Source organism: Spermophilus citellus (genome assembly GCF_964194105.1).
Source record: "Spermophilus citellus genome assembly, chromosome: 2".
NCBI lineage: Eukaryota > Metazoa > Chordata > Mammalia > Rodentia > Sciuridae > Spermophilus > Spermophilus citellus.
Window position 1 is genome coordinate 38,564,261 of NC_138183.1, and position 66,700 is coordinate 38,630,960.

The 66,700-nt window shown below is 50.7% G+C and overlaps 1 protein-coding gene across 4 annotated transcripts; it reads left to right on the forward strand.

Moving 5' to 3' along the window:
- Window positions 1-12,688: 12,688 nt before the first annotated feature.
- Window positions 12,689-50,973, forward strand: CNTFR (ciliary neurotrophic factor receptor). 4 transcript variants are annotated; one of them, XM_081263631.1, is made up of 11 exons: window positions 13,021-13,160; window positions 21,322-21,433; window positions 25,191-25,283; window positions 33,425-33,509; window positions 37,521-37,754; window positions 44,470-44,587; window positions 44,752-44,918; window positions 46,088-46,251; window positions 49,585-49,765; window positions 50,116-50,284; window positions 50,380-50,969. In XM_081263631.1, coding segments are annotated over exons 3-11 (1,188 nt in total). In that variant the 5' UTR covers window positions 13,021-13,160; window positions 21,322-21,433; window positions 25,191-25,214; the 3' UTR covers window positions 50,381-50,969. The 4 variants fall into 4 exon arrangements, with proteins under 4 accessions (XP_081119756.1, XP_081119757.1, XP_081119758.1 ...); XM_081263632.1 differs by lacking the exon at window positions 25,191-25,283; XM_081263633.1 differs by lacking the exons at window positions 21,322-21,433; window positions 25,191-25,283.
- The last annotated feature ends 15,727 nt before the right edge of the window (window positions 50,974-66,700 follow it).

Here is a 66,700-nt window from a genome sequence, read left to right on the forward strand (position 1 = left end):
CTATATCTCAGAAATTGGACCTTTTTGCTGGGCATTTGGCTTCCCCATTTCTCCTTGCTTTGGATAGGAGATGTTCTGGCGGCACTGTTAAATATGGCCACAAGATGGTAGCATTTGCAAAGGGATAGTCCCTTCCCTTTGCAGGGTCTGTGCGTAGGTTCCTAGAGGCCTCAAGACACAGAGAAGATACAATCTAGGCTTGAAATTGAGCCCTCAATGGGCTCGATGACCTCTTAGTTATCCAACAAATAGCTAAAAATTATCCATGGTGTGACAAAGATAGTCCTTGGACTCAGAACATACAACCCCATGTGGAGTATAGCCACATATATAGATCATTTCACTTATTTCACCTTTTAATAGGAGTGTAACTGAGGTGTAAGAGGTACAGAGATTAGGAAAGTTCATTACGGCAGAAGTCAGAGTCCCTAGTCCAGTCTTTGAGGCCAAAGCAGAAGAGGAGGTGATGTCTGTGTAGAATCTTGAAGAACAGTTAGTTAGGAGAGATGTGAATAGGACATTTTTTCAGGTGAAGGGAAGGCACAAACTAAGGCATAGAGAGAGGGGGAAAAGTATAGAGATGATCTCTGAAGCATGAAGTTCAAGACAGGGCATATGAGAATGAGGCTGAGAGGTGAGTGGGGACTGGACTAGAAACCTACAGTCTGACCAGGGTGCTTGGACTTTGTCATGGGGGTGATGGAGAGTCACTGAAGGCTCTGAAGAGAGAGTGAAATAAATATCAGATTGTGTTTTAGAGTGAGAGCTCTGGTTGCTACAGTGTGCGGAGTGAACTGGATAGGGCAGAAGCATAGGGCAGAAACAGCAATGAGGAGGCTGCCGGAGGGACCTGCAGGAAGATGGTGAAGCCAAAATTATGACCAGACAGCCCCTGGAGAAGCTTCTCCTGGGCCACAAGAGCATTCAATACCTGGCAGTCTGAAAGGCTCTTGGCCTTAAACACTCTCTTCCCTACCATATAAACTGCCATAGCCTCTCTGTTCCTGGGGCTTCTTTAGACTCTATTCTAGCTCTTCTGATTATACTGGCTATAACAAGAGGCTCTGTCAGCTCCCATATGGAGGCCACTGCATTCTAGGTTCTTCTCTCTAGGTAGATCTGTCAGCTTGTCCTACAAGTCAGTCCCTCTCAATGTGACCCTTTCATGTGTCCTCAGATAGGAGTGTTGCCTAGTGGTTTCCTCTGCTATAGAGCCAGGGTGAGCATTACTCACGCCCTGCCATCTCTCACCACTCCCTACTTACTGAGTTCGTGTGTGTGTGTGTGTGTGTGTGTGTGTGTGTGTGTGTGTGTACTGTTGATTAGCAGGAAGGATGCTGAGGGAGGGGCAACCCCAGAAGGCAGAGGAGCATAACCTGAGGAAAAGGCCTGGAAGCAGAATACAAGGGAGTGTTTGGGAGCAAGAGGAATAGGAATGTTGTTAGCAGGGTCTTGAAATTTCAGGTCAGGACCTGTAAGGCCAGTCCTGGAGCCATGACCATGTGCGGCTAACAGGGGGCACTATAGCCAGGTTTTGAGCAGGGATTGAAGAGTCACCTTCATTCCCAGTCTCATGAATATGCACAGTAACCTGTTGAATTATGCAGATAGAAAGGATGTAAATGTGTATGCAGATTTGCTGCCCTCTTTGTTGCTATGGAAACCAGAGAATAGCAAGGGGGAGGGCCACACCCTGGGGAGATCAGGCTGGAGAGACTGAGACCAGGAAACTCTCCTCTATTGCCGCTTTCCCCACTCCCAATATTTTAATCTCATTCTTCATCTCATTCTTTGTCTCTCTCTTCCTTTTTCTCTCTCCATCTCTCTATTTCTCTTGATCTCTCTCTCTCTCTCTCTCTCTCTCTCTCTCTCTCTCTCTCTCTCTCTCTTCTTCCACCTGTTTTTTTCTGTGTCTCCTAGTCTCTGAGTTTCTCTGTCTGCATCTGTCTCCATACCACTGTTGATTTGTGACTAAAATACTGTTTGTCTCTGACTTCCTGTCTCTCCTTATCCCTGTCTCTGCATCTTTAATCCCGTGGGTCTTCCTCCTTCTGCATTTTCCTGTCTCTGTGTCTCTGGCTCACATATGCCTTTCTCTATGTATCTGTTCTTTTCTGTCTGACTGTGTCTCTGAGTTTCTATTTCTTGGTCTCTCTCCCAGGTTCTCCCTTCTCTCTTTTGCTCTGATTCTATCTCTCTGAATCTTTTGTCCCAGTACTTGCCTCTGTCTGATGGGAAGGACAGGAAGCTGCACATCTGTCCTTTCTTGATGGGATGCTCCACCCCTGGCCTAGCTGCCCACATGTTCAATTCCTAGGCACTCTCCCCGCGTAAAATCCCGTTTCAGATCTGGCTCCTGTCACATTGTTGGCACAGGATTCCCATGACAGACCCAGGCTTGCTGCCAGGACACCAGGACTTCTGTCCCGGCTTCTGCCTGCTGTGTGACCCCATCCAATATTTCTCCTTCTCTGGGTTTGTAGTCCCAGCTCTCTCTCTTCTTGAAGCTGGTGGGCACCTTAAGGCAATGATGATTTGGGAATAAGAAAGTGAGGGGAGAGTCTTAGTTGCTCACCCATTTGGCCCTCTGCCCAAGAGCTGACGTGTAGGGACTGGCAGAGGCCCAGGTGTGGGGGCGTCTGGGGCTAGTTGAGACCAATCCTGGCCCCCAGAGAAGACTCTTTGCTGAGCCACAAAGTACAGCAGCAGCCTTTCTATGGTCTATCCATGTTCCCACTTGCTAGTCTCAGCTGTCTAATTCCTTGTTTGAGGTCTTCTGTTTGCCCTCTTACCATTGGTTTGCATTTGATGAACACCTATTATACACCATGCCCTCTGCTTTCACAGGTCCACAGTGACACAGAAAGGAAATCTGGACTTCTTGTGTCCCCTCCAACCCCTCACTCTGAAGAAGGATCTCTTTGGCCAGATACAGAACCCAGAGTCTTCAACCTCTCACAGTTTCCTATCTCTGTTTGGGAGTCCAAAAAGTATAAGTCATGGGTCAAGGTTGAGAGACAAAGAAAACTAGAGCTATGAAGGCAACATGCTTCCATATAGAGTTTAGGATGGGGTACGGGAGGTTCCAGAGTATTTTGAGGGTAGTAAGTCACTCTGTGTGGAGGTAGAGGGCTTCCTCTTTCAGTCCTGGGTTCTGAGCAGATTGCTTCACTTCCTGGCAGGCACCAGTCATGGGGGATTTGGCTTGGGCCCAAGTGTGCAGGCAGCCAAAGCAGTCAGGGCAAGTCCCCCTCCTCCAAGAGGCTGTTGGGCCAAGCCCCCGACTCTCCTGCCTAGCCAGGAAGGGCCACAGACATGAGTACTCTCCCCACTGACTGTGATTCACCGTGGTCAGGCCCAGGCGTGATCCTGCTGCTGGGAATTCCATGTTTGAATTAAAAGTCTTCCTGGGAACCCCTACCCTAGCCCACCCTAGCTGTGTGCCAGGGTATTGGAGTAGTCAAACAGGGTTTTCTGGGGATGCTGCAGAGTTGCAGAGCCAGACACAGGGAGAGCAAAAGATCAGGAGAGAGATGGAAAGAGAGAGACAGTCAAACACCGAGAGGGGATGATGTAGATAGAGAGATGGGAGAAAGGCCACAGCAGAGAAGGAGACAGAGACGTGGATTGGGAACATAACAAAGCCATATAATAAAGTGGCTTTAACATCTACCAGGCTTGTGCTAAGCACTTGACTGGATTATCTCATTTAACTTAATCTTTATAGCAGTCCTAGGAAATAGGCACTATTATGATCCCATTTTACTCCTGAGGTAATTGAGGCCCATTTTACTTCTGAAGTAATCGAGACATTAAGTCACATTCCTGAAGTAACAAAACCAGAGTAGGTATTCAAACCCCTCAATCTGGCTGAAGAGCCAGGGACAGACATAGCATAGAGACACAGGCGGGGACAGATTCCCACACCAGCGCTCTTGGGGAATCTAGAAATCCTGGAATTTTCAGGCAGCTGTGCAAGGGGAGGGCCTTCCCATCAGACTGACAAAAGTGCAACTTCCAGTCCTTTCTGTCAGAGACAAGAACTGGGGAGGAAGAGAGAGGGAGAAAGGGAAAGAGATACCAAAGCAAGGAGAGAGTTGGGAAGGGAACCCAAGCTTGGAGTCCTCCCTCTCCTACCACTCTAGTGTCAGCCTGTCTTGCCACTGCTGCGAATCTGCCAGCCAATAACTTCCTCTGGTGGAACCAGGTTTTAAGACCTTCCTTCCCCATGTATTTATTAAGCACCTGTTAGTTGAGAGACACTTCTTCTCCATGTCTACCTCCCTCTTCTACCTCAGTGATCTTGCTGAAACTCAAATGTGCTTGTGTTCCTTACCTACACAATGTTCCCTTTTTACTATTGAGAAATCATTCCCATTGTCTAACTTCAACCCCCTAAATAGGTTCTGCAAAAAGGGTTTCAAGACTAGAATTTGGGACTCTTCAAAACAAGGAGGTTAGCCCAGCATACACTGAGGTTGTCTGAGCAAAGAAGAACTCCCCAGGGCTGCCTTTGGGTGCCTTCTGGTTGGAGGCCCCTTCTAGTTGGTTTGGGGAGGAGGGTCAGCAGCCCAGCTGGTGGGGGCCTGGGAGAGCCAAGCTGTCAACAACAGGGAGGATCAGGGCAGGAAGAAAACCAGGAGCTATCCTGGGGGAGCCAGGGAGTTGGCGTTATGGTTTCTAATGTCTTAGCCCTGGTTTCAATTACTCCCAGTGTCCCTAGGGTTCCCTGACCACTACATACTCCTGAGCTTGAGGAAGGCTCAGAAGCCTCCTGGGAAGAAGCTCAGGGATATAAGTCTAAGGGCCTTAGGGAGCTTTTTCATTCTCTTCTGTCCTTGTGCCTGCCTGAGAGAGGCTCCCAAACCACACAGGCTCCTGGGAACAACAGGGAGACTGGGGAAGGAATTCTTTATGCTGTGCTCATAGATCCCTATGGAGGGGTCTGTGGTATCCAGCTTCATTGCCCCAGCTTGATTTCACTGGCCCCACCCCACCACTGGCTGATAAAACCCCGGGCTCTTTCTTAACCTCACCAGGTGATTTTCAGTCTCATGAAACCCTGACTCCTGTCTCTCCTTCTACCTCTAGAGACTAGACGTCATATCTTCCCTGTCTTCTGGGAGTCCCTTGTCTCCGCCTCTTTTAATCGTGTTTCCCAGGGTTTCAACCTTAATCCCCTTCTCTCCCTCTCTTATCACATTCCTTCCCTGCTCTCTGATGTCTATCTCATCATCCTGCAGTTCCAACATAACGGTCAGTCTGAGACTTTGAGGAATATCCAAGCCTCTGCTGGGCACAGAGGAACCGAGAACTGTTGAACAGAGACTACACACCTCCAGCCAGCTAGCTCTCACTAATTTGAGAACCTCTCTGCCCTCCCCATTCTTTCCTCTGCTTCGCTATCATTCCTGGACCCTTCAGCTGGACATGTCAAGGCTCTCCTCGCTCCCAGCTCTGTGAATGGCACCATCATCTCCCAGTCACTCATGCCAAAAACCTGGGAGTTGTCTGTGCTTTTGTACACAATGTTCCCTCTGGGCCTGGCACACAGTAGGCGCTAATAAATGTCTGTTGAACTGAATTAAATTCAATTTTCTCTCTTGGACTCTCCTCTGCCTCTGTCTCTTTCCCTGGGACTTGGTGTCTCTGGCATTCAGTCTCCACATTTCTGAATTTTCTGTCTTCCCAGTTACCACATTTGAGTTTCTGGTGGGGGGAAGTTGGGCCTCTTTTCTTCCCTCACTCCTACACCAGGGAATCACTGGCTGGTCAGGACTGGAGCCATGGGAAGTGAAGAAAAAGAATCTATCTTGGGGGCAGATGGCCTTGGTCTTTCTTGGAAATCCCAGCCCTGTGACCAGGGAGGCAGTTCTATAGCAGCAGGGATCAGGTCTATAGCAGCAGGGATCAGGTACTAGAAGGGGACAATCCTTTGAGGACAGATACCTCCACTATGAAGAATGGGGGTGGGGTGGGGGCGCGGATCTGAGTGTGTTGGGGTAGAAAGGCAAAAAGGAACTATGTGCTTCTGAGCAGGGAATTAGTTTCATGCAGTGTGTGTGTGTGTGTGTGTGTGTGTGTGTGTGTGTATGTGTTTTATTGGGATTGAACCCAGGAGTGCTCTATCATTGAGCTACGTTCCCAGCCCTATTTATTCATTCATTCATTTATTTTAAATTTTGAGATGGAGCCTCATTAAATTGCCCAGGCTGGCTTCAAACTTGCAATCCTCCTGCTTCAGCCTTCTGAGTAGCTGGGATTGCAGTCAAGTGCCACCACATCCAGCTTCATGTGAATTTTTTGCAAAATGAAAAATTGCACAGATTTTTCAAATCTTTAGTGTCACTGTTCTTGCTTTCAAATACACAAAGTCCTCTGCTGCTGAGTTTCCCTGTCCTTCTTGTCCCTCTCCCCCATATTCCATCTGGATCCTCTGTTCCCTCTTTGCTCACCTGCTTTTTTTTTTTTTCCAAACTTAACCCAGACTCCAGGGAGGGTCCTTAGGGGAGTAAACACAGGTCTAAGTATAGAGGGGAGTCTGTTTTCTGTGTATACATGGTGTGGGGGTTCCTCCAGAGTTCAAGGGAACAGATGGAGAAGATGAATTAGAGTGTCCTCTTCTCCCTCAAGGCCCTGTCTTGAAGGAGACAGCGCCATGGCTTTGTCCTAGGTCAGGCAGGAAGTCTGACCCTCCTACCCAATGCCTCAGTGATCTTGCTGAAACTCAAATGTGCTTGTGTTCCTTACCTACATTATGCCCTTCCAAGTCTCCATGGCCTTGAGATCAAAAGTATTTTAGGATGTGATCTCTGAGCTACTTAGGCTACCTCATCCTACTTTCCAGGTCTCTGTTTAATTCCTCACTCCTTACTAAATCCTTTCCTATCCTCAAAGGCTGCAACCCATTCACATAGGCTCTCTTCCCTGTGCCTTAGAGCTCGGGTTTACTTCTCACAAGCCAAGGTAATCCTACTTCCTTGCTTGCATCATTCACTCATTCAACATTTTTTCAAATCTATTTCAGTTGTTAGGAGAACTTGTTTTATGCCAGACTCAGCACTGGGTGGCTGAAGATGGAGGCCACAGAGCTGCCCTCATGGGGTTCCCAGGCATCACACAACTAACTAGATCATTAGACATTACACTAACCACTATAACACAAAATGTATGGCACTGAGAGAAGACAAAGAGTCTTAGTTTAAGCTTCTCTTAGGTGACAGGCTGTCACCTCTTGGCTGAGGGGGTTTGGGAATCAGAAATTGGGCTTTTGCATGAACAAACTGTATAATTTTCTTTTTCTTTCTTTTTTTTTTTTTTTTTTTTTTTTAGTATCCATTCTCCCTGACTAGAATATAAACTCTGTGAGGTCAGGGAATTTAAAAAAAAAATGTTTTAAGGCAAAAAATAAACATCAAAGTGCATAAACCTTGTAGATTCAGGTTGAATTGCATCTGGAATTTTAGTTTAGTTTGTAGGGCTTTAAATAAATAAAATCATTCAGCATGTTTTTGTGTGTTTTTTTTTTCCCTTGCTCAACACTCTGTCTATGAGACTCATCCATATTGTCAAATGTAGCTATACTTGGGTTTTTTTTTTTCCATTGCTGTGACTATATCACTATTTGGATTGTTTTCAGTTTGGAGCTATTACATACAGATAAAGCTACTATGAACATTTTTGGTGAATATATTTGGTCATATCTTTTGGGTACATATTTGGGAATGGAATTGCTGAGTCCTTGGATATACACATGTTCAGTTTATTAGATCCTGCTAAACAGTGTTCCAAAGTGGTGGTACCAACTTACACATACATGAGCAATGTATGGAATCTACTTGTTCTACATGCTGGAGAGAGCAGGGATTTTTGTGTGGCTCACTGCTGTACTTAGATTGATGCTTATACTTAAATCAATAGTAGGTACTCAATACATATTTATTGGCTGACTTATGCATAAGAGGAGCCATTAGCATTCCTGAGATACTACTCTGGCTCTAGCACTAACTTGCTGAGTGATTCTGGGCAGGTGACTCCCCTTCTTTGGGATGCTTCCCTGTCTGAGCATAAGAGGACCAACACCAAGGGCTTTGCTTTCCAGTGCCAGCTGGGTGCTATGAAAACTAGACACCTGTTCATTCATTTACTCTGCTTATATTGCTTGAGAATGGCCCCTACTACATGCCACAGTGGTGAGAATGTGATCTGTGACATACCACTACCAGCCTCTTTTAGGTCAGCCAAGGCCAGGGGTCATTGCCCATCTTGTCCCCAACTCATCTTCCTGGAACTCTTCCTTCCTCTGTCCAGCCCTGACCCTAGGGGGTGGGGGTCTGGACTAAGCCTGTGGATGGAAAATATGATTAATAATCAAAAAAACATCCAAGAGGAAGAGACCAGGAAAACAACTTGGGGAAGGCTCCTCGCCCAGGGGAGGGGGGCCATGTCCTGGGCCTCGAGACAGCTCCAGCACCCTCCCGCCGCCCTTTCTGGGAAGCTGCCACAAGAGTGGGTAATTTTAGCCAAAAATGGAAGAAAAAAGCCATCCTAATTATTTATTTAAAAGATGACCCCCAATATAAATTATGCTTCCCCTAAAGGCTTCTCCCCTTCTCTGATACCCTCCTCCTAGTATTCCCCCTGCTTGATCAGTTGTGGGGAGGGGTGTTGCTGGAGACATTGGACTGGGGGCAGAGGAAGAATTTCAACATGAAATGTTTTGTTCATTAACAGAGAACATAGGGGGAAATTCCCTTTCTGCTTAGGTCTGGGCAGCCCAAGTGGATACTCAAAAGTTATTATGAAAAATGGAGTTTAGGCTCCAGAGTGAGGTGGGCTATATTGGAGGAGAGTAAAAAGAGACCTTCTCTCTCCTCCTCTCAGACTTCTGACTTCCAGAAGTTTCCTGAGCCTTAAACCTTCCTTCTTCTAGGGATTTGGTTCCCCAATGCCTTAGGTTACCTTCAAAACTTCTTTCTAGCAAAATAGGAAGAACTGGGATTAGACTCGAGTTAGAACTTCCCACTGATACCAAAGAGAGGAAAGGGAGGACTTGGACCTATCTGAATACTTTAGAATTCTGATAGAATATCCTGGAATCCGCAAGCAGGTAGGCAGGGAGACTGGAGCAGTAGTGAAAACCCCTTTGTAAGAGTGGATTTAGAGAGCTCGGGAGAGGAGGGAAGAGGAGATAGTTCCAGAGAATTGGGGGCAATTTCAGGTTGAATACTTAGCTTCCCCCATTGTGATTTCAGCCCTCCCCCATCTCCTACCTTTAGGGAATCTTTGCCCTTTTCTGATGCCAGAGGTTGGAAGGGTCAAGGCACACAGAGGCAGTCATCCAGGCAATAGGATTCCAGGAAGAAGACTGAAGAATGTGGGGGTTGCCAGCGGGCCCCAGGTGTTATCCTAGGATGGTGCTGGGAGCTGTTTCAGGGTAGGAGTGGGTGCATCGTCCCTGGGGGGCTGGGCTGGACCCTAAGTGGAGGGGCTCTGGGCCCCCCTCCCTGAGTCGGCCCCGGGCTGTGTCGGATCGGGTTTCTCGGCGCCTGGAGCCTCCGCGAGGCCGAGCTGTTCCCGGGCCCCGGCCAAGCCGCCCCGGGCGCTGGCACTGCGTGAGGAAGGGGGGGGGGGGTAAGGGGGAGCGAGGGGGGGCTGTAAGGGCGTTTACGTAACTGCCTCCTGGAGCCCGCCCCGACCCGCCAAACCCCAGTATGATTGAGATCGTGTGTGACTGCGTGTGTGTTTGTGTGACACACACACTCTATGTGTGTCTGTGCCTGTGTGTGTATAGTGTGTAAGTGTGAATCCAGGACTCAGTCTCACTCTTTTGGGACCTCTCGTTCCTAACCCAACAAGGGACTCTGTGCCATAGTGAGGTTTGAATATATATATTTTATTCTTTGAGACTGGGTACTTGAATAGTGTGTTTAGCACTTGTAGACCTGTGTGTGAGATTGTAACTTTGGGTAACCAGGGATGTGTCCCACAGTGGAACTTTCTGATGGCATAGTAGGTGAGAAATGTGTTCCATTTCCTGGGGGAATACTGCAAAGGCAATCGTAGATGTAGGTTATAGGCATTCCTTCCTTGGAGATAGATAAGTAGAAATGGGGAAGAGTCTTTGCTGTCCAAAGGCTTGGGATGGCCCAATGACTGCTAGGAGTGGGAGGTGATCCAAGTTTAAGTCACCTGCCAAGGTGGAGAAGTCATGGCCATACAGCCCCCTTTCGTGGTTGGTATAAAATTCTAGCAACCCAAACTCATGTACTTCCCCCAATTTCCTAGGGCCTCACAATCTTCACAAATCTGGTATCTCCATTGCTTGTAGAGCACAGGGGTTCCAGCCTAGGGGAGAGAACTTCCTGACACTCCCTAACGCGAGAGGTGGATGTTGAAGACTGGGGAAGCAGTGAATGTGCTGAAGGGGATTGGAGAGACGTGTCAGGGAAGTGATGTTTGGCTTAAGGGTAAGGATAAGAGGATAGAGAAAGGGGCTGGCTCAAAGCTTGCGCCCGCCAGGGATACCAGCTTGAAGAAAGCTGGAGAGGAAACGCCGTGGGATCCTGTAGGGCTTTGAAGCCCGGCCTACGAAGCCTAGCTTTGCTCCCAAGGTGGTAGGGAGACATGGGAGGATTCAGCACCGAATCTCAGAGGTCAGTGTGCAGATAAGACATCTGAGGGTGGTAGGAACACAAACCTGCGAGTAGTCTGTTCCCCCAGCTCAGGTTTCAAGTAAAATCAGGTTCTGAGCCGTGACAGCGGCGAGGAGAGGGCGCAGCACCCTGGAAGTTCTGTAGGGTGAGTACGCGGAGGCCTCAGCGTCTAGCGAAAGCCACAGCCTGAGGGAAACATACCTCCAGCACTTCCCGCCAGGTGTCGCTGCGGCCCAGGGGAAGTAAGCTTGGCTGCTGGGTCCCGCGCCAGATGCTGATGACCAACAGACCCCAGGACACTTGTCGGACGTGCGCCTGTCCTCATTCTGCATCCTCCCACACAACGATACGTCGGGTTTCTGTACTCTGGTAGTCCGGTGGGAACCGTGCCCTGCACTGGGGACTGCGGCACGGACGATGGCAGCCTCCGCGTCCCTAGATGGCAAGGGAACGTTGGCCCAGGGCGGAATTCCTGACTGCTCCCAACCAGCAGAAAGAAGCAGCATCTGGAAGTCAAGTCAGTCCACCATGACCCGCAGATCTCGACGCCGGTCCGTCCTTCCCGTACCCGGTGTAGATACCCAGGCCCATCGGCCCCTAACCTCGCCAAGGCTAAGCTTCTGCGCAAGGCGAGGGGCAATTCCTTACTGTCCGCGCTCCTTACCTGCGCCCACCATCTTAAAAAGGTTCACTGCTTGGGGTTTTGAAGGGTAGTGGGCCCAGAAAAGCCAATTAGAGAACATCTACTGTGGGTGAGTTTGGGTTGGACCTCAGCTAGACGCAGTTATTTCGCTGTGTGCCCTTAATCCCTAGATAGCCCTTTCTGAGCGTCAGCCCTGATTGACCCCTGACGGTTGTACCAAGGGGATTCTGCGGTCATGGAAGTGAAAGTGAAAAGCCCTGGCAGTGGCGGGAAGGTTTTCCTCTGCAATGGGAGTCCCTGAGGCATTTGTTGGGAAAGGGCCCGGGCGTTGTAGGCAGCCTGCTGGGGAAGGGTGTGAGGAAACAGCGAGAAATTTCCCTCCCTTCACCCTCAGCCTCGGAGCAGTTCCCTGAAGGGGCTGGGGATTATGGGTCAAAGGCCGGGTGAAATATCCGAGGGGTGGAAGCGGGTGGACCTCTTGTTCTCTTTTTGGCATCCCACTCTCTACTGCTCTCTCGCGTGGCCTCAGAAGTTGATCAGGTTGTCTATCCTTAATCTCCCATGTTGCAGCCAGACAGGAGGCCCCGGGGCGAGTGAAGTGAGCTCACTGGCCCCTCAGAGGCCCATGCTGCAAAAGGAAGGATCAAAGGGCGAGCCTCCAGCGCCAAGCTAGTGGAGAGTTGCCCCCACGTGCTGGAATTGCCCCACCAGGCATTAAGGGCGCAGCCTCCCTATTCCCTTCATCCTATGGAGGCTTCTTCCCAGGCCAGGTGTCCCTGCGGATAGAGAAAGAAGAAGGTAGTAGTAGTGGTGTCATTAGAGACATGGAGTGAAAGGAGGACCTGGGCTCCCAGTTTGGTTCATCCGGTGTTACGGAAACGCAAAGCCAGCTTTCCCTGGAGCCAGGGTTTTGTCTGTATGTGACTAGGAGTGGAGTCGTTGCTGGTGGCAGTAGGAATAAGGGAGGAGGGGAGCCGGATGGTTTCTTTTACTCAAAGTGGGGGCTGGGGGCTCGGATTTGCGTTCCTCTCACGATGATTCTGGAGGGAGGACCCCAGAGTTGGCCCCGGGTTTGTCAAGGTGTCAGTTCGAGACACTCAGGGCCTGAACACAGGAGAGTGTGCGCAGAAGAGACCTGGCCAAGACTGAGTGAGAGAGTGAGTGTGAATGAGCTATCCCTGGGGGTGGGTGCGCGCCCAGTCGCCCTGGGGGAGCGGGCGGAGTGGGTGTGCGTGTATGTGTGCGCGCGCGTTTGTGAGACCCCGAGGCCCGGGCTGCGCGTGAAGCACAGGGGCCACAGCCGTCTGGAGGGCGCGCCCGAGAAAGGGCGAGAGTGAGGGTGCCACGCGTGCCAGGGCGGGCGAGCGTGCCAGCGGGGGAGAAGGCGCGTGCCTGCACGGGGCTAATGGGAGTGGGGGCTCACAGGCCTGAGCAGAGTAAGCGTGCCCCGCGAACGGGCCGCGCGTGCCAAGCACGGGAGCGTGCTAAAGCGGGGACGCGCGGGGGCCGTGGCGGGGAGGGGGTCGTGGCGCGCGGCCGCGGAGGCGCGGGGAGACAAGGCGAGGGGGGAGGGGAGCGAGGGCGCGCGCGGCCGAGCGGGCGCCCGCGGTCACATGGGCGAAGGAAGGAGGGAGGGAACGCGCGAGGGAGGGAGGAGGATGGGGGGGTTAAAGCCGCGGAGCGCCGAGGAGCCGGTGCAGAGCGGGCGGCGGCGGCGGCAGCGGAGGCGGCGGCTCCAGCCGGCGCGGCGCGGGGTTCGGCGGTGGGATCCGGCAGCGGTGCTAGCTTCGCGCTCCTAGCCTTGCTCCCTGCCGGGAGCGGTCGAAGGGCGCGGCGCGGAGCCCCGGTGGCCCCAGGGCGCGGTGAGTACCCCGCGGCGGTCAGCGCGAAGCTGAACCCTCGAACCCTCAGGCGGGAAGACCAGCGGACCAGTGGCCCGGGTGCGCGCGGAAAGAGTGAGGGGACACGCGTGGGCCCGCTGCAGGGGGAGGCAGGAAAGTTCACGAGAAACTTTGCCCGCAAACTCGAGGGCGGGGGCGCAGGAGAAGCAGCCCCCAAGTCCGGGCGCGCCAGGGGTTGGGCGTGGTGGTCTTGAGGCTGGACAATCGACTGGAGCGAGATGGTCAGGGCGGTTTTTCCTAGTGTCCCTGTTCTTCCTACCCCTCAGTCTCACGCTCTGGGTCTGGGAAAATTCCAGGGTTTGGGGGTGGGGGCAGCAGTGGCCCCCGCACACCCAAAGGCGGCTACTTTCTCGGGCAAAACCCTGGACTTCAAAGCGCCTGAGTGTGTGAACGGACGGCTGCGCGTCTGCCAGTGCTTGTGTGTCCCTGTGAATACGCGTGTGCGTGTGTGTATGTGTATGTGTGTGAAAGAGAGGGGGGGCATAGAGAGAGGGACTGCCTGTGGTTTTCTCCTGAGTCCGCCTGGATGTATCTACATGCTGTGAGACTACCCCAGTGTGTCTCTTTGTAAGTCCTCTGGTTTGTGTGAGTCCGCCAGTGATGTGTCCCCAAGTGCCTCTTTGTGAGTCTGCCGGTGTGCCTCCTCCTGTGCGGCTCTATGTGAGCCTACCCGGGTGTCCCTATGTTGCTCAGAGTAGCATATCTCCCCGTGCGTGGGGGGCTGGGCCGCGGGGAGGTCACCAGACGGACAGCTCTCCTTCTCAGCTCCTCTCCTCTGCTCTCCTCTCGGCTTCGCTCCTCTCCCGAGCCTCTGCTCCAGCGTCTAGCTCCTTCAGCTTGTTCGCTCGCTCTCTGGACCCCTCCCCCCTCCAGTAGCTTCAGGCGGGCAGGACTATTTCACGCCTTGTTGAAAATTCAGGATTTTCTTTCTCTTTCCGTCTAGTCTCTCTCTTTGAGAATTGTCTGTATGGCTGGCAGCTTGTCTGCAACACTGGGTGTGTGTCTGCATGCGGCTGTAGGAGTGTGTCTGTAACACTAGTTGTTTTGCCTTTGATACAGGATATATTTGTATCTGTGTTACTGGGGGTGTTTGTGTGGCTAATCGCTAAGGTGGTGGGAGTCTGAAATGCTGGGTATGTTTGTGCATCCGTAATTGCTGTACATTCAGGGGTTCTGAAACCCTGGGTGTGATGGCATGCTGTTGCATGCGTCGGGATGGGGCTTGAACAATTAAATATTCCTAGGGATGTAGGGCTGGCCAGGACTTGGGTGGAGGGCACTGTACATCTCAAACTATGCCTCTGCCTCCAGTCTCACGACCCTTCACAAATCCTGTCTGTTCCTGGGGCTCTGGGCAGGATTGGTGAGATGGAGCTAAAGGTTCATTCTCTGATACTGATACTCCAAGTGGGACCCTGAGCCTACACAAACACTAGAAGTTTCAAGTTCACACTTGAAACCCTTTGGCTCTGGAACTCACACTCAGATTCACACTGGGAAATAAACTCATTCTGGGTCTTGGGTTTTACGTTCACACCATGTGGCCTTACATTCAGAATTACACCAGGACATTGAGACTCACACTCAGATTCACACTTATATTCTGGGGCTCATATCCAGATACATACTTTAGTCCTAGGGTTTACACTCCTTGGTCCTCTGTTCTCATACTTGGACTCACAGTAGGACTGTATGCTCACTCTTACCCAGACATTTCTATTCTTTAGCTCATAGATTTACATTGAAACCTAGAGCTAATGCTTAGAAGCTTACTGGGGTTCTAGGACTCACACTCAGACTCACACTAAAACTTGGAAGCTTCTTTAAATCCACACTTAAATGCTGTAACTCAGAGTCACACTGAGACTAGAACTCACACTCACACAGGGATCGTAGGACTCACATTTGAATTCAAGGACTAATATAGGACACTGCATTTCCTAGTCAGAGTCACAGTTTCATCTTGGCATTCACCCTCATATCTCCATGCTAGGGTTCAGATTGAGACTCTGTAGGGACCCTATACCTCACTCAGGTTCATATTAGGACCTTTGGGTTCACACTTAGATTCACATGGGAAGGCTGGGGGTCAGACTCACATGGGTAACCTGTAGCTCACACTTAGACTCATACCAGGATCTGGGTGACTCCCTCAGACTCATATGAGATCCTGTGACTCACATTCAAATTCCCATTAGGATCCTGGAGCTCACGCTAGAACTCTTAATGTGTACACTCAAGATTCTCACTTCCATCCTGGAATCACTTAAGCTTATACTGGGCTCCTGATGTTCACAGTCAGTCAGTCTCACATTTGCATGGAGGAGCTCACGCTCAGTCTCAAAAAGGAAGTGTAGTACTCATTTGGACTCATATGGGACACTTAGCTCATACTTGAAAGGCTCTTAAGACTAAGGGCTCAGACTTACACTGACTTGTTTGGGAATCCTGGGACTCAAAGTTAGTACATTTCAATCTTGAAATTCACATTCTGACTCACTGGAGCTTATAGTCGGACATACCTAGAACCTGGGTTCACACTCAAACTCATACTTCCATTTGGGAGTTCACATTCAGACTGACATTAAACTCTGGCACTTACACTAAACTCCACTTCTGCCCAGGAGCTCACATTCAGACCCACACTAAGATTGTGGTGTTCACAATCCCAGTGGAGCTTAGGACTCAATAAAGCGTGCCCATGCTTTCTTTCCGTTTGTGGTGGTATTGGGACAATTGAGGTGAACAAAAGAGTCTGCTCCAAGACCAACCTCCTCCAAAGATGGGGAGGAGATGGGATGTACATTTGATTACCTCCCTCACTTGGGTTGTGGGCCGATGGAGGGGGTAATAATGGGAAACAGATCCAGTTGAACCTCTCTGCCTTGCCTTCTACAAGGAGACTAGGTTCTTGGCAGAAACTCCAAGTGGTTTGGTGGTTCAGAGGTAACATGAACCCTTAGAGCCCTCCACGTGCCATGCACATACCCCTTCTGTGGTAGAAAGAGCTAGGTGTGGGGAAATCAGATTCATATCTTCCCCACCCCATCCCGGTCATCCATGGGATGGGAGGGGTGTGAAGATTGACCGGGTGAGTTTGCCTCTGGCTCCAGGGACTGTTCCAGGGTGCTGAATTTGTGATTCGAAAAGAACTGGTAGCCCCAAAACCTGTGATGAGAGGAAAGCTGGAGGAGGAGACTGGAATGGAATGCACCTTTTCTTCCTTCTCTTCTCTGCCCAGGCTGGAGAGGAGTAGGGGCCATATTATGCTATGTCTCACAGTGTTTCTTGGAATGTCTGTTGAGTTGTTATGCTGGCTCCAGGACTTGCCCGTAGATCCCTACTCTACTCCTCAGAAAAGCAGTAGCCCTGGGGAGTGGGGGCTAGGCTGCAACAAGTCCTGGAACTTCACCTATCTTAGAGACATAACCCTGGACTCCACTTGCCCTCCAGCTATGGAGACCAGTAGGTGGGGCCGACTGAGGCAGACTATCCTCTCATGGGGGCTCACACTATAGAGTGCTGGCCTGCAGCCCCCACCCCCACCCCAGGCTGAAATGGCTGAGCTTTAACTGCTCCATGTCCCTGAAGGGGACACATGCTCTCCAGTCCCCCTATGGGGGTGGAGGGCTTGGAGGCAAGGCGTCCTGCTCTCTGCCCCCCCATGGCGAGTTGAAGTGTAAATGAATCGGAAACATATGGAGTGGATTTTCTTTGAAATGCAGATGGATTGGGGGGGACCATGTGTGCCTGGTTGGGGGGGGGGGTCCCAGAGAGTAAGAAGGCTGAGAAGGGAGAGCTGACCCCTCCTCCAAGCCCACCATGGGGGTGGGGAGTGGGGAGAACTCAGCTGTGTAAACTCCTGTGGCCCTCGGTGACCACACCCACAAGGGCTCCAGCTTCCTGTGGGGAGGGGCTGGGGAGGCAAGTGGTCCCTGTGGGTAGAGAGCCTGCGGTCATCATTCCCCTTTACCTCTGCAGAGGGCAAAGGAAGCCCCCAAAGCAGAGCTGTGCTGGATTGGGGGGTCACCAAACCCAGGAGCTCAGGGGCTAAGGAGTGGAAAGAGGAGCTAGAATAGATGTGGGGAAGGACAGACCTTGCTCCCAGAAGCCAGGGCTAGTGCTACAGTAGGACAACCTGAAGGTAGACCATGGTGGTGACTTCTGGTCCGTGTAAGGGCCTGTCTGGAGTTTAGGAATAAATTGAAGAGTCCTCAGTACTGCAAGAGCACAGATTTCTGCAGACCCACAGCAGTCAGTGTGCCCCACCGTACTCTACCTATTCTTTCCCAGCCCAACACTCCACAGTGTAGCATAGTAATTACCTGTGAGTTTGGTGGGACCCAGGTACTGGGTCTGCCTTGTTCACCACTGTACCCTGCACCTGAAACAGACCTGGTATGCAGTAGCAGGGCAGATTTAAGTGAGCAATGTCCATATTTTCCTCCTCCATCAGACCCTGTTCTCCTTGTGGCCAGGACTGTCACTGGCTGCCTGCACAGTGCTTGGCAGGGAGTAGGTTCTCCATAAAGGTGGAGAAATGAACACAAATTGAGACCCAGGGGGTCTGGGGTTTGTGACTTGAGACCCAAGACACCCTGTTGTACACCCCTTTGGGGCTCAAAGGAACCCTGACTGGTTTGCAGGCTAGACTATAGGAAGAACTTCCCTTCACTCAGGGAAGGAATGCAAAGGCTTGGTAAGGGAAAGTGGGCAGGGCAATAACCCTGATTCTGTGGCAGAAGTTGGAGGTCACTCTGCCCTCTCCCCAGCTTCACAGGATGGTGGGAAAATCTTTATTCTCCTGTGGTTGTGAGTGTGACTCTCACTCTCTTTAGGTCTGGGTTTCTTGGAGTGTAGCCGAGGGAATGGATCATATCTCTGGACCTCCAAGGCCGAGTCCTGAGGCTTTGTAGCTGCAGCGGGCAGTATGGATTTTCCACATTGGTTATTAATGTTTGAGAACACAGGGTTCATATCCTGAAAATACTTCGTCCTGCCCGAGCAGAAGAGTTGCTGGTGTGGGCCAGTGTAGTAGTGGCTGCATCTTGGTGGGACAGAGGCAGAGACTCACAGCACTCACTCAGAGCCAGAGGCTGAGAATGTGAGGATGGGGAAGCCGGGACAAGCACAGGTGGGAGATGCACAGGAGACAGAGCCTTTGTTTTATACAGAGCAAAGATTTATAAGATCAGCAGTGCCAGTGAGTGAAATTATGGCAACATTCAGGGTTATCCATTGTTTTATATGGCAGAGAATTTCCTTCTTAGAGAGTCTAGAGATATAGCCAATACCAGACATAAAAATCAAGTAGTCAGTAAGAACCCTTTCAAGTCTAGCCTCAGGATGTTCTAAATAAGTGTGTGGCAAAGAAAACAAACTCTATCCCAAGTGCCCTTTCCTAAGCCACTACCCCATGCCTACCTCCTCAGAGCCCTTCCTGCGAGCCTAAGTTCCAAAGAAGGTCTTCAGACCCCTTTTGTATATCTCTACCTCACTTTTGACTCCCAGGCCTTTGTATAGTCCATTGTCCCAGGAGAAGGGACTACACAGTGGTCCCTAAAAGGCAAGAGGAGCCCAGAGTCTGAGAGCTGATGCCATGTGACCTTGGCTCATGAGCTGACCTTTCTGGGCCCCTCCGTGAAATCTCAACGTGGGGTGGGGGTTGGGGGCTGGGCCCTGGCCCAGGCCTGGAAAGAGGGCGGTTTTGGAACACATCCAGGCCCCTGACGTCAATGACTCTCCAAATAATGGAATCAATATTGGGGGGGGGGGCAAGCGTGAACCAGGCCCCAGCGATTAGAAACAGATCAGCACAAACCCGCAGCTGATTCTGATAGAGCTGCCTTGGAGCTCTAGGGTGGGAGGCCTGGAAGGAGGTGGACCTGGGAGGGGGGCTCAGGAATGGGGAGGTGGAGCCACTGGATGTCCAGAGCTGGAGGGTACATAAGTGGGCGGAGATAGTAGCTGTTTGGGGTTGGAGGGATGGGGTGAGGGTCCCTTCCTGTTCCCAGCTCAGAGGATTCCAAGGCTAGTTGGTTTGTGGATGGAGACTTCCTTCAGCCAGCGAATGATAAGAAGTTCATCTCCCTGCATCTCAGACCCGGCCCCCTAGGCCATATTAGAGGTCACAGGTTATGTACAGGTAGTGGGAGAGGGTTCTTAATGAGACCTACGTGAGATAACTTTTTTGCTTGGAGCCAAAGGGCATTAATCTAAGATGGAGAGATGGGTATTCCCCCAGATTGGGAGTCTGGTCTCTTCTGTAGGCTCAGGTTCTCTCAGCCTACTAGAAAGCAGCAGGTGAGGATGGAGTGGGCCATGGGGTCTTCGGGGGGCTGGCCTGGCAGCAGCTGACAAAAAACAGGAAGAAGGGCTAGGGGAGCGGCTGTAATTACGGGGCATTTATTATTAATCAGATGAAATTGCTGGAAGCAGCTGGTGTAATGTGGGTAGTGATAAGACTCTGCATGCTTCTCCCAACATGCACACACATACCTGCCACACACAGCTGGAGCTTTGCTTGCTTTTACAGTTTTTTTTCTCGTGAAGGTCAGATGGGTCTATAGGTGTTTCTCTGCGGATCAGTGGACTGTGTTCTCATTGCAGCCTGTACCTTCTTCTATTCTGTTGTTTCCAACTGTCTGTCGTTGTTTGGCTTTGTCTCTGTCTTCCTTTCTGCATCCCTCATGTTAAACCTGTGTCTTGTGTGTTTTGTGTCCATCATCAGCCAGCCTGTCTCTAACACCTTGTTTGAGTTTCTGGTTCTCTCTCCCTGGTCAGTGGAGTCTGCATCTGTGTGCTGGATTAGATGACATGGAGTCCCTTTCTCGTGGTTATGTGTTTAGGCACCTAATCATACCTTTGACAGATTCATCTGGGACCTTTTGGACTCTGAGGATTGTCTGGAATCTTGTAGAAGGTAAGGGGTCTGTTGAGTGGCTGGAATCCATAGAAAAACATCAGTGACTTTCAAGATACCCCAGTTCATCATCAGCTCCCTTACAAGCTACCGTAGTGTGACTTCAGGCTAGCTGCTTTTGTTCTCTGAACCTGTTTCCTCATCTGAAAAACAGAAACGGGCTTACCTCCAAAGTTTGTTTTAATGATTCAGTACAAAACTGTAAGTTAGGGCTTATCATAATGACTGGCTAATCAAGGACCTGCTCAGTTGGATGTAGCTCAGTTGGTAGAGCACTTGCCCAAATGTGAGGCCCTGGGTTCAGTCCCTAGTACTGCCAAAAATAAATAACAAAATTTCCACCCCTTTTTGTTGTTATTGTGTGTGGGGTATGAGGGACTGAACCCAGGGGCGTTCTAACAATGAGCTGTATCCCCATCCCTTTTTATTTTGAGACAGAGTCTTACTGAGTGGTCCAGGCCGACCTGGAACTTGTGATCCTCCTGCCTCAGCCACCTGAGTAACTGGCATTACAAGTGTGTGCCACCATGCCTAGCTTTTACCTGTTGTTATTATTATTGGGGAAGGCACTGTGCAAGTGGGTGAGAGAGCTCCAGAGGCAAATTGGTATAACAGAAAGGCTTTGGAGTTAGATCTGGACTCAAATCTAGGCTATAGAACTGATCAACTCTGTGGTCTTGGGCAATTACTTAACCTCTCTGTTTTCTTAGCCATCAAATGGGAAGAATAATAGAACTTACCTTGTGGAGAAGTCATGAGGACTTAAATGAGATGATGTATATAAAGTGCCTAATATAGTTCCTGGCACATAACAGATGTTCAATAAACGAGTGGTGATAAAGAAGAGGTTGTTATGACAGTGGGTATTGTGTGAGTGTGCATGTGAGAATGTGTGTGATGTGGAGACTGTGTCTGCAAACTGTGTGGGGATTCTGGATTTTCTGGGGATGTGTATCTGCGAGTAGTGTCAGGCCACTGTCTTCTGACCTCCCTTGGTTCCTGTGGTTCAGAACTGAATTCAGCAAGTGGTGCTGATGTGAGTCCATACTACCCTAACTTTTCCTCCTTCAGACATTTGTCTGCTGCTCGCCTTGGTCTCCCCTTCTCACAGTGTGGTTGTGAGTATGGAATGAGCTCTTGAGTTGAACTAAGACCTGTGACTCCTCTGTGACCTCTGATTTGTGCCCTTTGCCCTTCTAGAATCCAGACTTGTCACATCATCCCACCCCCTTGGTTTTGGAAGTCCTGGGAAGAGTGGTCTGGAGGAAGAAAAGGACATTGATGTGCTTGGAGTGTGGCTGGTGGTGAAGAGGTAGGTGCCGGGGGCCCAGGTAGGGCAGATCCATCTCAGGGCACCACCAGGTGCATTGAGGGTGTAGGTCTAGAGGACAGGGGTGAAGGACCTGAGACCCTTTCCTTCTGTTCCCCTATCCTTCTGCCTCCTGAAGTTTGGGGATCATCCTGTCTTGGGGCTTTTCTTGCCCCCATGATAGGCCCAGAGAAGGGAAGAGATTTATCCATGGTCACACAGGCAAGAGCAAAACCAGGTCAGGAAATTGAGTTGTACACTGAGAGGGGTTGAATCCCAGATGTGGGAATATGTTTCTGTTTCAGTGTCTTCAGTTTCCCTCTCTGCCCCAAAACATCTCTCTGGCTTGATTAGGGAGCAGCTGGGCTTGGAGGAGATAGAATGGCAGGTCGGAAGGTCCAGAATCTTTTGGGGCCAGCTGTGGGGCTGAGTCTGACTCTCCCTGCCTCTCATTCAGTTTAGGCAAGGCCCCTGGATTGGCAGCCCGGGGGTGGGGGCATCCAAGGAATTGAGGCAGTGGAGCGGAACGGAAGGGCCTATTGTCCAAAACCCGCCAGAGGCCCACAAAGGCCGGCTGGGCTTTTCATCTCAGCTCCCAAACAGACTGGCCATTTTCCCGGCCTGGGGGTGGGGGGCTGTAACCCTTCAGAACTAAGAGTGGGGTGTTATGGAGAGTGGAGTGGGGTACCCCAGGCTGACACATGGCCTTAAAAGGAACTTAGATGGAACCAGGGCCCATGAGAAGAGGGAAGAGGAGATTCCTCTACAGGGGCATAGAGTTAATCTTTCCACCCAGTGACTCAAGGACATGGGGTGAATTATGGACTAGGAAATGGATTTACAGAATGATAGGTAATATTTTCGGGGAGCACACCTGGTAGGAGTTTGATGGCTTGTTAGGAAAGTGGGCTACTAAGCCTCGAGTGCATGTGATCCTCCCCTAAATTGGGACTACCTTAAGGAGACAGGAAAAGGGGCTCGAGAAGAGAGGGCTAGTGCTCAGGGGAGAGAATATGCTCTCTGCAGCAAGAGGGACTGAGGCCAGACAGCAGGAAGGACTTCCTGCCAGTGAACAGTAGCTCAGATGCCCTGACCCTGTCCCTGGGGATCTTACAGGATTGTGGAGAGCAGGGGAGCTGGAGACACCCCAGGGGCTCAGGCTGAGGCAGCTTCTGTGGGGGCCGAGGAAGAGGCCCTGGAGGGAGGACTTGGCAGTTCTAGCCACCCTCCTCCAGCAGCACCTCCAGCATCACTTTAAAAACAGCTTTTTAATTTAACAAAGTGGATGAAAAACTGTTTTTGGAAATAAAAGATATCTGCTGTCTCCCAGGCTAGCACTTAGCCCTTGCAGAGAGAGCTTCTCTCTGGATTTCTTCCTGCTGCTGGTGCCTCCTTTCTTCTCTCCTTCTCTCTTTCTGTGTTTGTTTCTGCTGTACAGCCCTCCACCTTCCCTTTGGCCTCCCATCATCTCTTTCTCCATCTCAGCCTCCATAAGAATTTCACCCTTAGTCTCTCTTCTCAGTTCTGTGCATCTCCTCTGTCTCTCCTCTCCCAGTCTCTCTCTTGTATGGCATCTCTCTCCCCTGGTCGTCTCTGTCTCCCAGCCTGTCTCAATCTCTGTCTCTCTCCACCCCCTCCTTCTCCCCCCCAACCCCAGCTCTAAATGGGTCTATTTAAAACGCCTGATGCTGCCAAGTCAGAAAAGCGTCTCCTGATAAAGCGCATTAGGCGGAGGGAGGGAGGAGGGAGGAGGGAGTGGCGGGCGGATGGATTGATCCAAGCCCGTAACCCCATTAATCAGGCAGTGTGGACCCCCCTCCCTCCCCCAGCTTCAGCCCCTTCTGAGCTAAAAGCCCCTTAAATATTTATCACCCCTCCCCCATGGGGGCAAGGGGAGGGGTATGCGGCCCATAGTGTGAGCATCCCCAGCTGCCTGTGCCCCCCACCCTTTATATGTGCACGTGTGTGTGCATGCACATGTGTGAGTGTATGTATACATGTACGGGTGTGTATGCTGACAGGCCCAGGGCCCAGCTGCTGACTGGCCCCCCACCATTCCTTGGGCAGCTCCTGCAGACCTTAGGAATCTGGCCCTGCTCCTATCTCTCCTGAATGGGGGCTTGAGCTTAAGCAAGCAAGAATAGGGAAATCCTGGGTTAATTGGGGGGGGGGGGGCGGTGGTCTTCATCTCTTCCCAGGTACAGAAAATAACTGGAGGACTTGGTGGAATGTGCACTATCATTCTCAGAGGGCAAGAGGGTGAGCTGGGGTTCCATATCCAGATTCCACTAAACTCCCAGTGCAGGAAGTAACTTGTATGGGGCCCCATCTTCTTAAAGTGCACAAAGGTATCTTGAAAGGCTGACTGAAGTTCCCCCTTTCTCCTCAGAGGGCAGAAATATGACCTGCGGGTGCGTTGGGAGCTTTCCATACCCTAAAAAAATGTGGGAAGGTGACCTGGGCCCAGGGCAGGGTGTCTCCATCATTCCCAAGAAGATAGGAAGGAGGCCGAGGGCCAGGACTGGCTTCTGCATCTCGCTGCTTGCTGATACCCCAGGCAGCAGAGGTCAGCCCTGAGACGGGCAGGCTGGGTTGGCCGGAGACACATCGTCCTGGCGGGGGCAAGGAAGGCCCTGCCAAACCTGGGTGTGAGGAGGAGCCCGGGCGGGAGCCGAGGGTCCCTTCCCCTCCCCTCCCCCAGCATCAAGTGCCACATCTCCTCCTGACTCAGACAATTAGATTCAAAGGATGACCTCACTGCATGCCGTCCCTCACTCGCTCCCTCCGCTAGCTCGCTCCCTCCGCTAGCTCGCTCGCTCGCTCGCGGCGCGCTCCTTCTTCCCCTCCTCCCGGCCCACTCGCTCGCGGCTCGCCCGCGTAGCTCCCGGCCTGGCCGGTCGGCCCCTCGCCTGCCTGCCGGCCCGCTGGGGCGCTCCCGGGGCGGGGGGCCTGCTGTTGCCTCCCGGGCTGGCCGGGGCTGCCGGGGCCCCAGCCCTGAGCCCCGGGGACCCGATGCCCGCGGGCGGCCGAGCGGACCCACGGAGCGCCGGAGGCATCGACGGGCGCCTGCGCGGGGACCCAGGTCAGTGGCCGCACGGCCGCAGGGCCGGAGGACTTGTCACCCCCGCCGCCGCTGCCGAGACGCCCCCGCCCGCGCCAGCCCGCCAGCCCGCCTCGGCGCTTCCCGCTCCTTTCTCGGCCCCCGCCCCCCGCGGCTGCTCGGCGCGCTCCCCCTGCCAAGCTGTCTCTCTTCTCTTCTCTTTCTCTCCCCCCAGCCCCCCTGCCTCTGCAGCCGGTGGGAGGGACTGGGACTTCCTGAGGTCCCAGGGATGGGGCCGGGGCCCATTGGCTGCAGTTGGACCAGGCCTCTGAGAGGGGAGGGGGCTCTGGCTGTGTCCAGCAGCCTGGGGGAGGGGACCATTGCCTGGGTGGGAGGGGGACTACTGAGAGAGAGGCCCAGGGTGTGGGGGTGACATCTAGACAAGGGATGAGCTCCTGATATCTTTCTTTTCTTACATCCTGTGGGCCTCTTGCCTAGTTTCATTTGATCCCCAAAGCCTGGCTTCATTTGTCTACACCTCCTAGCTAACTTTAGTCCCTACTGCCTGGTTTCATTTGGACCCCACAGCCTGTCTTCTTTTGGGCCCTGTTACCTGGTTTCCTTACCCCCTGCTGCCTGGTTTCTTTTGTCCCTGCTGCTTGCTTTCCACAAATCCCTATCACCTGGCTTTATGGGATTTCCCCTGCCTGATTTCCTTAGGTCCTGTTGCTGTGCCTGGCTTCCATGGAGCCCTATCAGGCTCCTTTTAGGATGGGGGCGTCAGGGCCCCAGCTACACCTGGAGTGGCAAGTGGTAAGGATGTCAACAACACTGCCAATTGTTCCAGAGTTGGGGACTGGCCAACCATGCCTGGATTCCATTCTGCCTGGACAGCGACTCAGCATCGGCTCCTGTGGTGGGGGTTTGGGCTACAGGATCCAAGGAGGCTTTGGGACTCATGTCCTCAGTGATTAGTTAGGAAAGAGCCCATTCTGCCTACTTCTGGGCACCTCTCCCCATCTCTCTTTGGGCCTAAGAGTGATGACAGGGTTTTGGTGGAGCCAGGAATTGTTGAGTTCAGGACCTCATCTCCTACTCCTTCTCTGCCCCTTCTGCATTGAGGGCTGACATCTGGGTACCCTAGAGACAGTACAGGCACAGAGAGGTAACAGAGAAGTCTGGGATCACACAGCAGATAAGAGAGACTGAGAGCTGCTGCTGTTCTCATCTTGAAGAGGGGAAAGGTGGAGGAGGCAGCAAGGGCCTGGGGAGTGGGCTGATTATGGGGTTTTCTGGCTCCTGCCTCTACCAGTGCTTCCATCTCTCTCACACAGGGGTTTCCTTACCCCTCCAGTCTGGCCTGGATCTCCCTTCTTTCCCTAATGCTGTTGAAAGCAGGGTTAGGGGTGGAAGGAGCTGCCAGGGGAATAATTATCTATTTCTTTGCCTTTTAAGGACCAACAAAGTTTTCCCTTTCTTTTCCATTCCTGCCTTAGGCTACCCTGGACTTTATTTCTCTCCGTAAGCACAGCTAAGCAACCTGAGGTCCCAGTATGGTGTGACTGTTGAGTGTGTATCTGTGTTATTTACCATTGTGGGTGTGGGCTGCGAGGCTGAGGGTGACTGGGGGACTCTGAGTTTCTGGAGGTGCACAGTGGAGCCTATGTGGAAGGTCGACTATTCTGAGTGTGTGATGGTATCCATATGTGAGACCATGACTGTTTTGTGTGAGGGAGTCTGTGCGTGTATGTGTGACTGACTGTATGTGCGTGTGTATGCACACCAGCGTGCATGAGGCTATGGCAGTGGGTGTCCGTGTGGGAGGCCATGATGTGTGGCCATTATGGTAGACTCTGAATGCCAGTGTCTGTGAGAGACTTCCTGGGTGTGTCTGTAAAGCTCTGGCTGTGTGTTTGTGGAAGTGTGTGAGTGTGTGTGTGTGTGTGTGGGGGGAGGCTCTGGGGCACTCTGCCCCAGAGTGGCAGTAAGAGCCCAAGTGTGCGCTCTTGGGGTAAAGTAAGCACTGGGTTCTGTGTGACCCTGAATTGCTGGTGTGTGTGAGTATGTGTGTGCGCATACTCATGCCTGTGTTTACCCATCAGGAACAGATTGCTCTGGCTTCCCCACTGTGAAGGAGGGGAGAAAGGAGGAGGAAGGATGGCTTGCTCTTGCCCAGCAGACCAGAAGGTTTCTCAGAAGGAGCCTGAACAGTACACATGCATGTTAGGGGGGCAGAAAGAACAGATCACTGTTCCATAAAAAGACAGTCCAATCTTCTGTCTCCCCCAGCCCCCACTCAACTCTTGCTCTGTCAGAAAGACCATCTTCAGTTCTTAGTGTTACAAACCTATGCTTCGCTTGCATTGCTGCCCCATCCCTTGGTGGGGTGTGTGTGTGAGTGTGTGTGTACAGGCTTGCATGCGTGGGCTTCTGTGTATATTTTCAAGGGTATATTGGTACCACAGCAGTGATGGAGCCAGGGTGTGGTATGGTAGGAGATGCTGAGACAAATTGAATCTTTGAACCACACTCCAAATCTGGAAAGCCATGTTGTCCATTTTTCTGTCTCCATGAAGTACCATGTCTTCATGGAGCCCACCTCTTGACCACCCCCTACCTGCTGTGGACCCTTTCTTGTGCCCCTACCAGCTAAGGGAAGTCTCACTCAATACTGTTTCCCTGTCCATCCCCACCCTTCATGGAGTCCTTCCAGCTAATTTCCTGATGTAGCATTCTGTCCCTACAAGAGGACCTGACTGGTGTGAGGTCCTTCCTGGGTGGAAGGGTCCTCCTGATTATTCTGGAAGCCAGAAGAGACTCTGAACTAGTGTTGGACGATAGAGGATTTGACATTTAGGCCTCGAGTTCTATGAAGCTGTTCAGAGCCCATGTGCCCAAAGGGATATGAATGTGCCCCTTCCAGCGTCCCTATTCAAGAGGTCGGGGTCTGGACCAGATGACTTCTGAGGGAGATAATCTGGGTCTTCTGCATCTAGAGTGGTGCTTAAGCACATTATGTGTATGGATTACCACAGCTTGCAGGGCCCCAACTGGGCCTTTTCATGTGGACACAGGCTGGTGGGACAGATTCCCATCTTCCCAGGACACCTCCCGAGCTGCCCAGCCAGGCCCATCATGAGAAGGCCCTGCCCACCCCCCCACCACACACACAAAAAAAACCCGCCTGCACACACGTGCAGCAGGGCACGCACATGTTGATCTCAGGGTCCCCACGGTGCAAGAGGCTGGGGGTGGGGGGTTTGAGCACTCAGAGTCCAGGCTGCTGCCAAAATCCATCCGGAATCTTGTCCCCCCCCCCAAGGCCCCCATCTCCGGCTGTGGAGGTCACAACAGCAGGTGCGGATACCCCCCCCCAACTCACTCACATTGGGCCGCCTCCTTTTCCACAACCTCGGCCAGCGCTGGAGCTGGGGGACTGCTCCCCCTGCCTCCCTCCTGGCCCCCCTCCCACTGGTGCTCAGTTTGTCCTACCCTCTTCTGAGTAGTAGGAGGGGGCCTGTGCTTCCATGGGGTCCTTTCCCCTGAGTACTAGGACTTGCCTCTGGAGTAGGTGGGGAGGTGGTAGTCCCAGAGGAGTAAAGGAGAAGCCAAACCCAGCCATAGCTTCTGGGTCCTATACCACTTGGGGCACCAAGAGCTGAGAGGAGGAGCAGGTCTGGATTTAGAGAGGAAGGAAAAGGGATAGAGCCAGAGACAAGAGACTCCGAGAAACAGAAGGAAGAGACACCACAGGGAGTGGGAGCCAGCCCATGGCCAGCCAGCTCCAGCCCAGGAGCTGGCCCCTGACCTGGGCCCACCCGCTCCCTGGTGGGGGGCCTACTGGGCCAGCTGCCAGGGGCCAGGCCTCCCTCCTTGGCCTAGTCTACCCATTGGCCCCCCCAGCTTCTGGACAGTGCAGGCCTCTGCCCCCGCCCCCACCGCCCACGCTGTCCAGGCTGCCTAGGCCTGGTGGGATCTGGGGGCCTCCCGGCCTCGGCCCCTCCTCCCCTTCTCTGAGCTTCCTGCCCACTCTGACTGTCTCTCCAGACTCCCCTTCGGCCAGGCCAGTGCTATTTCTCCCTACCCATCCTGTTCTTGCCCCCATCTCCACCCCTACCCTGCTTCTCATTTTATTTCTCTAAGTGTATGTGTCTGTCTTTCTTGCTGGAACCTAATTCCTCTGAAGAGCTGAAACCTTCAGAGTTCCTACAGTGTTTGGATCAGTTGGTCTCCAATGTGTCCTATGTTCTTACCTCATTCCCAGAGGTAGGCTCCCTAGAGCTACTCTGTGGAGAGGAGAAGATGAGGCCCCAGGTCCAAGGGTGCCCTTTCTGCACTCACACCGTGAGATCTTGAGTCTGGGGCTGCCAAGTGGGGACTAGAAGCTGTTAAGAATCACCTTGGTCCTGTACTGGGCCTGATACCCTCCATCAGATGAATGTGCCTGACCCACCCCATCCTCAGCCATAGTGGGGAGTCTGAGTTGGTGGTCTTCAGATCTGGTAACCTTGCTTTGAGGACACTGCTTGAGGCCTCTGCTCATTCCAGGCCAGGTGGAGTCTATTTGGCTCTCATACCAGCCTCCCCACACACCCTGCTCCAGCTCAGAACACACGACTGTGGATCGATACTCACACGCAGTTAAAGCCGAGACCCAGTCAATGGTGCTCATAACCCCTCAGCCCTGACCTGATTGTGGCAGGAATTCCTCAGGGTTGACTGGTCTTCAGTAACCCAAACTGCTGGCTGTAATTCTGCACAAATAAATAGAGACTTTCCAAAACTCACTGTTCCCTCCCTCAGGTTCTGTCTTCAGTTGGGCAAGAGGAAGCAGGGCACAGAGCAACTGGGACATTACTGATAAGAGGGGTCTCGGGTCCTGGATCCTAAGCCAGACTTGAAAACTAGGTAGAAGTCCCTGATCTCCAGCCTGTTGCTATGTCTGTCAATGTTACTTATGGTGACTCAACCTCCACGGGTGTCAGTATTACTGTGGACTGGTATCATCCCTGTGTCACTATGTTGATGACATCATGAGTGTTACTGTATGTGTTTGTAAGTCTCATTGCATCTTTGATTCTGAGGTTACTGCCCTGGGGCTGGCTATCAGTCTCAACAGGTGTCATTCCCCTGTTGGTGTTATTGTGTGTGACTGTATTCACTGCTTCATTATCATCAAGATGACTGTCAACACCCCTATGTGTTACTGTCAATAGTGCTGTTGTATCATTTTCACTGGGTGTTATCTCTCTGTGATGGTGTTTTTGTGTCACAGTAGGATAGTGGCAGAAGTTAGAGCCTTGGGATTTGTCTTATGAATCACCTCTGTGTGTAACAGTGACACTGGGGTTTCAGTTCCGCTCAGGAGAGGTGCTAGATCGCTTGTGCTGCTAGGCACTGGTCTCCTTCCTTCCTTCCTTCCTTCCTTCCTTCCTTCCTTCCTTCCTTCCTTCCTTCCTTCCTTTTTTTTTTTTTCACTCTACCAACTGAGCCAGACACAAGCAGACATACTGCCCCTGGTTTCCTTTCTTGCTAGTGCCCTCTGTTCCTTCCTCATTCTTGGGATGTCCTCTTCAGGGGGCCTACTGGGAGCCCTTGTCTAGGGCTCTTTGGCATTTATCATCCAGACTATCCAGAGTCATAGAGTGTGGACTTGGAAAATTCCTGGGGAAAATGCTCTTTGCCCTGGGATGAGAGCCTGAGGTGAGCCAGAGCAGAGTGGTGGTGTGTTCTGGATGCTTCTAGCCTCAGCCTTCCCACCTGGAGAGTGGGTTCAGTTGGGACTCTGAGGAAAGAGGAAGGGAAACTGATTTGGGGATTTCTGGGTCAGCAGGGGCAGGGACAGGGATAGAGTTTCAGTCCACCTTTGTCCCCTGGGGCCTGGGCTTCTGGATCCGCAGTGGGAATCTCTCCATCCTCTGGAGAGCCTTGCTCTTACTTCACACCAGTTCTTACCATACGGATACCTCTTCTTTCTCACTAGAAGAGCTGGGTGAGCTTCCTCAGATGCTCTAGGGTGGGCTCCCAGGCCCTCTGGATCTCTCTCTCCCTCACCCTGAAATCTGCTGTTTCCCCTGCATCCCTTCTATTTCTATCCCTGTCTCCTTGCCCCGCTGAGTCTCCAGTCAGTGCTCTGCATTTCTCCCTGCTTCTCCATTTCCCCTCCCCAGTCTCTCCTTTTTCTGGGTGCCCAGACCCTGCAGTGTCTGTCTGTACCCCACCCCCACTCTGCAGTGCTAGCGCTCTCTCAGCAGCGCCCGTCTCCCGTGGCTGCAGCCCCGTTGGCCCAGGGCCCGGCCCTTACAGTAACTCATTGGGCTGATGGAGGCGACTTTGATGAAGAAGCCACCCCTCCCCCTGCGGGGGCCTGAGCATTTGTGTGTGTGCACACGCTCATGGGGTATGTGCTTGTGTGCTTGCCTGGCCATCTCCCCCCTCCAACCTGACTGGGACCCGGAAGGAACTGGGAGCAGAGGCCATCCCTCCCTCTTCTCTCTCTGGCACTCCCATCCTATGATCCAGCCTTGCTCCTCTGCCTTCTTGTCTTCCTGCCCTGGCTCCTCTCTCGTGGGTGGGCAGTGGACCTGGCAGTGAGGTGGAGGATCTTCCTGGCTGTGAGGGGAGAGGCACGGACAGATGGTGGAAGTGGAGGGGGAGGGTCTGAGAGCTCCTGGCAAGGGCTGAAGTGGGGAGCCAGGTAGACCTTCAGTGTGTCTGTTTCTCCAGAACCAGCTCTGGATTCAGTCCTGGGTTTGTTTGCTAGTTTGTCGGCCGCTTAACTTTGCCTTAACCTCCTAGACCTGGGGAACAGTTGAAGATGGGGAGGGGCTGAGGGTCTAGAGAAGACAGGGCAAGTGGTAGCTAAGGCTCCAGGAATCTCTGATGTGGGAAGGGTGGCTGAGGCCACATGGGGCAGAGAAAGGAGCTCTGCCAGGGCGGGGCAGTCGGAGCACCTGTAGGTATGGCCAGTAGGATAAGCGTGTTCAGAGGAGAGGACTTTCCTGGGCAGGGAGGAGCCATCTCCCATAAAGGAGCCCTAGGAGTCAGATTCAGCTCCATCTGCTACAGGCTGAGACCCACCTTTGGCTTCTACTATAGCCATGTCTGCATTGTCTCTAGCTTTGTCTCTGGCACTTTCTCTTGGTGTATTTGGCAGTATGTCTGTCAGTTTCTCTGGCTGTGTGTCTGACTGTTTCTCTGGCAATATCTCTAATGGTGTCTCTGGCTGTGTCCCTGGGAGGGTGTCTGTGTGTCTGATGGTGTCTTTGGCAGTGTTTTTAGTGGTGTAGATACTTCCTGACTGAGCATCTGGCTGTGGCTCTGGTTTTTCCTCTAGCTGTTTGTCTGGGTGTACGCCTGTTTGTGTCTATCAGTTTCTCTGGTGTTTCTCTGCTTGTGTGTCAGACAGTTTCCCTGGCACTGTTTCTGACAGTGTCTCTAGTTCTCTGGCTGATGAGTTCTCTGCCTGTGCTCCTTGCTCTTCCTCTGGCAGTATGTCTGCTTGTGTCTGGCTAAATCTTTCACAGCGTTTGTGGCAGTTCCTTTGGTCATGTTGGCTATTCTTTGGCCATTTCTTTGGTCCTGTTGGCTATTCTTAGACCATTCATCAGCTGTTACCTGATTTTATTTGCCTTTGTCTGATGGTCCCCCTTAATAGTTTCTAACTCCCACTGTGTGTATAACTATTTCTTTGGGGCTCTCTCTGGTTGTTTGGGCTGTCTCTAGCCAGTGACTTTGTTGTGAGGTTGACTTTATTTCTGACAGTGACCTAATTGGGTGTTGGTAGTGTCCCTCAGTATCTTTCTCTGGCTTCTCAATGGTTGACAAACTGAAGGAGAGATTGTCACAGTTGGGTTCTGTTCTGCAGGAAATAGTCATTTCCCTGCCCTCTTGTGTGAGTGTGTGTGCAGGGGAGGTGGGAGCAGTTGTATTCAACCTAAGAAGCAGGATACTGGGTAGAGGCTACTGGATCCTCCCTGGCTTCTGGGGACATGTCCTGAGTGTACTTTTTATACCCACATGGATGTGTGTAGACACTGATGCTCATCCACTGGGCTAGGATTCTCAGGCTCATGAGGGTACATGACTGGAGTAAAGGATGACCTGGGTCCCTGACAAGGACTTATATATGAAAATTCCCCATTCATATTCTCATATTTCTCTCCCTCCCTCTCTCTTTCCCTCCCTCTTTCCCTCCCTCCCTCTCTTCTCTTTCCTTCCCTCCCTCCCTGTGGTCCTGGATAACCCAGGGCCTCCTTCATGGTAGGCAAACTTTCTATCACTGAGCCGTGTCCCCAGTCCCCCTGATTTTCTCGTGGTCATTGGTATATAATAAAGCACAAGCCACATCTGAGCTGACTCATGTACCGTTGCCCTTTCTGGTACCCCAGAGCCTAGTGGCCAGGCTTATGGCAGAATGGACAGGGACCAATGACAGATCCAAGAGGCTCCCGAACATACAGTTTCAGGCTTTTCCCTGCCCCACTCCAGATGCACAGCCAGGGCCTTCCATTCAAATCAATTTGAAGAAGTATAGCCTTCGAATTAAGTTAAAACATTATCCCTTCAGTTTGTGATGTTTATAGCTAATTAGCCAACCTCACCAGTAAAGTTATATATTTTTTTAGAAAAATGGTCCTGGAACTACCAATGTTCTATAACTCATTTGAAGTCAACTACAGTCTGCAGCCAGCATTCTTATTGAACAGCAAACCACTGTAGGTTGCCACCTACCATCTTAGCAAACCTTTGCCTGCAGATGCCAGTAATGTTGCTTTCCATTGTTTGAAAGAAGATCCTGAACCCCATTAAGAAGGCATATGGGGTCAAGGTACTCTGGCCCTAGGGCTGGGGTTTCCCAGTCCTGCCTGAGAACAGGGGAGCTCCTCAGGAGATTCCTGCCTGGGCTGATGCTGCCCCCTGCCCCCCCCCCCCCCCCCCGTTTCTCCCAACAGATGGCTGCTCCTGTCCCATGGGCCTGCTGTGCTGTGCTTGCTGCTGCTGCTGCCGTTGTCTACACCCAAAGACACAGTCCACAGGGTGAGTGCTCAGGGGAGCTGCCTATTGACCTTCTCCCAGAGCTGCATATGAATCCTTGTTGGCACAGTTACCTACTGACACCACCCAGGAGTCTCTCTCTCTCTCTCTCTCTCTCTCTCTCTCATATGCGCGCGTGCGCGTGCACACACACACACACACACACAGGCATTGTCATGCATGAGCACCCAGAAGTACATGTAATTGTGTGACATTGAAACACAGCGGGACCCACTGATGTATCAGACATAACTCTTCTCATTCACACACATGTTGATTGTGTCTCTGGCTCAAAATGATCTATGTCTCTCCCACTAGGGAGGGCATAGGATACGCGCATGTGAAATAGGAGTTGGGAGTGGGGCTAGGAGCTGGGTCCTTGTATGTTGTTGGGTAAAATGGGATCTCCTTCAGGAGATTTGTGGAGGTACAATTGAGGGCACCAATAGGAAACAGTGGGCAAGACTGCTGGTCACTTTCTACCCTCAACTTTATCCTAGAAGGAAGATGGGGACCAAGGTTGTGGGACAGGCAGGGGAATAGATGGGAGAGGGCTGGTGCACTAAGGAAGACCAGTCAGTCAGCTGGAATGATTGGAGGAGGGAGGGACTGCTCAGTGACTGCTTCCCATTTTTCAAGTAAGAGAGCCCAGTCCTGCCCCCAGTCCACAGGACAGAGAGCTGTACCCTGCTAGGGAAACAAAATGCTCACTTGACCATCAGCCCTTGTATTGCATTTGAGGCAGCACCTCAAGTGGCCAATCATTACAAGGCCTAAACTTGAAACTTTCCTTGAATGAGGCTCCCTAATCTCCCCAGTAGGTTTGATCCTGTCTCCTCTACCTTGGCTGGGTTGGGTGGAGGCATGGAGGATGGGTATATCTCTAGAGCCCAGGCTTGAGCAGACCCTGATGACTGAGCTCTGCTACCCTCAAGGCTATGAGTTCAGGAGGAGGGTTGTGGGTCAAGACTTCTGTGGCCTCTTATAATATCAACACAGAGACCCAGAGAGAGCCTGGCTGGCCCCAGGGCTGCTACCTGGCCCTACACAGGGCCTGCAGTGGTCTCTTCCTGAGTGTAAAGACAGGTCCCCACATAACCAAGGCCCTGGCACAAGGCCACATTTCTGAGAGTGTGTGAGACCATTTTCTTGCGTGAATGAGAGTATGTCCCTGTTTGGCTGTTCTTTTCTCTCTACCCTTGTGGGCTATGTCCTATGTGTGACACTGTCTATGTGTCTGTACCCTTTAGGGGCTATATCCTTATGTTTGGAGACTATACCCCATGTGTGACAGATAGTATCTGTTTCTCTTTGTGTGTTTGTGTCCCTGTTATATGTCTCCCTGTGTGGGGGACCCTGTCCCCATGTAACTGTACCTCTGGGTGATAATGCCCTTCATGTGCATGCCTGTGATCTTGTACCATGTATTACTGTCACTGAAATGGGACACTGTCCCTGTATGACTGAACCCATGTGTGACTGTAACCATGTGGATGATTGTCCTGTGTGAGCTGCTTCTCTGTGGGTGACCATCCTCATCCTGTGTGTGTGGCAGTGTGAAGTTGCTTAGGACGCCCAGGGGGACTGTTTCCGGCATGTGTTCCCCATGTGAGCCTGTGTGCACAGGTGTGAGGGAGCCGTCAGTTCTGTCCTCTGTGTTCTCCATGTCCATGACCTCATCCTGTCTCTGTCTCTCATCCTGGCTTCTAACAACCTTTTCACAGCTGATTCCTTTGGAGCATTTGTCACTGCGTCAGGGCCAAGAACCCCATCCTCCCCCTGCTGCTTGATTTAATTTCTGAAATGGACAACACATCAGTAGGGGCGGGAGGAGAGCTGTCCAGAGACAAAGGGTTAACTCCTTGCCATCTCTGGAGTTGATGCATGGCTGTTTGTGTTGCCGTTGTGTTATTGTAGCAGTCGTGACACTGTGATTGTCATGCCATGTTGCTTCCTCCACCTCTGCACTGTGGCCTGTGGTCGTCTTCTGTCATTGAGTTGTGTTTTCAGTCCCGTCCTGCCCTTCCATCCTTGGTTTGTCATTGTTGTCAAGTTGTGTATCCACTTCTTTTATCAGGCAGATAAGGTGTGATGGGGAGGTGCCATCTCATGGACATTGTGACTGTTGTGTTGTTGAGTCACTGTTTCCCTATCTTGTGGTTATACCTGCACCCCTCCCGCCAGACTAAAGCTCCATACTGGGTCCTCGTTAGTTCTGAGCTGCTGTTGATCGGTGTTAATGTGTTGCCGCTGGGACCATGATGGCCACACACCCTCCCCAACGGTCAGTTTTCAACCTCCTCCTCAGGCAGCTGGATGCAAAGTCTGTGCTTGGGGGGGTGGGGGCGTACAGAGAGAGGGGCTTGGCGTGTTTCCTGGAAGCTCCAGGTTTTTGGAAGGGAGGCTGGAAGGGGGCTCAGTGGCCGAAGCTGGTGGATTGGGGGGGGGTACTTGATGGCCTGAGTCTTGGACACTGGGCCTCTGGTCAGGGGGGAGGACCCCATTCAGTCTCTGGTCCAGCCTCACAGCTGTGGCCTCCAAGGCCCCCAGCCACCGCCCTTCCGCCCCTTCATCCTCTGTTCGACTGGTCCCAGGCCCCACAGACTAGTGGTCAGGGCTGGCTGGGTTTCCTGCTTCCTTCTCCTCTGACAGGGACAGAGAGGCTCAGAGAGGGGCAAGACAGAGACAAGTAGTGAGGGAAAGAGACCGAGACACAGAGAGACAGGGAACAGGGACAGATGTTCCACCACAGAGAAACTGTCCTGGGGAGGGGGTTGTAATTAGTGGGTGGGGCTGCTGGCAGGCCCAGGGGGATCCCTGTAGCCCCCCTCTCCTGCAGTCCTGGTGGTGTTAACAAGTCTAATTAAGAGGCCACTGGCCCAACTTAATTGGCTCGTTAACAGGAATTGCCTCTGAAAATCCCCAAACTCAGCAGGGTGGCTCTCTGGAGGGAGATGTGAACTAGTGTTAACGAGGGATCCTGCAGCCCCCTGCTGCCCTCTTTCCTCCTCCCACCCTCATTCAACAGATCAGGCTGGGAAGAGGGAAGCATCTGCCCTTCCAGACTTGGGGGGGGGGGAGCGCATGAAGAATGTGGGGTGGGGGTGTCCTAATATTCCCATACGATCTCACTGGCTCTGCATGCCTGCCTCTCTGCTGCTGCCTGTGGATCTGCTTCTCTGACTTTCTGTCCCACTTGCTGCCTCCCCCACCTGGCGCTGCCTCTCGACAGGTGCTCCCTTCTACCCTTCCATCTCCAGTCTCCTGGGCTCAGTCCATCACGCCTGGGTTGCCGAGGCCGGGGCTGGGGTTTGCTTTTGGTTCTGACAGGCCCCTCTGGGGGCAGGAGAGGAATGGTCAGAGGACTCACTCTGTCCCAGCCCTACTTAACAGTTCCTGCTTCGCAAAGCTGACAGCTGCCAGGAGTTCCCCAGGGTTCACTTCATGGCCTGCCCATTCCCCCTTTTGCTGCCTAAACCCCCTGTGGCTGAGGGGGCAGAGCTGGAGGCGGGGCAGGCAGAGGCAGGAAGAGAGAGGGGAAGAGAAGAGACTGGACTGAAAGACAATAAGGGGGGTGGTGGAGGAAATAGAGACAGAGAAAGGAGTTTGGGAGCTAAGCCTCTGGGGCTGGGCCTATTGGTGGCAAGAAGTTAGGGTCATGGGGGTCAGAAAAACTTTGTAAAGGACCCAGGGACTGGAGGTGTACTGGATTTTCACTGAGAACGACCCCTCCCAGCACTACACAGGCACGCTCGTTCTCTGTCACACGCACTTGCACACAGCCTCTGCTCATGCACACACATACAAATTTGGAAATGTTAGCATACCTGCATACCTGCCCAGCCACAGAGAAGTTTTGCACATACCCCATCTTGAGACATTGCGTGGTCAGACACAGCCTCATGGCTGGGCTCACACTGTACACCCTCACAGGGTCTCACCTATGCACATTCACCTGGGGGTGCTGGGCAGTGCTGTGACCGGCAAATTTTGCCCTGTGCTCTGCCCCCACAGAGACACCCCATGTACAGTATGAGCGCCTGGGATCAGATGTGACATTGCCATGTGGAACAGCAAATTGGGATGCAGCTGTGACGTGGCGGGTGAATGGAACAGATCTGGCCCCTGACCTGCTCAATGGCTCTCAACTGGTACTCCGTGGCCTGGATCTGGGCCACAGTGGCCTCTACGCCTGCTTCCACCGTGACTCCTGGCACCTGCGCCACCAAGTCCTGCTACATGTGGGCTGTAAGTGTTGCCCCTGACCTCCCATCTTCTTTAAGGCACAGACCTATAGCCCAGATCAACTCCCCTTCGTGTTGGATGGCAGGGAGAGGGGAGGGCCACAGCCTGACCCTTGCTCTCTGATCCTATCCTCATCTATTCTTCTGACCTCTGAGTCCTGTCTAGCCAATGAATCCAGACCCCTGGACCTTTCTCCCATGTATCCCATCCCCATAGAAGTCTTGGAGATCCTGAAATCTTGTTCCCTGTGAGAAAATGGGCAGAGGGAGCCTGGCAAGGAATGGCCAAGCTGAGGCCTGGTTGGGAGGAATCTTAGGGTCACAGCTCTGAGCTGGAATGGTCTCCCTGTGTCTGCTCCCACTGGGATTGACCAGGGCCTGAGGAAGGAAAATGGGATATGTGATTATGCAGATGTAGGTAAGAGTACTCTGGAAGACCGCAGAGTTGGAGGGAGGCTTCCCAGAATAGGAGGCACATGGAGACACAGAGCATTTGGAAGATACCACAGAAACATAATTTCTGGCAGAAAGCTGAATATACCTATGGGCCCCCGAGTGGGCATGAAAAGGCCACTTGGGCTGGTGTCAGTGGTGGAAGAAGCTAAGGGAGTGGTCAGGAAGCAGATGAAGATCCTGGAAGAGGGCTGGGATTGTGGCTCAGAGGTATAGCGCTCGCCTAGCATGTGTGAAGCACTGGGTTGGATCCTCAGCACCACATTAAAAAAAAAAAAAGATCCTGGAAGCTAGAAAGTGATGAAGACTAAATTCTGTTTTTAAAGAATCCCTCACCCCAGTGAAGAGTGGCAGGTTGGATGGGGCAAAACCAGGGTAGGAATGAGGCTTAGGTGAATGCAAGAGAGATGATGAGGACCTGGAACTGGGGCATGGAGTTGGGGAAGTTGAGGAGGGTGTTTGGACCTGCAGAAGTTGATAATGAATTGGAGGTGAAAGGGCAGGAGAGTAGAGAGGGGTGTGATTGAGAGAGCTGAAGGTACCATCACTGCAGTAGGGGGCAATGGGAGGAAAAGGGGATGTGTTCTCCTTGAACAGTGTCTGGGTTTGGGTTTCCCTAGAATCAGATTCCAAAATGAAAATTCATAAGCAAGTAGTTTATTTGGCAAGTGATGGAGACACCATAGAGGAATGTGGAGAGTGACACTGAAAAGGGAAGTTAATAAAGAGCAATAGTTGACATTACCTCTGATATTACCTGACATATCCTGACATTACCTCTTGGTGACTGGAGCACTGTGGAGGGGACTCCGGGTGCGGATGCAGAACATGCACCTCAGAGTTGTCCTGCTTGAGGGTGAGGGAGCTGGGATGTTTATATAACCTCTCCTGCCATCTCCTGGGGTGGAGATAGGTGCCTTAATTTCTCAGTACTTTTGGCCTCATGCCCCGGCAGGCAAAGCAGGCCTTGGTGGCCAGAGAAAGCTCTTAGGCAGATAACTGCAGAAGTTGGCAGTGAGAAGTGGTGTGGGTGAGGGACCAGCAGTTCCATAGATATCTGCTACAGATGTGTTGGTAGGGGTCCTGGGGGTGGAAACTGGTAGCTGGTAGCTAGTGGATCCGAGCTTAGGGGAAAGGACTGTTCTAGAAATGGAAATTTGTGGGGCGGGGGGTTGTCAGCATTAAGACCATGGGAGGGGTGAGGCAGCCAAAGGAGAGACTGTGGGGTGAGAAAGGGAACCAAAATTGAGCCCTGAAGACTGTCAGTATGTAAGGGGTTGATAGAAATGAGCCACAAAAGGGGAGAAAGATGAGCCCAGGAAGGTAGAGGGAAGACCAGTGAGTGTGATTTGGAAAGGGGGTTTATGAAAAGCAGAATGTTGAGGTTGTCAGCATTGCTGAGAGTCAGGTGAGCAGGCATCCAGCCCTGGGCCAAAAATATCCACCAGCAAAGGGAGTGCTCTTAAAATCCTTATTTCTTTTCTCCTAACCCCAAACTCAAACTCCTCTGGTATCATCCCATCTGGGATCTCCCTGTGGTAGGAAAGGTAGGAAATACCCTGTGGATATTTCCCTACCTAGGAAATGCTTAAGGGATCTTGGGGCAGGCCCTTGCCCCATTGTCAGAAGACTAGTCTAGAAAACCAAGTGAAATGTTAGGCTGGAGGGTTGCTCAGGATTCCCACAAAATAGATTTTGGTAGGGATGTACCTTTCCCCATGAAAAAGTGTTTTTAAAATTGGAGAGATGGGATTCAGACCAAACATTTTAGTCTCAAGCCAAGAGTGGGGTTACCCCTGTAGGTCATACTGAGAATTGCAGGACCAGCCCAACAATCCTTCCTGCCCCAGCTCCCATCTCACCCCACCCTGCCTCACATCAGCAATGGAGCCCTCAGCCTAGCCCTGGGCCTTTATCAAGTGCAGTGGGAGAAGGATGAATCTAGCTCAGCACCAGTCACCAAAACATGTGTCTTCTCAATTTGGGTCCCCAAAATCCCTCGGATGGATAAAGCTGGCAGTGATGGCTAGGGTTTGGTGACCTTGGGTCCCCATTACTGGTATTGTGATGTTTTTTAAGAAATCATTAGAGGTCATTGGTTTTTTGTTTTGTTTTGTGGTGCTGAGGATTGAACCCAGGGCCTTGTGCATGTGAGGCCAGCACTCTACCAACTGAGCCATATCCCGAGCTCATCATTGGGTTTTGAAGTAATGTCCAAAGTCATTACCCACAGGTCATGCCCTCAGCTGCCGTGTTGTTACAGACCATTTAGTTACAGTGATTCCTGCTCCCTAGGCATCAGGGGTGGGATGACCATACATTGGCTGTACCATTCATAACAGATATTTATCTCTCACTGCCTTGTTTCCTTCTAAAGACCTGATCAGGGAACAGAGGATATTAATCATGATCGTCTTAGTCACTTGATATTAGTAACAAGAGACTGGATTTGGCAATACTCAATATTAAATTATCCTTTTTGCCAGCTCTTAGACGAGGACAAAGTAATCCCTGATTTATGGATCATTTAGATCAAAACTTATTTAATATTTATCCTAAACATGTAAAACTTTATGTCTATTTCCAACAGAACCTGATCATCATAATATTATGTTGGAAGACTCCTTAACCAGGCTAGTCCCTGAGCTACTTTCTCTTGCTCCACCTTCCTGCCCTCCGGTGGATCCTCAGAACAGCTCTAAGCACTCTCCTACCTAGGATGATGAAAGGACCCCCTACGTTAGGAAACGGGATCACAGTGTTCCTTTTCATAGCATCCTTTTGTTTATTGGACACTGCTGATTCAGTGTCTTTCTGATGTTAAGCTTAAACAAACCAGAGATTAAAATAATTTTTAAATGGATAGTTCCTTATCCAGTTTTTAAACTTTTTAGAATTTGAGAGTGGTTAGAATAGAAACTGCAGACCCTCTGGTTCAGCACTACTTTCCCCCCTTCCCAGTTTGCTCAGGAAGAAAAGAGTGGCAGGGAGAGGAGTGTGGTTGAACATATCTGGGGAGAAATCATGAGTGGGAGGCAGGTGGGGGCATTGACAGTCCAGAGTTTGGGGTGTCTCAGGGGTTGAGAGTTGAGAGGTTGAGAGTTGATGAGGTTGAGACTGGCTATGGCCTTGAATGCCAGGCAGGAGGAGGAGCGTGGGTGTGGCATGGGCAGGGCTGGAGCAGAAGGGTCACCCCACCCTGCCCTGGCCTGATCCGGCCTGGCCCAGGGTGTGGGCAGCCTGCCCCTCCTCCTGCTGGGCCGGCGGGCAGGCCTCATGCGTGCCGGGGGCTCCAGCCCAGGCGGGCTGGCGAGATGAGAGGAAAAACATGCGGTTTGGTGGGCTGGACATGGAAAAACAAGCCAATTAGGAGGAAAACAAACAAACCTCGGGCCAGCAGGGGCACACGCACCGCGCACATGCACACACAGCCCCGCATGGGACTTAGGGACACCCTGCCATGGCTGACACAGTCACTTAGGCATCTCAGGAACCCCCACAAGGGGAAACTCAGGATGTCTGGGCATCTAGGAGCATGCCTGCACGCCCGGAGTGTGATGTGTATACGAGCTTTTGCTTACACACTCCCTTTAACGTGCTCTCACAGCATCCAGCTCACATGTGTGGACACACGGGGAATTTGGGGCATCTTCCCACACCCACAGTTTGACAAATACACTCCGGCTAAGCTCTATCACATATCTAATGTCTTATGTGTAGTGTAGCCGTCGCTGTGTTTTGGACACAAGGGCACAGTGACACTCACACAGCGTGACACTCATACAGCCTCACACATATAGACAATCTGCAATCAAATGCCCCCACCCCAGTCACCCGAAAGAGTCATTCAGCCCCACATGGCCTCCAGTCTTCTGGACAGCTCGGCCTCACACATGAAGTCTGAGTTACACACAGCACCTCACAATCACAGTGTCTTAAACAGCTTTTCCCCCAACTCACAACACACAACAGGCCTCCCGATCCCACGCTGTCCCGCACTCTCACACTTGGTCTCTCACGGCACCCCCACCTCCACCCACCGGCCCCTCAGCTGGGCTCCAGCTGCAGCAAGTCACTCCTTTTCTTCCTCTTCTTTGTTTTTCTTTCCTCCTTTTCCCTCTGAGAAACCTGGTCCCTGTCAGGAAACCCAAGCCCTTCCTTGCTCAGGGCCCAGGGCCAGGCAGGAGTAGCCAGATGACAGACAAAGCCCCTGCCCAGGCCCCCCCCCCCCGCCCCCTGTGACCTGCCCAGTCAGAGAGAGGAATTGGTTTGAGGGGGAGGTTTGAAGGGGAGGCTGGTCCGCCCGGAGGACAGTCAGGGGAATGAAGGAGACCTGATCAGAGGGGAGGCTAGCCTGGGCAGGGGGCCTGTGAGTCCAGTGTTGTGGCCTGCCCTGCCCTCCAGAGTCCCAGGCAGCAGGGAGCTGACTCTGCAGGCTTCAGTCACCCCCCCACCCCCCTCCCCGGCCCCAGCGCCCTTCTCCTTTGAAGCTGGGGTGAGGGGGGGTGGTGGCAGGAGGCAGGAGTGGAGGCTTCTCAGCCGACCTCGGAATGTCCTTTCCTCCTGGGGTGGCTGCCAACTCTGGCCTGGCCCACAGGCCCCCAGAAGGCAACTTCCTGTGTCCTTGGCCGCCCCCCACTCCACCCCCATGCAGAACTCTTGACTGTGGGCAGACAGGGAAGGGACATTAAAGGTACACAGGATGAACATGGAATAGACAAGGGCCAAGAAGTCTCCCCAGGGGGAGTGGACAGTGGTGGGCAGAACACAGACTGGCCATTGAGGGGTCCCAGCCAGTGCCTGGCTCTCACGCACAGGCCTGGGGAAGGGATCTGCCTCATTCTCCGCAGCATCACCGCTCCACCTGCTACACTGAAGCTCTCTAGTCTCTCTGCCTTTTCACCTCTGCTGCTGCAAAGCCAGATCTGGGACCTGGGGGCTGTGCCCAGGCCCCCCTCTACAGCTCCACACACACTGGACACAATGGTTGTACGCAGGCAATCACAGAGTCACTCAAAATTAAGTACACACTATGGATTGAAGCCCAGGGTTCCCTGAACTTCACTATGGCCACTCTATAAGCATAGACATGCACTCCCCTGGCTTACTGAGCTGCCCCCCTCCCACTTCCTGTCCACCTGTCAGGCAGGGGGCGGTGTGGGGGGAGGCACAGAAGGGAGGTGTCAGTGTCCCTGGAGCCACAGACGGACATTCCTTGCCTGGGTCAGGTCACAGAAGTTGCCTCCTTCCAGGAACCTGAGCCGCCTGTCCTCACGCCTTGCCCAATGCCTGAGGGTAGAACAGCCGGGCTAAGTGCTGACAGCAGCGAAAAGTATGGTTAGACAGCAGAAAGGACTTCCCAAGTGTGGTCATGTAGGTGAATATCCTCATTCTGGGGTTTATTCCCAACTCTGACTTGCAGTGTGACCCCCAAACAGGTCTTAACCCCTCTCTGGGCCTTCCTGTTCCAGAGTGAAGGCAGCCGCTGACCATGTCATGGGCTTCGTAAAGGATTTGTGATGAAGGAGTAGGGGGGCTGGGGTGAGGTACACACCAAGGGAACAGCAGTTTCCTTGTGACAGACACTTACCTACATGTAAGTAGGTACACACACACACACTCAGATATGTACTCCAAGAGCCAAGCATACATCCACACACACACATCTAGATGCTCATACATGTCACAGGTCACTCGTTCATGTCACAAACGTGTGTAACACATATCCATGTGTGGACACATACTCAGAGATCCGCAATTGACCAGTGCTCCTGCTCTTGTGTACCCTCCAGGCCCGTTCTCTCTCTCTCTACTGAGGGGAAGCCTGGGGTATTTCTTCTCCTGGAAGTATACCCCGATCACTCCAGCAACCAGGGCACATTCAAGACCCCCTCAGTCCCTTGCAGTTTTCCTTTCAGAGTGGACAGAGTGTGGCAGATGTGGGCTGGGGCTGATTCCCCCAGACATCACCTCCATCCTGTGATTGATGAGCTGAGGCCCACAACCCCCTGCTCCCCACAGTTCCTGCCTCCATTGAGCAGGTGGGGGGGGGCCTCCTCCACACAGCCCTTGTTTTTCTTTAATTAAACATCTGGCTCTCTGTGGCCTGGGAAGACTCAGACCCTCGCTGACAGCCACCCCCCACCTTTGGCATTGATGATGGGGTGAGGGGGAAGAACTGGGGCTCTGGGGCCCACTTGTCCCCACACTATTGCAGGGGACTGGGAGCTCCAGGAATGTCCTGACCTTTCTGTCCTCAACCCTAGTGCCACCACGGGAACCTGTGCTCAGCTGCCGCTCCAACACTTACCCCAAGGGCTTCTACTGCAGCTGGCATCTGCCCACCCCCACCTACATCCCAAACACCTTCAATGTGACTGTGCTGTAAGTAGCTGCGCCTGTGACCGGGTTCCAGCCCTGACCTCTGACCTCACCTCCATTATGCCTGAGTCCAGACCTTAGCCCAGCCTTGGGCTTGACCTTCCCCCAACCTTTCCCCACTTGACCCTTGATGTTTGTAACAGTACCTGGGCCTCACCCCTCCCCAGGCATGGCTCCAAAATTATGGTCTGTGAGAAGGACCCAGCCCTCAAGAACCGCTGCCACATCCGATACATGCACCTGTTCTCTACCATCAAGTACAAGGTCTCCATAAGTGTCAGCAATGCTCTGGGTCACAACGCCACGGCTATCACCTTTGATGAGTTCACCATTGGTGCGTGTGGCGGTGTTGGTGGGGTCCTTTCTGCATACTCTAGTGGGAATTTGTAAGTGGAAGTATGTCAGAGGTGTGCATGAGTGTTGGTGGGGATGTTCACAAATGTGCACACGTGTCCATGGACATGCCTGTGACAGGAATATGTGGTATGTCTATACATGTACACACATTTGCTTGGCATATTCACACCTGTGGATGTCCTTTACCTACAGGGCCAAGAGACCTCTCCAGCAGCTCTTTCTATTGACTCCCTGGCTCCCAGAGCATGCAGCAGGGGGAGGGGGGGCAGGCGGGGCCAGACCCTTGCACAGCTGCAGCCTCCATCCTCCCCCACCCCACCATGCTAATGGCTTCCTTACGGCCTGTGATGAATGAGGTGTCAGAACAGGAGACAGGACTGGGACAGATATCGCCCTCTCCCCGACCCCCCATCCAAGCCTCTGCCTGCCCCTGCCCAATTCCAGGCAGTCTCCTACCCCATCCAGCCAGAACCTCTGCTGGTCCCTGCCCCATTCCAGGCAGACTGTGTCTTACTGTGCTCTATCTCCACCAGACGCTCTGCATGCTTCTGTCTTCCCCACCCACATCCCATGACTTGATCCCCAACCAGACTATTTCTCCATGAGCTGAACCCTTAGATGCTCTCATCAGATCTCAAACCCACTTCTAACCTAGGCATGTGGACTATCTTTTAACCTTGACCTACAGAGCAGCTTCAAACCCAGATTTCATCCAGGGGAGGCCATGTCTCAGGGAAAACCAGGCCTAGGGGAGTGTATGAGGCACTGGCATCACACTGACCCAGGTGGTGTTGGGGGTGGGGCGTGTCACACTGGCATGGCTGACCCATCATGTAGGCTTCAGTACTAGAAAGGTGGTTAGCATGAGGATAGGGTTGAGATGATGGGATGAAATTTGGGATGCTGATAGCAAGAACTGGTGATCCTGCCTATAGTACAGTCAGTGGTGATGATGGGGATGTAAGAGGTAGAAGTAATGAGGTGGTTGTTAATGGTGGTTGCCAGAACTGACAACAGAAAGGAGGGATGGTGACCATGATGACGATAACGGTAGGTAGTAGAGGAGGTTGACACGTTGGCTGGGGTTGACATAGTGGTATAGTTCCCAGAGATCCAGGCATTAACAAAGCTATGTCTCCTGAACAGTGAAGCCTGACCCTCCAGAAAATGTGGTAGCCCGGCCAGTGCCTAGCAACCCTCGTCGGCTGGAGGTGACGTGGCAGACCCCCTCGACTTGGCCTGACCCTGAGTCCTTTCCTCTGAAGTTCTTTTTGCGCTACCGGCCCCTCATCCTGGACCAGTGGCAGCATGTGAGTGTCCTGCCCTGCCCAGATCCTGGGTGCCTGAATTAGAGCTGTCTGACTTGAGAAGCAGGTGGTAGCAGCTCCAACATGGGTCCTGATAGCAGTCAGAGAGGATTTCCAGGGGGAAAAGGGACAAAGTGGGCCTGGGAGAATGGATGGGATTGAGGGGGATTGAGGGAGGTGTCCTCAGGGGTTTCCAGTGAACTGCATTAGAGCTGTTGGGAACACATCTGTCTTTGGGTTCCCTGGGGTAGTGGAGAGCAGTGCTAAAAGGGAGACTTTCGTCTTACCTCTGTCATCCCTGACCAGGTATCTCTCTTTATACTCTGATTCAGGCTCTGGGTCTGTGCTGGACCCAGTGGTCCAAGGGACACAGTGGTCTTTGTCCTCAAGGATTCACAGATGGGCTCTAGTGGTTAGTGTCAGATAGGCACTGTGGTCAGATTTGGTTCAGGGAATGAGTTAGGCTATGACAACCATCAGGGCTTCTAAGTCAGATCTAGCTTAGGGGTCAGCTTAAGGTTATAGGTCAATTGGTGGCTTAGGCTGGGAACCATTCAGTGGACAAGGTACACTATGTGGTCAGGCTGTGGTTTGGATACTAATCAAGCTATAATGGAGAGCTCTGGGGAGCAACCAGGGTTTGGGGGCACCCCTTGGGGGTGCTCTCATGTTGAGAGCCCAGAGTCCATTGGGCTGTGGGTACTCCGTGACTCTTGAGGTCTGTGGGCTAAGATTGGAGATAGGAGAGTGCTCCATAGGGCAGTCCAGGCTGCTCTTGGGGTCAGCCTGAATCCCTCTTATATCCACCAGGCTCCATCTCCATCTCCTTATACCCCTCTCTTGAGTGGCCTTTAAAGTACGTAATTTGATTCCTGGGTGCCTGTCCAGGTTGCGGGCCTGGCCCCCACAAAGGCTGCTCACACGCTCATGTGTTCCCTGACAGAGTCCGGAGTCCCTCCCGCCTGGCCAGCTGCCTGCGCCTAATGCATTGCTAATAACCAGGGTCTAGTTTCACAAGCCCCCCTCCCCCGCTAACGAGCTACAGGCAGCAGCCCCGCGTGTCGCGGCGCACACGCCTTGCAGTGGACCTGGCATGCTGCCCACCACACACACGAGAACACGTATGCACACACGTGCCTCTCAGCAGGATCCATGCTTCCAGACATGCATAGAACTAACATGCAGAGCCCATGCACTGACCTGTACCATGGGCAGAATCAGCCTCCAGAAGAAGAAGGTGTGGAGGCTTCATGATGGGAACACATGTGGCCAATAGCACACATCCTAGCTCTCATAGGCATTGGGGTTGGTTAGATTTATGACTCTTTTCAACTTGAGTTTTGCTCTGAACAGAATCTACTCTCTCTAATCCTTGATCTTAGAGGCAGGTATATGGTGGGGAGGGGGAATGGAGTGGAGAGCAGAGAAAAAACATCCCTTGGATTTTCAGGAGGAAAATACAGACCAGGAATTGCAAAAGAATAGGCACCAGAATGTCTGGCAGGGACTCTCTCAGCATGGACAAGGGAGAGGCATGAGGACCTGGCATGAGTTCCTTGCATCACCTGCTTTGGTCCTAACTCAGCTAGAAGGCCTGGGGGCATGTTGGACATCTGCTGCAGCTGACCAGATGAAGGACTCTAAAGCAAGGTGGATGCCTGTGACTATGGAATTCCTGTCAGTTGAGGAGCCTTTCTCTTAAGGGAGTTGATTAAGGGATCAGTGACCACCTAGCATGAAGGGTTCAGGCCTAGAAGATGTGGCTGCCAGGACATCATTGGGTTCCTGGGCCATATTCCTAGAAGTATGGTACCATGAGCCCACTAATGAAGTGGCAATTTTATCTGTTCCCCTTGGATCTATCTTTTGTCATTGAGGAAAGATGAATGTGGAAGTCTGTGGGTCTGGCAGGAGGGAAAAAGGTCTGAGGGAGTTGGGGCTACTCAGCCAGAGGGGATCTTTGCAGAGCGGGGGTGGCAAAGATGGGAACTGGGATTCTAGCTCTAGGAAAGGAGAGTCTTTGGGGCCCCACTCATCTTCCAGGGCTGGGAGCAAGATTTACTGAGCCCAGGATCTGGGCCCAGTGACTCTCAATATGTCCCTGACCTTGACCCTGGCCTCCCACTGGGTACCACAGGCTCAGCAGGAATTGGAGGGGCTTCTTACTCCACTTGGCCTGAATGCACACACATAAATACATACTAACTATCTATCTATCTATCTATCTATCTATCTATCTATCTATCTATATGTCTGATTGAGAAGGAGGACACACACACATACCTACTTGTATGCATGTACTCACAGCCTGTCAGGTCAGGTAGCCTAGACCCCAATTTTCTTGGGGAAAGATTAGAACAGGGACCAAAAGAGCCCTGAAGCCAGACATTGCCCAGAGCGGCCCCCTCCTCCGCCCCTGCCGGCTGCCCGTTTACGAGGCGGCTTAATGAGGCAGCGGGTGCCGCTGAGATGAACCAGAGCTCAGCTTGGGCCTGGGAGGGGCGCCGGACAGGCAGACCAGGCCAGGCTGGAGGGTTGGGGGGGAGACCAGCAGGATGGGGCCAGCCAGTGGGGGGTGGGGAAGCGATGCCTCCAGGAGAAAACCAAGCAGCTGTCCTGCCACCAGAGGGGCTCTCCCACCCCTTTCTGCCTCAGACAGGATGATAGCCATCCTGAGGTCTTCCTGCTGGGAAAGCCCAGCTGAGACTGGGCTGGTAGGTACACTGGGCACCGGGGAACCTAGGCTCTGAACTAGAAGTCATGGTGACAGTGCCACATGGTGTAGTCTTCATTATAACCCTAAGAGAGAGATTTTTGTCACCAACAGATGAAGACATCAAACCCCATGAAAGCTAAGGTACTTGGTCACCTATCTAGTAAGAGAAAGAGTCAAAACATGAACTCAGGCTGGCTCCAGTATCAGTGTCTATGACACTCTCCTACTGCTGCTTGGTGGGAGAACCTCTTGCTCCATTATTCCTCTCACCTCCCGGCTGGGACTGAGGTCAGGACTTGGGCTGGGGGTTGTGAGACAGCTGGGACAACAGCAGCATCATAGCCATTGAGCAGTGTTGTCGTTGTCCCCAGGAGTTCTAGCTTCCCTCAAGGTTTAGTTACTCTCCTGCAAGAATGACTTCCATCCCTGGGCTCTCTGAGATAGCTTCATTCTCTTGCAGGAATATTCTCAGTGTCCTCCTTCTCAATCAGAGAAGCCCTCAGTCTCTCAAGGTTGTCTTCACTCCCTTCTTCCCAAGTGTCCTCCCTTTCTGTAGGGGGTGCCTCACTCTCCTGACCCCCAGAGGTGTCCTTAACCCTCATCCTGTGGTCTGGCTGCAGGTGGAGCTGTCTGATGGCACAGCACATACCATCACAGATGCCTACGCTGGGAAGGAGTACATTATCCAGGTGGCAGCCAAGGACAATGAGATTGGGACATGGAGCGACTGGAGCGTGGCTGCTCATGCCACCCCCTGGACTGAGGAACCACGACACCTCACCACCGAGGCCCAGGCCCCGGGTGAGCCCGCCCTCTGTCCCTGCATCTGTGCTGTCGGCTGGCCTGTTCTGTGGCCTGGCTCTATCCTCCCTCTAACTCCTCCCAGTGTCTACACACACTCTGTGGCTGCCACACTCCTGTCTGTCTAATCCCTGTGTTCCTGGTCCTTGCTCTCTAGACATCCTTGCTAGTGATTATTGGGTGGAAGGGTCATCTATGAGCCTTAGCAGGATCTGCCTAGTGGGCAAGGACGTTTGAGAGACAAGCCAGGAGCCATCATATGGGGGAGGCAGCACCAGTTTGATGTAAGAAGCAGATCTAGGTGAGACCCCAGCCCTGGCTCTGCCCTGAGTTTCCCCCATGCTCCCCAGAGACCACGACCAGCACTACCAGCTCACTGGCACCCCCGCCCACCACGAAGATCTGTGACCCTGGGGAGCTGGGCAGCGGCGGAGGACCCTCGGTACCCTTCTTGATCAGTGTCCCTGTCACTCTGGCCCTGGCTGCCGCTGCCGCCACTGCCAACAGTCTCCTGATCTGGTAGGTTGAGTGAGGCTGGGTGGGAGAGGGAAGCCTGAGGGGACCCCCTCCTACCCCAGCCTCATCCCTCACAGCCCCCTGCCCTGTCTCCCCAGAGCCCGGCATCCCATGAGGACATGCCAGAGCACTGCAAAGGAGCAGGAGGCCGGAGCTGAGCCTGCAGACCCCGGTTTCTATTTTGCACACGGGCAGGAGGACCTTTTGCATTCTCTTCAGAAACAATTTGTAGAGACCCCGGCGGGCCCGGGCCTGCCATCCCTTAGCCCCGCCACACCAAGCTGGCCCTCCTCCCACCTTCAGGGGAGGAGGACCATGCAGCTAACCCACCCACCAAAGACCCTCCCCTCACCTGCCTCCTCGGGCTGGACCCTCCAACGCCAGCGACTCCCAGGAGCCCTTGGGGGGCCTGAGGGGAGCCCTTCACATTCACAATTCCTCCTCCTGCCCCAGCCTCCTGTCTGTCCCAGGGTCTCTGTTGCCACCATCAGATTATAAGCTCCTGACGCTGGGGGGGCCCAGCCATCCCCCTCCCCCCAGTGCCCACACTTTTCAGTATCCCCTCCTCTGCCCTGTTTTGTATGACCCTCCCCTGACCTTGTCCTACCCCACAGTATTTAATGCCCTGTCAGTCCCTTCTAGTCTGACTCAATGGTAACTTGCTGTATTTGAATTTTTTATAGATGTATATACAGGGGTGGGAGGGGTGGGGGGGTTCTCATTAAACGTCACCATTTCATGAGTCCTTGGAACAGAGCCACTTTGGGAGGGTACTGCTCTTCTAAGGACCCCTCCATTTGCAGTCCTGGAGGTGGAAAGAGCCACGGTTGGGGAAGATGGGGAGAGACGGTTCAGCTTTCAGGCAGATGTACCTGGGAATAGTGTTCTCTTGAGGATTTGGACTTCCCTGAGGTATATAGCCAAAAGGGCAAATTTGTGGAAAATGAGGGGTCCTGGTGGGGGCTGGTCCCACATGGGAATATCCAGTCAGTCCTAAAGGTTACTGAGGTCATCAAAGGACATCTTCATAGCTGCCTTCCAGAAGCGCCCAAGCAGTGATGGAAGGTGAGGAAGCAGGCCTCATCCTTGGCGCATGTGTGTGTGCATCATCCTGCCATCCAAGAGAAAGTGCAGGGGGCCAGCAGGTCAGGACTAGAGCTCAGCCAGGCCACAAGGGCTCAGAGCAGTGTTCTGGGCCTGGCCAGGCAGGGAGGATGCCTGGAGGAGGAAGCTGCTTGGAGCATGACTAGGCATTGGACCTGTGCTTCAGGTCTGGAATCATGGAGTACAGGGTTGACCTCCAGAGTTAAATTACAGTTAGGACTCAATGTGGAGCTGGAGAAGGGCAGGGATTTGGTTTACACTGTGGCCAGTCATTAGTTCAGCTCTATACCCTGGGGTCCAAGGTCTCTCCAGTTGCCCCAGGCTTGCTCAGGTCCAACTCCCCCTCCCAGAAGACACGTCCCCCTACTCCTTTAGCTGAGAATGCCCCAGGCTGGGACCAGGTTGACAGACCCTCTGACCTGGGAGTAGGGTGAAGGGGTAGGCCGGAGCCCAAGCCTGAAGAGCCAGACTTAGCCTCGCTCTGGGTGCCTGAAAGGAAAAGTGAGGTAGAGTCAAAGCCACATACACACTGACCTGTACACAGACACGTCCATCCTGATGCACACGCCCTATAGCAGTTGCTGGGCACCATACCTCTACTAATCCCCTGATACCAATACAATCCCCATAGCCACCCAAATCAAACCCTTCTCCTCACACCAGGCTCAGAAGGTGGACACTCCTCACTGGTCTTACCAGGCCCACCTGGGCCCATGCCTCAGGAGGGGTATGTACAGTGCCTAGAACTGACAACTCAGGCCTGGACAAGGCACCCACCCTGAGTGTGGCCCAGGTGAAGGGCTGCAGAGTGAAGGTGGCTGGCTCTCCTCCAAGCCAGAGGAGAGAAGGTGTTCCAGGTGGGCCTATGGGAAGCAAAGGCCTGGTGACAGGGAGGCCTGTGGCTTTTCAAGCTGAACAGCTCCAGCTGTGGGAGTGCATTTCTCTTGGTTCACAGGAAGAGGCTCCCAGGATGGATATCCTGAAAAGAGGCTGCGTATCTGCCGCTGCCCTAATCCCCAGTTCTGCCCATTTTGGCTCCTGTGAGGTATGGTTCAGGCTGGAATCAGCACTCCAGATCTAGCAGGGGTAGAGAGAGCAAGGGGTTGCCAACTCTTTTGCCAAGTACATTGCATTCCTGGGATGTGTTAGAACTCCGTCCTCTTCTATCCTTGGGGTAGCTGGGTTGAAGTCAGAGGTCTCTGGCCTGTGCTGCCATCTTGCCTTGAGAGCCTTGGTCAGCCCTGACTCACCCACCGCGCCCACCCAGGGCTTGGGCACCAGCAATCTGGCCTCCATTAGCAACATGGGAAAGCAATTACGTGGGGCCTGGAGAAGAGGGGGCAGAAGGAGGGGAGGGGGCCTGCTGGAGACTTGGAGGCCGATGGAGGGGAGACGGGTATCTCCCTGCACCCAGTGCTAAGAGAGACCCAGTTCTGTCCCCAGCCCCAGGTGGCTGGAATGGCAGTATCCTTGCCTCTGTGATTATCCCTCCTTACAAGTCCTGGCCCCTCAACCTCACAAAGGCTGTTCGCCTTGGAGGGTCTTGGCTGCTGTCTGCTGCTGCCTCCCTTGAGTACTGTCCTTCACATCCCTTTCCTACGCTTGTTCTGGGGAGCTGGGGAGAAGTATAGACATCAGTTCTTGGAGGTAAAACAGAACCCAGAGAATTAAAACACTTCTGAGGGGTAAGGGGATGGGAAGATTGGCTCCCAGAGCCAATGTGCAAAGTGGCTCAGTGGCCCAGCTTTCCAGTGCACTAGTTCTATTTGCTCCCCAAAAAGGTACACTGGGGCTGGGGACGCCCCTCTACATCTTGTTCTGTGAGCCTCTGGCCACCAGATCTCTGCCCAGCATAGCTCTGTTCCCTTCTTACCACTCTAGACCCCTCTCTATCTCTCTCTTCTTGCTGAACCTGTTTCCATTTCTATATTTGTCTCTTTTTGTCCCATTTCTCTCTCTGAATATACCTTTGTCTTGGTCCGTATCTTTGTATGTCACTCATCTCTGTCTCTTGATATGTCTCTCTTTTGTCTCATCTCGTCTCTCCCTCTTTGTTTCTCTGTCTGCATCTTTGTATCTTTCCGGTCTCTGTCACCTTCTCCCCACCCACCACACCCCCATCTGTTTCAGTCTCCGCAGGTATTTCCAACCTCATCTCTGTGTCTCTGGATCTTTCTCTGTCTCCATATCCCCATAACCATCTCCATCTCTTCCCCCAACCTCTATCATTCATTAAATTCTTGGCCTCCCTCTGTGTGTTCCCACCCTGGTCAGACCCCAGCCTGTGGCCGCTGCTCCTCTTTGGCCTGAGCCAGGGCCTGTCCTGGATTCTGCTGCCCCCTCTCGGCCAGCTGCCTGCCCTTCATTCCTCCTTCCAGGCTGGTGGCTATCAGCACAGAAATCCCACATCTGCATCTTGGCAGCCACCTATGAAAGAGGGAACCACTAGGCAGGACCCCTTCCTGGGAAGTGTCCCCAGAACAGGGAAGCTGAGTACCTGTAGAGGACACTGAGAAAGTTCATTCTCACGTGGGAAGAACAGAATACGTGGCTCCAAATCCCAACTATGCATGTTGAACCTGAATGTCTTTATGTCCCGAGGCCCATGTGTCCATTCTGCCCATAGCCTAGAGCCTTGGGACCCTCAGAAGGTGCCACCTGTCTGGGAATGCAAGGCTAGAGCCCTAGGAACAGGAAGAATTGGGGCATGAACCCTCCCACTCTTACCTTTCCTTAGAAGAGAAGAGAGAAAGGAGATCTGAGGAGTGGGGTGGGAAGGACCTTATGTGATCGTACCACTCTGATAATAAGGAAGGCTAATCTGAAGGGGAGTGTGAGAGGCCTGTGTATCAGGATCAATATGAGGGAAGCTGGTCTGGGACATACTTCTGAAGAGCTCTTGTTTGAAAGGGTCAGTCTGAGGAGGTAGATCTGGTGGGTTTAGTCTGAAGGAAAACTCATCTGAAGGAACATGTGTATAAGCAATAGGATCTCCACCTGGTACTAGTTTGCCTGGAACTTTCCCAGTTTTAGCACTGAAGATCTCAATTCTTGGGAAACCCTTTCACCCCAGGTAAGCTGGACAGTTGGTCACCCTGTCTGAGAAGGCCTTGTTGACTACACGGGCCTGAGTGGGCAATCTTTCTGGAGGATATTTGAGGGGCCTAGTCTGGCAGGTCATTTTGAAGGGAGAGGCTGTTTTGGGCCGGAAGTTTGGGCAGGGACCAGGCCAAGGAGATAGATAGAGTCCTTCTAGAAGGGCAGCGGCTTGGGGAGTGACCACCAGGGGGCAGAGCAAGTTTCAGGCAATTCAGAAGAAATGGCCCCAGAGAGAGAGAGCCAGACGGGTGGGACTGTATACAAAGGGTGTCCACAATAGCATGTGCCCTGTGTGCAAATCATGGAGAGGGTGTGTAACTGTGCACCGTTTTTATGTCTTTGAAAGGCTTTTAATAGACAATGCCTGGTGTGGCCAAGGCCAAGGCCTTCCCTGTAGCTGTGGGGAACACAGTAGGAACCTGATGGAATTCACCAGCACAAGGAGGCAGTGGGAGTAGAGGAGTCAAAGAAGGTTCACTGAGAAAGGGTGAGGATGGGAGGAGAGATAGAATCAGACTTCCCTGCCCTCTAGAAGTTTCCCTGAGATTCCAGACATAAGAGCTAAGTGCTCTAGTCACACTGAGGGCAGCTTCTGTACCTGCCTGTGGGCTTCTTTCTGCCTGACATCTCTCACTTCTCTACTGCTTCATCTGGGTTCTCCCTGCTCCTTAATAATTGTTGCTGTACTCCTACTTCCACACGTTGGTTCATGATGCGCTTCTACTCATGATGCCCCTGTGAAGCATCTGAGGTCCCTTTGACATGGTTTCCATGATACTCCCTGCTCATCCCTCTCTACCATGGACTAAACACCCACTATATGCTAGTTCTGGGGGGCCTTGTCTCATCGCGGGGACATGAAAGTGCTGGGGACTGGGGCTGCCAGAGTCTTGCCCAGATGAGGGGAGCCTCAGGGAAGAATTATAGATAAAACAAGATTGGGGACTTCTAGGATAGGACAAAAAAAGTGAAGCTGTCACAGAACTTTCCACCCCACTCCACTAATAAAATGAACAAAAACCAAAACAAAAATGCTGCAGCAAACTAAATTCCTTTAAATATGATAGCTAAAGAAAATAACAGAAGATTCTGGTACAATAAGTGAGTGGCATAATTATTCCAAAAAGTAGCACTGAGAAAGGGTAAGATAATAAGAATTCTCACTAGGGCCTGGGGTTGTAACTCAGTGGCAGAGCTCTTGCCAACATGTGTGAGGCACTGGGTTCGATCCTCAGCACCACATAAAGATAGATAAACAAAATAAAAAATTTAAAAAATAATAATAAAAAAGAATTCTCACTAGTAACTTGTAGAATCTGAGAGAAGTGGAGGTGACTAGTAAGGCTTAGAAACATTTTGGTATTATTATTTATTATTATTATTATTTTTGCACAGAAGCCACCATGTTCATCCATAAGACCTCAGCAAAGGCAAGCACTTGGCATCCTTCAGGGAATGGGCTTGAGGTTGTGGGGAAGGGACAAGCCTATAGGAATGGAATATGCTTCACTTCCCAGGTGGAACAAGACATCTGACATAGTCTCAGAGAAGGGACAATACTCAAGGTCAGCAGGAGCCCCAATCAGGTCATCCTCAGGCTTTGGGATTGTGGTGTGTTTTGAAAGCAACAGCCACAGTGGGGGAATAGCTTAGTTGGCAGAATGTTTGCCTAGCATGCATAAAACCCTGGGTCCAATTTCTAGAACAACAACAACCAAAAAAAGAAAGGAAGGAAGGAAGGGAAAAAAAGGAAATAAATAAAGAAAGAAAGAACTCAATAGTTAGCTTCCAAGGAGACTCAACAAAGGTCTGCTAAGCATAAACCATGACAGATAAAAGAGGAAAGAAAGCAAGACACAGTGGCACACCTGTAATCCCAGCTACTCAAGAGGCTGAGGCAAGTTCATTGCCAACCTGGACAACTTAGACCCTATCTCAAAATAAAAAATATTTTTTAAAAAAGTGCTGGGGGAAAAAATCTAAAAAATAAAAAATGGGGGGCTGGGGATATAGCTCAGAAGTAGAGCGCCCCTGCATTCAATCTCCAGTACCAAAAAAGACAAAAAAAAAAAAAAAAAAAAAGAAGAAGAAAAAAGAAAAGAACGGAAATGGCATGGCCTTTAGGCACAAAGACCATTGCCAAAATACAGGCAAGCAAGAAGGAAAAAGCTAGGGTAGGAAGGGAGGGAGAGAAGGAAGGGAGCCAGCAAAAGAAAGAACCCAATCTAGAAGAAAATACAACTGAAGAAATAAAAGCAGATTTCTAGCAAGTCCTTCCTGTCGAAGAAGGTCTTATTTATAGTATGAAATCAATAGTCCAAAGAACTCAAGGACAAGGTGACAAAACAACAGAATGAGATGGGTGCAGAGATTAGAGAACTGCGGGGGGGGGGGGGAATGATAGAGGCCCCAAATAATATTACAGATATAACAAACTAGAAACAGCAAAGCAGAATAGATATATCTAAAAATCAAAGTAATGTGTAGGAAAGGTTTAAGATATTGAGGGTAAATGTAGTGGGAAAAAATAAAGATATTAAAGCAATTAAGAGAAGGTAATAGGATGAAGACAAGCTACTATAGTATAACTATTAGCAGCCCTAAAGTGGAGGTTTCAAAAATGGAACACAAAAAGATATTAAGGTGAAATACTGGAGAAATTCCCTAGAATGAAGGAAGAACTGAATAGTCAGCTTGAAAAGACACACACCAAATACCAGAAAAATTCATATAGGATAACTGACCTTAAGACACATTGATTTAGTTACCAAAATTTGAGGATAAAGTAAGAATACTTCAGGCACCTAGGCAGAAAAATAAGTCACTTACAATGGAAGGAAACACAATCTACTGTCAAATTTCTCCAAGGTAACATTTGATCAACACTAAGATAATGAAGCAATATCATGCATGCCTGTGATCCCAGCTACCTGGGAGGCTGAGGCAGGAGGACTAGAAGTTCAAGGCTAGCCTAGGCAACTTAGTGAGACCCTGTCTTGAAATGAAAATATAAAGGTCTGGGTGGGAATATAACTCAGTGGTACAGCCCTTGCCTAGCATGTGCAAAGCCCTGGGATCCATCCCCATTTCCACAAAAAATAAAAATAAAAAGATAATAATACAAAAAGAAAAGAAAAAGAAAAAACTATCCATGACAAAATCCAGTCAGCCAAAAAATTAATCAAAACCAGGAGCTGAGGACGAGAGATCCATGGTAATAGTACTGGTGGTGACATTAATTCCATTTTGGTTAAGATTAAACTGTGGGAGTTTTAGTTCAGAACAGAATGTAAATATTATAAATCCCGATAGAGTAAAAACAACGTTGGCAACATAATCGGGAGTGGTGAGGGGTGGAAAGGAGGGCAGAGTACTGATCACATTTTCTTTTATAGTTCAGAGTCAATTAATAGTATATAAATTTGAAACATCATAATAAAAATCCTCCTCCAACCTCTTAATCAAAATCATTTTTCTAAACTCAAGAGGAATGACTGTTTTTTGAGGTGAAGTAATACTTAGCTTAGGTTCAGTTATTCTTTCATCTTCAGTTTCTTTTCCTCTATTAAATTCAAGTAAAAGTACACTTTCTACTTTTGGTTTAATAAAAATAGCCTCTATAGCATGTCCTGTTAGGACTATAAGAATAGCCCTATTCCTAGATATTTTTTAACTTGTCTGGATCTCTCTCTGCACCTGTCTCTCTCTTCTTGTCTTTCTCAATGATTCTTTTTTTTTTTTTTAATATTTTTTTTTAAGAGAGAGTGAGAGAGGGGAGAGAGAGAGAGAGAGAGAGAGAGAGAGAATTTTCAATATTTATTTTTTAGTTCTTGGCGGACACAACATCTTTGTTGGTATGTGGTGCTGAGGATCGAACCCGGGCCGCACGGATGCCAGGCGAGCGCGCTACCGCTGGAGCCACATCCCCAGCCCCTCAATGATTCTTTATACATGTAATATGCTTACTAAATATAACACCAATCATTTCTGGGTGGTATGATTGAATGATTTATTGTATTTTTCTTTGTATTCTTTTGTATGCTTTATAGATAACTTACTAATAATAAGCATGTATCTTTTTTTTTTCCAGTCTACTTTTACAGTGTTTACCCATGTCTCCATCTAGGTCTAAAGGCAAATCACTTAACGTCCATGAGCCTCAGATTCCTCATCTTCAATCTGGGGATAACTAAATTTACATTAAAGGGCATTTTTAAGATTGTGAAATAATATGCCCTCCCCAGAACCTGAGAGTATTACCTTATATGGCAAAAGGAACTTTTACAGATGTGATAAAATTAAGGGTCTTGAGATGAGAAGATTGTCCCAGATTATCTGGATGGATCTGATCTTATCAAAAATGGTTCTGATAAGAAAGAGGGAGGGGGTGTCACAGAAGATGCTGGATGGTGAAAGCAGAGATTGGGATGATGTGCTTTGAGGACAGGGCAGTGGTCCATGAGCCAAGGTGTATAGGCAGCTAGAAGCTGCTAGAAGCTGAAAAGGCAGAAAACAGATTCTCTTCTCAAAGCCTACAGAAAAAAAAAAAAAAAAAAAAACCAGAATTGCAGACACCTTGACTTTAGCCCACTGAAATGGATTTCAGACCTCTGACTTTCAGACTGTAAGAGGATAAATCTGTGTTGTTTGAAACCATTAAGTTTATAGTAATTTGTTATTACAGCAGCAACAGGAAACTAATATTTATACCTTCCTATGTGCTTTTCCCTTGGCCCAAGTTGACCTCCTAATCCATCTCTTTTATCCAGCCAACTCCTACTTATTCAACATTTTATTCAAATTTCCCTGACACTTCCTACCTTCCACTGCTTCCCAGAGTTGGGATGTGTGTCCCCCATTGCAGCACTTGCCACTCTGTCATAGTTGCTCATGGATAGGTCTCACTCTATCTCATGGTCTGTGCCCAGAAAATGACCCAGCTTAGTAACTGATAAATGAATAGATGAATAAGTGAGGGTTAGGCAAGTAATAGGAACCTTACAAATATGTATTACTCTCTTTCCTTAGTGTCAAGATCTCTATTTTTCTTCTTCTTTTCTTCCTCCTCCTCCTTTTTCTTCTTCTTGTCCTTCTTCTTACTCTTCTCCTTCTTCTTCCTTCTCTTTTTATGGTACTAGGGAGTGAATCCAGTGGTGCTCTACCACTAAGCTACATCCCTGGCCCTTTTTATATTTTTTCACATTGAGACAGGGTCCCACTAAGTTGTGCAGGCTGGCCGCATCCAGCTCCCTTCTCTGTTTCTATCTAGGTTTCTCTCCTACCAGACTGTCTTCCACATACACAGATTCTTCCAGTCCTAGAAAACTTATCAGTGTCATTGGTTCAAAACACATTTGCTAACCCTGTTTTGTGACTCTGAAGGTATGTTTGTCTTTGCACATGTTGTGTTATTGAGGCCTGTGGACTTCTTTATGTGTGTTTTTCTGGATACATGGTATTTGTGTAGTTTGACATGTATCTCTGAGTGGATGTGTGTTATGTGCATGCCTATGCCCGTGGGTAGGCTTGTTGTTGCCTGTACATATGTATTTGCTTGTATAATGTGTGTCTCTGCTCTGTGAGCTGTATATTTGTGTCTTATCAGTGTATACAAGAAAGGCTACCTTTTGGTTTATGCCCTCAAGGGATTTGACCCCCTGAGGCAAGGGTTGGTGGGCCAGGATAATCTACTGAGATGTCAACTGAGTTTTGTTCCAGACCCAGTTTTCTCTTTCCTATCTCATGCAGAAGGCTGGCCCTTTTTTCTCCCTAGCTCCTAGTGGGGAGTATTTCAGGCACAAGGCATCAATGTCAATCTCAGACATCTTCCCGACTCTGGCCTTCGGGGAGTCTAAGCTGTTTTTGTTTGGTTTGGTTTGTTAGCGGGGATTGAACTCAGGGGTGTCTAATCATTGAGCCACATCCCCAGACCTTTTCATATATATATATATATATATATATATATTTTTTTTTTTTTTTTTTTTTTTTTGAGACAAGGTTTTACTAAGTTGCTTAGGGCCTGACTAAGTTGCTGAGGCTGACTTTGCACCATCCTCCTGCCTTGGCCTCCTGAGCTGCTAGGATTACAGGCTTATTGTGCTTAGCAGGCCTAAGCAGCTGCTTCTTCTTCTTCTTCTTCTTCTTCTTCTTCTTCTTCTTCTTCTTCTTTTAAGATTTATTTTTTTTAGTTGTAGTTGGACACAATACCTTTATTTATTTTTATGTGGTGCTGAGAATTGAACCCAGGGCCTTGCATGTGCTAAGCGAGTGCTCTACCGCTAAGCCATAACCCTAGACCCAGGCCTAAGCTTCTTGAAGGAATAATACTATAGAGAGGAGAGAAAAGACAAAATAATTCAGAGGGTCTTTCTTCAAAACAGAGAGGGAATCTGTGTTTATATGGGCAAGGGGACAACCAAATACCCCCTAGAGGTACCCCAGGAGTGAGAGCATCGTAGGCTTAGAACAGAGAATCTTGGGCATTGAGCTCCCCAATCTGGGGCATATCAGCAAAGATCACGTAAATTGCAGCATAAAATAAGGACCTCTCCATAGTTGGGGAGGATGGGGTGAGGAGGGATCTCAATAATGACCTTCCTACTACCTCCAGGAGCTAGAACCTGGGAGAAGAGTTATTACTTAGTTTTAGCCACTTCAGCCATTTAAAAGTGTAAAGTTCTATAGCATTAAATATATTCGCCTTATTGGGCAACCATATAGTTTTTATAAAATAGAGAAGCATTACTGATTTTGCACACCTGAGTACACATGACTCCAGGCCCATCATTATTAGGAAAAACATATACCAGCAGGAGGTTGACTGGGACTGTGGAGCGGCAAAGTATATCCCTCATACCACCCCTGGAGGGAAAGGCAGGAGGAAAGACAAGAGAGAGAGCCAGGAAGGGTACAGATTCTCTTCTGGTTATGGTTAGTAATGGGCTGGGTGGGACCTGGCGCTGGAGAGAAGGTGGGGCCAGTCAGGGTTTTGAAAGCCAGGCTGAGGTTCTAAAGCTTTTCCTGGGAGTTAAGAGCTGAGGGAACTGGTCACACCTGGGCAGCTTTGTGTTTTGGAAAGACTGCTCTGGGAGCTGTGCAGAAGAAGGTAAGGAGGAACGAGAAGGAGAACCCAAGGTGGCTGAGAACACTGAGCAACCTGAGGAAGGGACTCTTGATGATGTGGAAAGTCCAAGAACAGCTTCTTGCTGTATCCAGGCAGGAGAAAGTCTAGGGCTGGTCGGTGAGAACAGTACTTTCAGAGTACATAGTCTTCACATCTTAATGAATATGAGGTGGGAAAGGAAGGGAGAAAAAAAGAGTCTTGTACAATCCTGCTGACTGGGAGATGGTAGGAAATTGTTTACCGAAACTGTCATTACAATGAACAAATAAAAAATGCTGGAAAAAGAAAAAGAAATTTTCATCACAGGAAATCAGGCTTTGGGAAAGTTTATAATAACCATGGCTCAGACATTCAATCAATTGCCTATGATCTCACAGGAGTAAGGGGCAGACAGGTGCAGAGGCAGCCATTTCAAGCATGAGGTACAAATGGGACCTCTTGGCAGAGGGCATATAGTTAGCAGTTAAGACAGTGACACTGGGGTCAGACAAACCTGGGTACCTGTTGACCTTGGAAAAAATTCATTAATCCCTCTAATGCTCATTCCTTAAGTGGAAAATAGGATAACAGTACCAGCCTCCTAGGGTTGTTGTAAGCGTTTAATGAGATGATGCATATAAAGACATTGTCACAGTGCCTGTCATGTTGTAACACTACATAAATATTAGTTCTTAATAACAATAGCAATAGCAACAACAAATCGCAGTGTGGGACTTGGCAGTGAGGTCCGGATTAGTGTTAAAGCAACTGTCAGCACAAAAATGGGCACTGATGCCACAGACACAGAGGAGCTCACTTAAGATCAACGGAGAGGACAGTGGTTGCAGAGAGCACAGCCCATTAAAGAAGTCATGGAGCAGGCAGAGAGCTGTTGGAGCTGAGGGCAGTGCAGCAAATTTCAATTCTAATTTGGACTCTATCACTTGTTGCTATGGGGCCTTAGGAAAAAACCCTTGGTTGCATGGAGCCTCAGTTTCCTCTTCTTCAGTTTCCTGGACCTGTCTTGCCTTCAGGTGAGAATTACCTATGAGGAATGTAAAACTCCAACACAGTCTAGGTGCTTCATAAATAAGAGCTGTCACTTTAGGAGGAGGAATAAATGTTCCCAGAGAAAGCGCCTTCATGGAAGATAAGAGAAGACAGAGTTTCAAAAAGGGATCAACAGTTGGGCAGGATTGCACCCATCTGTAATCCCAGTGACTGGGGAAGCTGAGGCAGGAGGATTGAACGTTCAAGGCCAGCCTCAGCAACTTAGCAAGATCCTAAGCAACTTATTGAGACCCTGTCTCAAATATAAAATAAAAAGGGCTGGGATGTGGCTCAGTGGTTACGCGTACCTGGGTTAAATCCTCATTACAAAAAAAAAAAAAATCAACAATTTAAATGTTGCCAACAAAGATAAGGACTAAGAAATATTTATTGGATATGACAAGAAGGTGAAAGTAACCTTGGTGAGCCAGCTTCAAGGATGGGGAGAGCAGAAGGCGGGGGCAGCAGCTAAGGATGTGGGGAAGTGGAGCTGAGAAAGAAGGTGACAGCTTGGCAGGGATGATGAGAGGGAGTGGGTGGGTGGGGGACAGCGATTGGCATGGTTCTGAGATGGGGAAATCAGAACACATGGCAAGTTTGCCTATCCTTGAGTGTAGCTGCTGTGTGCCCATCCTGCCCCCACCGGCCCAGGATTGGTTCCAGTCTTGTGACTCTGTTCTTCACACAAGGGCCTCTCTGTCTAGGTACCTCCTCAAGCTCCTAGAGGCTCCTTGAGCCACAAGACAGATCACCCAATACCGGGACCAGGTACCTCCTCTCTCTCTAGTTTCTACTATGGGGAAAAAAAGGTTGAAATGTTTCACACCTTCTGCCAGGGCTTTAGCTTTGGTCCCTGATCCTGCTTGCCTGTCTGTACAGCCCAGGGCAGAGGTAAGTAGCAACAAAAACAGCTATCAAGTTTATCTTTTCTCTTGATTCCTTCCCATCAGTATTTGTCCATATAAGAAACATAGGAGGGGGCTGGGGATGTGGCTCAAGTGGTAGCGCACTCGCCTGGCATGCGTGCGGCCCGGGTTTGATCCTCAGCACCACATACAAACAAAGATGTTGTGTCCACCGAAAAAAAACTAAAAAAATAAATATTAAAAAAAAAAAAAAGAGGGCTGGGGATGTGGCTCAAGTGGTACGCGTGCGGCCCGGGTTTGATCCTCCAGCACCACATACAAACAAAGATGTTGTGTCTGCCGAAAACTAATAAATAAATAAATATCAAAAATTCTCTCTCTCTCTCTCTCTCTCTCTCTCTCTCTCTCTCTCTCTCTCTCTCTCTCTCTCCCCCCTTGTCTCACTCTCTTAAAAAAAAAAAAAAAAGAAACATAGGAGTTTTTGTTGTTGTTGTTGTTTGTTTGTTTTTTGGTGTGTGGTACTAGAGATTGAACCTAGCGGGCTGGAGTTGTGGCTCAGTGGTAGAGCACTTGCCTAGCATGTGTGAGGCTCTGGGTTCGATTCTCAGCACTGCATATAAATAAATGAATAAAATAAAGGTCCATCAACATCTAAAAAAAGTATATATTAAAAAAAAAGAGAGGGCTGGGGATGTGGCTCAAGCGGTAGCGCGCTCGCCTTGCATGCGTGCGGCCCGGGTTTGATCCTCAGCACCACATACCAACAAAGATGTTGTGTCCGCCGAGAACTAAAAATAAATATTAAAAATTCTCTCTCTCTCTCTCTCTCTCCTCTTTCACTCTCTCTTTAAAAAAAAAAAAAGAGAGAGATTGAACCTAGGGTCACTTACCACTGAGCCACATTCCCACACGGAGCCACAATCACAGCCTTTTAAAAACTTATTTTGGGACAAGATCTCAAGTTGCTGAGACTGGCCTTGAACTTGTGATCTTCCTGCCTCAGCCTCCCTAGTAGCTGGGGTTATAGGTGTGTACAACCATGCCCGGCTTCATGTAAGAGATTTTTAAATATTAAAAAAATCTTTCTCTGACTCCACGTCTTTCTGTATCTATTCTCCTTACTCATATTTTTTTTTTAGTAAGTTCTCTTGTAAGAATCATCTATATTTTATCTGCTTCTTACTCATTCTTGAAACCACTAAAATCCGGCTTCCACTATATACTTCATCTCCATTTTTCTACTGCCCACTGGAACTATTTCTCACCAACATAACCAACAACTTCCTGTTCTTAAGGCTGGTGGTTCCTTCTCTACAGACTACTGGACCTCTCTGGGACATTCTGAATTGTTGACTATTCCTTCCTTCTTGAATCTCTGTCCTTTCTTGACTTTCCTTAAGTCCTGGCCCATCTTGGTTTTCCTTCTATCTCTCTGACAGGTGCTTTGCTATCTACTTTGCAGACTTATCTTTTTACTTGTATCCATAAATATTAGTATGGTGGGCTTCTTTGTTTTGTATGGATGGCACCCTTCTGGTAGGAGCTGCCTTTCACTGTGGTAATCTTATGAAGCTTCTGGCAACAACAGATCACTGGTGCAGGGATTAGCATCCAACCAAAGCCAGGTTGGTGAGGGCAAGTCCCTAGGAACACTGGAACTGGAACTAAGAGACTAGACTGGAATTGGAACTGAAGAAGATGGTGACCTGAGTTACAAACTGCAAAGATTGAGAACTGTCAAAACTGAATTTATTATGAAAAAGATTAAAGAAGCATTGGAAGTTTGGAGAGATAAAAGGAAAGGAGAGAAGGAGGAGGGGGGGTGAAACACAAAGGAACAGAGGGAAGGAGAGACAGATGGGGTTGGGGAGGGAGAGAACAGATGAAGCAAACCAGAAAGGAGCAGAAAGGTAGAGAGTCCCAATGGCATGCAAGTTCTCAGATCCAGTTTTCTCAAGTTCCACCATGTTCTTGGGCACAAAACACTAGTTTTTTGAAAATAAATGCTTTTGCCTAAGCTAGTCTAAGTTAGGTTTCTCTGACTTGCAGCACCATAGAAATTGGGTACTGAAGTATTCTGAATGACAGATCTTACAATGAGGAATTAAGATGAGTTGTGTAGAGGGTCTCTACTGTTAGGATCTTCTAATACCAGTCTGAGATCTGAAAGTCCTTTTCATGTTGTAGCAAAGCAATTAGTTGAACTACTGCCCACTGTCCCTTGTCTTAGATCGTGTGCCAACTGGAGCTGGAGCACTTGAAGATGACAAGACGAGTAACTCAAAAACGGTAGTCTGCATGAAGTTAGGAGAAAACAGAATATGCATTTAACTTGGAGAAGAATATCTGTTTCTTCTTGACCTAGTGTTACCAGGAATTAGATAATTATGTGCCTTACTGAACTTCACAAGCTGTTATTTGCTACTCTCTAATGCTAATACCCTGATTAGGAAACTCAGATTCAGCAATCAGGATGGAGATACACTGGAAGAAGACTTAGAGGATTGGGAAGCCTTCTTATCATCCCTTCCCTGATGCCTCTCATTGTAAAGAGCATTGACTGGGATGAGATGAGATAAGAGCATCATTCGGGGTGGGCACAGTGGCACATGCCTATAATTCCAGCAGCTTGGGAGACTGAGACAGGAAGATTGCAAGTTCAAAGCCAGCCTCAGCAACTTAGTGAGGGCTTAAACAAGTTAGCGAGACTCTGTCTCAAAATAAAACATAAAAAGGTCTGGGGATTTGGTTCAGTGGCTAAGTACCCCTAAGTTCAATCCCTGGTCCTCCCCCCCATAAAAAAATAAAAGCATCATTCAGGGTAGGATGAAAAAGAAAGGCTTTCAACCCTAGCACTCCAGCCTCTAATTTCCCATTAAGCCATAAGGCATAATCAGAGGTATTGAAAGAGCTCCCAGACCTAGTACTATGAAAAAGAGAAACTTCAAAAATCTGCTCAGGCCTTAGATCTTCTTGGAGGTTCAGAAAACATGATTCAACAAAATTTGGGGGTTGATTATGGTAGTAGAAGTCTGTTATACTCATGGAAGTCCTTTACCTTTTAAATAGTTTTTCTGTGTAGGAAAACCCCCATTTAAAAATCCTGCCTCCTAAGTATAGAAGTCAGAAATAAGATGCCCAGCATTCCTTGCCACTTATTTACAGGCAAGATTCTTCACCTGTGAGACTTCCATGTGG

Excerpts from the sequence above, each read along its gene's own strand:
- CNTFR (XM_081263630.1), top strand. The coding sequence starts at position 12,704 with ATGGGAGTGGGGGCTCACAGGCCTGAGCAGAGTAAGCGTGCCCCGCGA. Across the intron at positions 44,588-44,751 it reads ACCTTCAATGTGACTGTGCT|GCATGGCTCCAAAATTATGG; the intron begins GTAAGTAGCTGC and ends ACCCCTCCCCAG. Across the intron at positions 46,252-49,584 it reads TCCTGGACCAGTGGCAGCAT|GTGGAGCTGTCTGATGGCAC; the intron begins GTGAGTGTCCTG and ends GTCTGGCTGCAG.